The 72089-nt window shown below is 37.4% G+C and overlaps 3 protein-coding genes and 2 long non-coding RNA genes across 8 annotated transcripts; 3 read left to right on the top strand and 2 right to left on the bottom strand.

Annotated features, from left to right (window-relative positions):
* Positions 1-18470: 18470 nt before the first annotated feature.
* LOC130464795 (uncharacterized) lies at positions 18471-20441 on the bottom strand. Its single transcript, XM_056834024.1, has 2 exons — positions 18817-20441; positions 18471-18732 (listed from the first exon to the last, which is right to left on the bottom strand). The coding sequence occupies exons 1-2, from the start codon at positions 20439-20441 to the stop codon at positions 18471-18473; spliced, it is 1887 nt and encodes a 628-aa protein (XP_056690002.1).
* A 4237-nt stretch (positions 20442-24678) lies between these two features.
* On the top strand, positions 24679-27786 carry LOC110793098 (uncharacterized). 4 transcript variants are annotated; one of them, XM_056841261.1, is made up of 4 exons: positions 24688-25096; positions 26481-26646; positions 26727-26799; positions 27254-27786. In XM_056841261.1, the coding sequence occupies exons 2-4, from the start codon at positions 26637-26639 to the stop codon at positions 27546-27548; spliced, it is 378 nt and encodes a 125-aa protein (XP_056697239.1). In that variant the 5' UTR covers positions 24688-25096; positions 26481-26636; the 3' UTR covers positions 27549-27786. The 4 variants fall into 4 exon arrangements, 3 of the variants coding, with proteins under 3 accessions (XP_056697239.1, XP_021853626.1, XP_021853625.1); XR_002534607.2 differs by having other exon boundaries at positions 24679-26646; positions 27244-27781; XM_021997934.2 differs by having other exon boundaries at positions 24693-26646; positions 27314-27786.
* Positions 27787-30241: 2455 nt separating this feature from the next.
* LOC110793095 (uncharacterized) lies at positions 30242-31254 on the top strand. Its single transcript, XR_002534603.2, has 2 exons — positions 30242-30601; positions 30960-31254. It is a non-coding gene; the product is annotated as an uncharacterized lncRNA (long non-coding RNA).
* A 1983-nt stretch (positions 31255-33237) lies between these two features.
* LOC110793096 (uncharacterized) lies at positions 33238-34431 on the top strand. The gene is made up of 3 exons (XR_002534604.2): positions 33238-33423; positions 33521-33616; positions 34211-34431. It is a non-coding gene; the product is annotated as an uncharacterized lncRNA (long non-coding RNA).
* A 15403-nt stretch (positions 34432-49834) lies between these two features.
* Positions 49835-51350, bottom strand: LOC130465894 (uncharacterized). Its single transcript, XM_056834701.1, has 4 exons — positions 51041-51350; positions 50889-50949; positions 50281-50706; positions 49835-50196 (listed from the first exon to the last, which is right to left on the bottom strand). The coding sequence occupies exons 3-4, from the start codon at positions 50682-50684 to the stop codon at positions 50178-50180; spliced, it is 423 nt and encodes a 140-aa protein (XP_056690679.1). The 5' UTR covers positions 50685-50706; positions 50889-50949; positions 51041-51350; the 3' UTR covers positions 49835-50177.
* Positions 51351-72089: the final 20739 nt, after the last annotated feature.

Raw genomic sequence — 72089 nt, 5'->3', positions numbered from 1 at the left:
TTATTTGAATGAAATGGTCATTTACGGGTTGAGTCAATATGCTTGATTAAAACAAACAACTCTTTAACAATAAAGAACTTTACTAGGTTCAAATCAACCCCTTGATTTGAGTTCCACTAATCTTTGGCATTGTTGCTTAGACCATATCAACAAGTTAACATTCATAAGCTCCATTTTGATGGAGTTTTGAAAGTTGATTGATTTCTAGATCATTCAAGACAAGCTAGTCTTACTTGTTGAAAGTAACAAAAGATATGAACTATTGTTAGAGCGCCTAGACAATAGAGTTCAAAGCTAGAGAAATATTTTATGACTTTATTATATCACCTGGATTTGAGTGAATATAGGTTTATTTACTCAATATGATATAAGTTTGAATCTGTTTGGCTAGTTCAAAGATTCAGAAGTATAAAATCCACTTGGCAAGAAATCATAAAGATCTAGGTTAGATCATGTTGATGATTACTTGAGACCAAATATGATCATCAATGATTGTGTGTTGTAATTTCACAATCTAGCTCCATAAGATATGGCATATCTATGTTGGAATGATCGAAGTCAATTAGTACTTGATTCGATCAATGATGAATCATAAAGACTTTTCCTATAATTTCTAAAACAAAATGCTCAACTACCACCAAACTAAACCAAATTCGTCAAAGCTATTGAAAAGTAATTTCAGAATATCTTTTCATAATATATCTAAAGAGTTCCTAAACTCAGTGGGAGCTTAGTGTTTGTTATTCAACAAACTAAGGCCCAAGTATAGATATATGTTTCATTGTGATTTATTCAAATGAGACACGAGGGTATTGTTTCTACCACGAATTTTTGAGAACATAATGTTTGTTTGCTCGAAATAATGTCCTTTTGGAGATTCGTTTCCAAAATGACAAGTGGGAGAAAACAGACCTCGAAAGTCTTCGAGGCGAACAACAAACATAAACGGACAATCTGGAGGCTTTTCGAAGTTCTTTAGAAAATCCGAACACGTATTCTTAAGGACTTTAGAAGTGGCTTTTAAAGAATAGACATCTCTTAGAAGACTTTACAAGTGCTTCAAGGAGAACAGAATATTCAAAGGACTTTCAAGTGGCTATTGATATTCTATTTGTTTGATGTTCTATACCCAAAGTAGGCATAGAGTTCAAGTCACTGGAACTATGATATTCTTCTATTGGATAGTGAAGAAACATGGAGTTCAGATTACTGAAACTATGCAATTCTTCTATTAGATAGTGAAGAAACCTACAACTTGCAGTCAAACTATTATCATGTAGATTAATGAGTTTGTGACTTGTAAGAAAGCTATGACGAAACCCAGATTCCCTAAAATGGTTAGAGGCCATATATAGACTCAAATGTTTTAAATGGTTAGAGGCCATAAAACATAACCAATGTTTTGATGACAAAATTGAAATTTTGTTGATTTGCAAGAATAGTTTCACACCTATTGGTTGCAAAGTTTGTTTTAAGGATAAAAACCATCAAACATGGAATTGTGTTCACACACAAAGCTAGATTAGTTGCTAAAGGTTACAAGCAAATTCATAGCATGGATTGTGTTGAAACCTCATGCATAATCGTAATGCTCAAGTCTATAACTCAAGCAATGATTGCATATTGGTACATATGACAATTGGATGACAAAACGTATTCCTCAATCAAATGTTGGAAGAAAACTATGTACATGGCATGTCATAGGATTTGTGGATCCAAATAAATGCTTGAAAAGGAATGCTAACTTATGAAATCTAAGTACAGATTTAAGCAAGCAATTGGGAATTGGAACTGTATTTTAGTGAAGCTAATAAGAATTTTAGTTTCATAAAATATACATGATTCTTATAGATATATAAGAAGTTTAGTGGGAGTACTTAAAACTTAATTGGTCCTATGTGTATTACACACATATCTCTCTATTGTGAAATAACATTCAAATGCTAATGACTTAGATTTGAAATTATTCATCAATGATGGACCATGGCGAAACTTAGTACATACTGGGTATTAAGATCTATTTACAAAGATCTTATGATATTGTTATGGATTAAGTAATGGCATTTACTAAATCAAACACGAAAGTCTCCATTGGAGATATTTGACCCATGTGAATAAATCTAAGTAAAGAATGTTTGAACTATGTATAAGCATTTACTAAGTTAAACATCCAAGGATCTAAGTAAGATTCTTAACCTATATTATATGTCAAAGAATTTAGCTGGATTTAGTATCTACTGAAACTAGATGAGCTAAAGTTACATGAATAGAATTCAATTGGGAATTATTCTGCAAAAGAATTTATCATGTATGATATAATATGAGGATCGCCAAAAACGTATCGTATGACTTTAGGCATGACGAACATATACCAATCTCTATTGATCTAAGTGAAGATCAACTAGATTGAGATCAAGAATACTTATGGTACTTGAAAAGGTACATAGGAATAGTTCTTGATTCAAGGAAATAAAGATATGCTAAATATTAATGCTACACGCATAAACACTGGCACAGGATCAAGCAAGACCCTTTGGAGTTAACCATTGATAAGGACGAGCTATAGAGCATCGTGTTTTGAAATGGCAACATGGATTGGAGACCATGAGTTGTTGCGTGGGAAATTAAATATTAATTTCTATGTTCTAAGATACAGCTGGAGAGTCTTCCACATATCTGTGAACTGCTTGAATAAGTAGATCCAAACAAAGCATCACTAGAAACCTATACAGTTGAAGTAAAAGTAATTATTGCCTAAGAAGCAATAAAATAGAGTTGTTTATATGAGTTCTTCATTGAACTTGGGAAGATCACATGTCTGTTGACTTAATGGTTCTTCATTGCAAAATGCGTAGAACCACTAATGTAGCAAGAAAGACTAGATCACAAAATAAACATACTCAAAAGATCTTATCATCATATCTCGAAGAACATTCGATGAAAAGGATATTAAGATTGGCAAAGCATGATAACTAAACCTATGCAACAAGTGAGAAGCAACACTTACATTGTAGCGCTGGAAATCAAGCATAGCTTTGAATTCTATGAACTGTTTTAAAGATGGGTTTGAGGCCCATGGTTGTAAAACAATGGGGTTGAACATTTATCATATATGAAATGTATTTTTCATATTCCATTTAATCTTGGTTTAGTATTAAATGATGAGTCCCTTCAATTTGACGATATATTCAAGATAGACTGTCAGGACCAGTCCTGTGACTAAGAAATGTCTATCAAGTGAACTTGAATGTCAAAGGTTGAAAATGGTCCCTGGTCGGAGTTTTCTATAAAATTGGACGCATAGAAAACGTTAGACGATTAGAATGCAAGATGACTAGTAGTTTTGTTTCTTGAACTATGTGGACATGGCAATGTCATAATCATTTGCATAGATACTTACTTTGGGAAGACTAGTATCGGACAAGACCTATGAAACTTTACTGTAAGAGATGAAAATCTGTCATAAGTAAATTTCATTAAAATTATTAGACACTAAATCCTCAATACCTGAGTGATTTGAGATTACCTGTTTGAGAACTGATTGCTTTGACGTTGACCAACCGTCGCACCGTAAAAGGAGGCTATAAAGGCAACGCTCAGGTAATCACCTATCAAACGAAGTCTAATCTCAAGATCGCAAGATTGGGATTGTCCTCCCATAAATCGGGATGAGATGCTTAAAAGTTGTACAAGGCCACTCGGAGAGCTAGAAACTGTGAAATGCATGGCCGTGCTCGGATGAATCATAGGCTATGATTATCTGTTTATTTGATCAGTTGAACTCTGAATACTAGAAATACCTCAGGACATAATAAGGATGACTACACTTACCCTTATGTGCATGAGCAGGCATCAAACGACAAAGGAATTAGGAAATGCACACTTGTCCCTAAGGACAAGTGGGAGACTGAAGGAAATAATGCCCTTGGTCCAAGTATGCATTCAATGTTAAGTCAAATAAATGCGGTTCAGTATTAATTAACAAGTTAATAATTCAGTGAGATCAAGTGAGCTGAATGTCTAGCTAGAGGCCGCTTCAGTTCAAGTGGAATTAATGATATTAATCCACAGCTTACTCTTGACTGAACCCGTAGGGTCACACAAATAGTACGTAAACGGATCAAGTATTTAATGGCATTAAATACTCCATCTATGGATATTCGGAATCGACGGATCTTGGTTTCAGTGGGAGCTGAGATCGTCACAGGCAAGAAATGAATACTCCGGAAACAATGATATTGCCGGAAACGGAAATATGGATCGTATCGGAAATATAAATATTATCCAAGTCGTAGATGTTGCCGGAAACGGAAACATGGTACGTATCGGAAAATATTATCGGAAATGGAAATATTGCCGGAATCGGAAATATTGCCGGAAACGGAAATATTGTCAGAATCGGAAATATTATCGGAATCGGAATATAGTTCCGGAAACGGAAATATTAAATATTTGTTCGAAACGGAAATTAATTCCGGAATCGGAAATATTAAATATTGTTCGTATCGGAAATGAATTCCGGAATCGGGAATTTAATCGGAAGCGTATCGTACGAATTAGCATCGGACGAGGCCCGCTAGACGAAGGCCCAGCACGAAGCCAGGCCATCGCCCAGCGAGCCAACACGCACCATCGCGTGCCAAGCCTCGACCAGGCCCAGCGCAAGGCCAGGCCCAGCCAAGGCCTGGGGCGCGCGCGCGAGAGCACAGCAGCAGTGGGCCGAGCGCTGTGCGCCTAGCGTGGGCCGCAAGGCTTACGCGGGTGTACGGTGCTCGTGCAATGCTTGTGCGGGAATCCTAAAGCAATCGGGATTCGAAATATGATTAAATCCTAAAACTATTAGATAATGATTATTTAATTAGAGTCCTAGTAGGGTTATAATTAAATAAATTAGTATCCTAATAGGATTCCAAAACCTTTTCCATAACTCTATAAATAGGTGCCTAGGGTCACATGTTTACATAGAGAATTCAAGTATTCAAAGTGAGTTTTTGAGAGAAAAATTCAGTCACACATTTGCCTATAAAGTGCCGAAAATAATAGTACCTTAAGGGCGATTCTAGTTGGTCAATCTTAAGGCGGATCCGGACGTGCTGTGGGCTATCTACGGAGGGACGACACTTGGAGTCCTAAAGACTTGTTCTTGTTCGGTTCGGGCGCAGTTAGGGAAGGCACGCAACAAAGAGTATGCATCTAAACTATGCTAAATGATTATGTGTAAATAATATGTATTCCTGGCTTAATGGTTTTTCCGCATGATTTATGAATTGTCATATGTATCATAACCTAACACTTTATACATGTTTCCTTGCTTTGGGGATTGTTTCCGCACATGTTATTATGTTTAACTGTATTCCCCTACAGTTTTATGGTTCAGCACAACAACAAAATGGTCTATATGTGCTAGATACGAGCAAACACATTTATAACATAAATACCAAAAAGGCTAAAACTGGTGATTCCGATCTCACATATCTGTGGCATTGTCGATTAGGCCATATACACACAAAACGCATGGAAAGACTTTAAAGGAAGGGCATTCTAGAATCATTCGACTTAGAGAAGATTGATCAATGCGAATCTTGGTTACTTGTCAAAACGACAAAGCGACCTTTCTCAAAAGTGGGAGAAAGAGAAAGCGAACTACTAGGGCTAATACATACGGACGTATGTGGGCCTATGAGTATGAAAGCTAGAGGTGATTTCAACTATTTCATAACGTTTACGGACGATTTCACTAGATATGGCAATATTTACTTAATGAAACACAAGTCTGAATCGTTTGAGAAATTCCGAGAATTTCAAAATGAAGTAGAGAATCAACATGGCAAGAAAATCAAAGCTCTAAGATCATATCGAGGAGGTGAATATCTTAGCCACGAGTTTGATGACCATCTAAAAGAATGCGGTATTCTTTTTGAATTGACTACTCTGGGGACACCACAATGGAATGGAGTGTCGGAACGGAGAAACATGATTTTACTCGATGTGGTCAGGTCAATGATGGGTCAAGACGAACTTCCTTTACAATTTTTGGGACATGCGTTTCAAACAGCAGTACTCACACTGAATCGTGCTCCATCAAAAGATGTTAAAAAGATTCCATACGAATTATGGACTGGGAAACTTCCAAAGTTGTCTTTTCTAAAGATTTGGGGTTGCGAAGCATATGTCAAGCGATTAATTTCGGATAAGCTCGAACCAAAATCTGACAAATGTTTCTTCGTTGGGTATCCAAGAGAAACAAAGGGGTATTACTTCTACAACAAGTCAGAGAACAAAGTATTCGTTGCCCGTGACGGTGTCATTTTGGAAAGAAATCATATTACCAAATTGGCAAGTGGAAGAATAATAGACCTCAAAGAGATTCGAGACGAACAACGAACCAAGAACTCTTTAGAAAAGTTCAAGGTGAAGAACCTCTAAGGCCTTTAGAAGAGCCAGTGGGAGTAGTTCCTCAAGACGTTGTTGCCCCTCGTAGGTCATGTAGAACTAAGGTTCAGTCGGACAGGCGTCCTCTTGACTGAAAACTTAGATGTTCTCATATTAGATAGTGATGAACCTATGACCTACAAGCAAGCTATGACGAGCCAAAGCTCCACTAAATGGTTAGAGGCCATGAAATCTGAGATAGACTCCATGTATGAAAATCAAGTATGGGATTTGGTAGATTTTCCGGATGGGTTTACACCTATCGGATGCAAATGGGTCTTCAAATTGAAGAAAGACAAGGGTGAAATTGTATACATATACAAGGCTAGATTGGTAGCAAAAGGTTACAGGCAAGTTCACGGCGTTGACTATGATGAAACATTTTCTCCAATCGTTATGCTTAAGTCTATTCGGATAATCCTTGCGATTGCCGCGTTTCATGACTATGAAATATGGAAAATGGATGTCAAAACTGCCTTCTTGAATGGTGTTTTTGAAGAGACTGTGTTTATGACACAGCCGGAGGGTTTTGTCGATCAAAAGAATCAAGGAAAGGTATACAAGCTTAAGAAATCCATTTATGTATTAAAGCAGGCATCAATGAGCTGGAATAAACAATTTGATGAAGCAGTCAATAAGTTTGGCTTCATCAAGAATCGGGACGGATCTTGTGTATATAAGAAAGTTAGTGGGAGTAAAATTGCATTCTTATTCTTGTATGTAGACGACATATGGCTTATTGGAAACAACATTCCTATCCTGGTGTTTGTAAAGACTTGGCTTGGAAAGTGTTTCTCAATGAAAGACTTAGGAGAGGCATAGTACATATTCGGAATCAATATCTATAGGGATAGATCTAAGAGGATGATTGGACTAAGCCAGAGCACTTACATTGACAAAGTGCTAGCTAGGTTCAATATGATGGAAGCCAAGAGAGGCCATCTACCCATGACACATGTAGGGATGGCAATCACATCCGAATCCGAACCGAGTCCGACGCGATCCGAAGGAAAAAATCCGATCTGAATCCGAAAAAAAAAGTCCAAATCCGAATCCGAATGGATATGGATCGGATATGGAGTCTGTAGAGACTCCGACCCGAATCCGACCCGAGTCTGAATCGGACCCAAAATTATTTCAATTTGTATTATTTTTCGTATATAGATTCCTTTTTAAGGGAAGTTTCCAATTTAATCTAATATATTTAATTAAAGCGGGTATATTTGTAATTTATTAACGCATGAGATCAGAGAGTCATTAAAATACGACTAAAAAAAAGAGATTTCCCATTTACTTTACAATTTAAAAAATAAAGGTGCTATGTAAATAAAACTAACAAATTAGAACGAATAGTTAAAATAAATAAATATTATCTTTTTCTATAGTTGATTTAATATGCGCTACGTGGGATCATCCAGTCACAAAATAATTATAAACGAATTCCCGATAAGATATACTCCGTACTATGATATACTATGTATTAATATTATTTGACTAATTCATTTATACTTCTTTTTTCTTTTTTTCAAAAGAATTATCATATACCCCGTTTATGCTCAATCTCTTTTGGTAGATATTGATGAGCGACATTTATGTCGCTCTTAGCTTAGGATTTTATGTTAGTTTTTATACTTTTTTATAGTTTTTAATGGCTTTTGTGTGAATTTTATAAGTTTTGTTCCATCTTGTGCTTTATAGGTGATTATGATGAAAAGTGATGGAAAACAAGTAGAATCAAGCCAAAACAGGGATTGTGCGATCGAGTGATGGTTTGTGCGCCCGAACAGAGGAGTGCAAATGAGTACAAGGAATATCCAATTATGTGCGATCGAACGTGCTCTGTTGTTCGGTCGCACATGATTGATTTTTGGAATTAGAAGGTCGCTAATTTGGGATGCGATCGCAGAGCCTTCAATTCGACAACACAAGTTTTGTGCGACCGAACGTGCTCTGTTGTTCGGTCGCACAGGTTTGGTTTTTGGGATCAGAATGTCCCTAATTTGGGATGCGACCGCACAATGTCATCAACTCGACCGCACAAGAGTTGTGCGACCACACAAGGCTTTTCGTTCGAGCGAATCGTGCTGCAAAGGAATTATGAGCCAAAGAAACCCCATTCGACCGAACATGGTTCTTCGTTCGGTCGCACATGACGAAGGAAATGTTCTTCGCTGCCTTTGCTCGCACAGGACCCAGTATGCGCTCGAATGACTCATTTACGTTCGGTCGCACAAAAGGTCTGTGCGACCGAATGGTTGCGCAGGCTGCTCTTATTCGAATTTTGGCTTCTATTTGGGGAAACTTATAAATAGATTTTTCGATTATTTTGTTAAGGGTAGAATTTTAGTTGATAATTTTAGATTGTAAAAGTTAGTTTTTCAGAATTTTCTAGAGAGAGAAACTCTCCTCCATTAAAGCATCAATTTGTAATTCTCTAAACTCTTCTTCTAATTTTGAGCAATTCAATTCAATTTCTTAATTCTTGCTTTTGTTGTGGTTGTTGATTGTTCTATAATTCCTTCAATTCTTGAATTCTTCTTGATTTTACTTAGTTACTTTGATTCTTAATTCTCTTGTTGATTGTTCAATTGCTTGTTCTAGTTTTTGATTCTCTCTTCCTAATCCTTCAAATTCATGCTTGCTAGTGTAGAATTAATGGATTTCTTGATTCCTAGAATGGCTAGTGAGTAGATTTAGGTTAGGGAAAGGGGAGAATCTAAGGGCCTAATTAGGGGAATTTGATGATTTAATTGATTAATGATTGATGTGATTAAATTGATTTAGTGCAAGGATTTTCCATGATCAATTGAGTAGTAGTTGCAAATGCTAGTTGATTGAGTTAGATTGGAATGTATGATTTAGGTTTGGCAAGACATTGTGAGCCTAGTTCATGCAAGTGAATGATAGCACCTATTATATGCTTGCTAATCTAGCTTAGGACTATGCGAAAGCTTTCCATAGGCTAGGTTGCTTCGCGTGCTCTATCCGAGAGGTGGCGAGTACGTCATTAGTTTTCATTCCCCTAAGTGCTATTTCATTGCATCATTCATGATTACTATACGGTAGTTCATTTCCCCCGATTTCCCTAGATTATCAACAACTCCATAACGTTTAGCTTCCTTGATTCAATCTAGTTTAATTGTTAGTTTAGCATCTTAGTGATAGTTCAAATCAAACCTCTTGTTCGAATTAGCTTGACATTTAAACTCAAGAACCTTCGTTTCTTTGGGACGATCCCTTTACTTGCCACTATAGTTGATATAGTTGGTTAGTCTAGTGGTTTTATAAATTTTGTTTGTTTGAGGCGTTGATCTTTCAACGAAGGAAAAACGCCTTATCAGATATATTAAAAATCTATCCTCTAACTAAAACTAAAGAACGTTTATGTATTATGGTTTTGACTCGAGTAATGTGATTATATAAGGGGTTTTTCATTTTGTTCTTGCATATATATTTCAACATTTATAACTTTTGTTGTTGTTGTTAGTACAATTTATTGTGTTTTTACTAATTATGATTATTTTCCTTTGTTGGTACTTCGGTTATCAAACATTATGTAACTATTAAATATGTCATTGCCATTATGATGAGCAATATTATATTAAATATGTCTATACTCAAAACTCAATGTGCCTAGCTAGTGTAAATATAAAACAATCATTACAATAGCAATCTTCTCATCATTCTTATTTATCATATTTTTTAGCTTATCAACCCGACTCATGAACAAAAATAATTTAATTTTCATAACCAAAAGTAGTTATTTGGTACCATATGATTCATAGTATGAAGTATTGAGTAGGCTCTGTTCTATTCGACTTGTATTGTCTGAACTTGTTCAGTTCGTCTTATTTCCACTTATTTCAGGAAATATAAGTATGGAGATTTCTTTTAGCGTCGGTAGTAGAGTATTAGTCTCCATTGTAGTAGACTTCACCAAGACACCGTTGAAGATTTAATGCATCTTCAAAGTTGGAGGCTTCCTCAATTTAAAGGTAATTGTTCTCAAATTTGATATATCTAAACTATTTATTGTTATATATTGAAACCGAAAAACCGAACAAAACCAAACAAAACTTGCGAGAGACTGAAAACTTGCATTATATTATTAAACCCAAATATATTATACTACAATGTGCAACGTAAGAGACTAAGCTAATCTCCTTAACTAACCCAATAATGGAGATAGTTTACCTTTTCACGCTTGCCAATGTAAATGTTTGGTATTAATATCTCTAATTTTTTCGTAAAAATTATAAAAAGTTGATAATTCGAAAGTACATATTGAGACGAATTAAACAAGACTTCACACGACTATATTTTTCCTTACCCATAAATCACAAATGATACTCAAATTGAAATTTGTGAATAGTGTCAAAATTCAAAGTGTCCCTATTATTTCAAAACAGAGATAGTAATCCGTATCATGAATTACACTACTAGAAAAATCGGATACAGGTGCAAGTCATAATTGCCTCTAAAAATAGGGATTTAGCCTCTAACGGGTTTCTGAAGCAAAAAAGTGGATGCCTCTAATAAGTCCGTCGCTAATTATTGGTTGCCTCTAAAGGCCCCTTTTGAGGCAACACAATGTGTTGCTTCTAAAAGCCCATACATTTAGAGGCAACTATATATCCTTGCCTCAAAATATAATTAGAGGCAACCCCATATTATTGCCTCAAAATATAATTAGAGGCATCCATTTATTTTTGCCTCAAAATATAATTAGAGGCAACCATATATTTTTGCCTCAAAATATAATTAGAAGCAACCACGTATTATTGCCTCGAAATATAATTAGAGGCATTTGTATATTCTTGTCCCAGAATACAATTAGAGGCTAACATATATCGTTGCATCAAAATATATTTAGAGGCAATAGTAAAAGTTGATTCTAAAGACACTATACATTTAGGGGCAGCCATATGGTTTTGCCTCGAAATATAATTAGAGGCAGTATAAACGGTTGTTTCTAAAACGACGTATATTTAGGGGCAACCATTTAATTATGCCTCTATATATAATTAGAGGCAACATCTTGTTTTTAAAATAATGATATTTAGATGCAATTTTATATTGTCATAAAAGGTATTTAGAGGTAGCGAAAATAAAGCTAGTGTATTGATAAAATAACAAAAGTAACCACAAAATTTCATAAGAATCGAATATTTATCAACTTCAATAATATTATTAACAATAAGAACATCAATTGTTGTCCAATCTCAAACAAAAAAACACCTTAGAGCTTGCAACAACGAGCAAGCCCAAAACTAACAAAAATCACAAAAATAACATGTCTTAGAAGATGTCTGATTGCTATATTCGGATATTACTATCACTCCTGACGGTTTAAATTTCCCTAGATTGGTGCATAAAAAAAGTCACTGAAAAGTCTAACCAAAAGTCTAACAAAACGGAAAAACAGCAGCAAGACAGCAGCATATAGCAGCTTACAGCAGCATACAGCAGCATACAGCAGCTTACAGCAGCAGCTTACAGCAACAACAGCAACAGCAACAGCAACAGCAACAGCAACAGCAACAGCAACAGCAACAGCAACAGCAGCTTACAGCAGTTACAGCAACAGCAACAGCAGTTACAGCAACAGCAGCAACAGCAACAGCAACAGCAACAGCAGTTACAGCAACAGCAACAGCAGTAGCAGTTTACAGCGTACAGCAGCAGCAGAGCAGTAGCAGATCAGCGTAACAGCAGCAACAGATCAGCGTAACACCTCACCATGCTCTTCGTCCACATCCTCATCCTCATCCCCATCCTCATCCCCATCCCCATCCCCATCCCCATCCCCTTCCGCATACAACTGCCATTATAGAATTATAATGTAATATATATTTATAATTTTAAAAAAATAAGAAAAAACTAAATATACTACCAGCATATAATGGTTTTAATTAACAAATTACCTCATCCATATCAAAACCCAAACGATCAAATATTTTTCCCATGAACCCTTTCATAAGTTCCATATTTTTTTTCATGACTTTCATCTCTTTAGTAAGTGCTTCATTTTTCTCATTGGCCTCCTTTGCCTCAATCTTTGCCTCATTAGCTTCTTTTCGCAGTTTTTCTCCTTCACTGAATGACCCATATAATGATGTAATAGAGGGGCTTACTCCCTTGCCACGATCACGACCGCGTTTACCAATGGGTTTAACTTTTGCATAGATTTCTTCATCTTTCATCTTTATTTCTCCCGCCTCACGTTGCGCTAAAAGCTCTTTCATTTTTAACTGCGCAAAAAAAATCGTTAAACATTAATAAAAGATTGAGAAACACATAACCACTACATATTGCTTCATAGAAGCCTTTATTTTTCAAGTTCTAACATTGGCTTATGTAACTAACAGAAGTGTTGAAACGATGGGAAAATTAAAATGCATCAACAATTAGCAATTAGTATATATATCAAAGCATTCATTTCTTACCATTGTTTCTTTTGCCACTTTAGTAACCGGTGTCTTATCATTTTTTGAATGAGTTTCCTCGTACAATTTCAGCATGGTCGCATTACTTTGTCACGTTCGAACTAGTATTACAAAGGAAAAATAGATTAGCAAATTGATATTTTACTCTTCTTTTATTAATACAAAAATCATAGCAAGCAGAGAGTATTACCATGTCTTCAACTTTTTGAGCAAAACTCTTTGTACCAGCAGTGTGTCCGGCATCTTGGTAAGATCGATTTTCGATATTTCTTGTACTCTTACCCTATATTATGTAAATTTAATTGGAAAATGAGAAGTAGAAAGATCGGGGAGGGATATACGGAAAAAAAATTAATATTATACGTAATTACCTTAAACTCGTCTGATCCAAAGTACTCAACAAGCCATTCCCAGTCATCTTTGTCAACATTTGGTGGCCTGTTTTCTTCTTTAAGCCTCTCCTCGTCTGTGCTCTCAATATCATAATAATCAGCTTTAAGTCTTGCACGATAATTCCTGTATTTTTTATTCAAAGACCCCATGATGTATGTTTTCCTTTCTTTTTTTATTTTTTCACGTTCCCCTTCATCTTGATCATCCTCAAGTCCAATATCGAATTTTTCCTTGCAAACAAAAGTACAACTCTTAGTAAAACAAATACAACACGAAAAATATATGAAAATTATTCATAACGAAACAAGAAAAACTTATACCAGAACAAGATCCCACATCTTCTCCTTATTCTCTTCTGGAATTTCTGAAAATACTTTCAACTTTTGAAGTGGGGCATTAAGAGGATCTCTAACAAGGGAGCCACAATAACTTTCAAGACAAGCTCTATTCACACCAATAGGTTGGCATTTTATGTTGAAATCCACTTTTTTCTTCTCACCGGGTCTCATTTTTTCCATTTGAAGATTTCTTGTAGGACCTCTAGGAGTGACAGTCTTGTATGTTTTCTTCTTTTTCTTGTTTGCTGTAATACATGTATATATAGTTTAAACCTGACTCAATACCATTGCAAAGAAGAAAAAATATTAAATTAGAGAGTATAAAATAAGCCATACCAGAATTATCCTCTTCCCCCTCCTTGTCAGCAAGTGTCTCCTCATCATGATTTCTCAACGTGTTTGAAATGATATTATTTTCTTGATCTTCTAAACCATAGTTTCTTGTCTCGTCTAGATCGTTACCGCCTTCTTGATCTTCTAAAGCATTATTATCATTGTTCTCAACAAGTTGCCTCTCATCGTGCTCTAAATCAAATGTATCTTATGTTAAGTATCAGAATATGCAGATTTAATACATGTTTTGAAATAAAATATTTACCAGACTGATAGGTGGCGGGTGGGATAGGGGGAATGTGATGCAATTATTAATATAATGCTTATTTACCAAATAAAAAGAATAACTTATACCTCCGTGGAGACTATTGTTTTGCCTATCCTTTAACGTCTTTTGTCGTTGAAGGTCTAGCAAACGTGAATTAAAGATTCGTCAATTTCTAACAAATATGTACTTTAATCATATACGAAATAACATTCAAACTCTAATGAGAAAATAAATTAACCTTCTTGTAAAGTTGAGAGGATTGCTTTAATTGTTTCCACTTCTTTTGTTCCATGTGTTGCTTGTTTTTCCTTGTTCGGTCTTGATCTTAATAACTTGGCAACTGACATTGGTGCAATAAATTTGTTTTTTTTCCCTCCTCCTTTGATCTCATTATTTTTAACCTGAAAAAAAGAAATCACATAAAAAGTAAGTGCTTTCTGACATTTGATAAGCATACAGTTCATATTGGATGGAAAAGTTGACCAAAACATTAAATTATATTTTAACAAAACCATGGATGGAGTTGTGTCCATCTGAAAAATCTGATAATACTAATATTTGTTGCTAATGGCAGAGATGTGAGAAAGAAAGGGAAGTGACGCGGCTGGTTGGTGGTGCAGTGGTTACCGGTGGTGTTCAGTTTGTTGGAAAATTGATCAGTTTGCAACATTTAGATGTCTCAAACAATGGTTTAACAGGAGTTACACACAACTTTTGTTGGTGTACCTTGGAAAAATAAGAACATGCAACTCTTAAGTCAAGAGCAGGTTCAGATCAGTGTTTGTGCAGGCTGTTTATGCTTGTTCTGGTCAGAGTTGTGTTGTGAGACATGAAGTGTGCTTGCACCGTGGGATTCTAGTGTTCAGAGTTCTCAAGGAATTATATTTGCAAGGCAACCAATTTTCGGGTTCGGTACCATTTGATATTAGCCTATGCCCTCACTTGCTTAATGGCTGGAGTTGGATGGATAATTCTTCGGGGTCAACATGTCCGAGGTAAGGAGGGGCGGAAGATTTTTGCTCAATCACCATTACAAGCTGAAGGTAAGGCGATTATCCATGGATTGAAGGTTGCTATTAGTACTGGTGCTACTGCTATAAAAGTTCATACAGACTCAGCCCTTCTTTGTGCTGTTTTGAAGAATTGGTTCAATTGCACGCCCGAGTTAGTTTCAATAATCACGGACATCAAGGCTATAAGTAGTCAGTTTTCTGTTTGTAGCTTTTGTAAGATAAGTAGGAAATCTGTTTTGCTAGCTCACCAGTTGGCTGTAAAGGCCAGGAAAGGTGAGACAATGTAATTTTTTTTCTGTTTGTATCCCTTGTCAAAAAAAAAACAACTTTAACCCCCCAAAAAAACTATCTAGGAAGTAAGAATCAGGTAAGGAATGGCTTTGTTGCAACATCAAAGACCTTAAATTCACAAATTCATCTACATAAGCCTCAATGGAGCTAGTTTGGTGGAGTTTATTGAAGTTTTCAACAACATTATCACCTATGACATCCTTAAATCTTGCACACAAGTCAATTACAAATTCTGTCCAATCCACATTACCCCTGACAGCAGTATAACTAGACATCCAAGTTTCAGCCTTATTAATCATGTTCAAACATGCAAGATCAACCTTCTGGTCATCACTAATGTTACACAAAGTGAAATACTTACTGCACTTTTTAATCTACATTCGAGGGTTTGACCCTTCAAACTTTGGAAACTCAAGTTTAGGAACATACCCGAGGTTTCTGGTGGAATTGAAACCCGAATCTGATCTTCTGTCATAACCATCTCTTCCACCATTTTTTAATAGTTTATGGTTTTTTCTTGCAAGATTTTTTTATATATTTGAAGTGAAATATAAGTGACAAATTACTTTAATCTGGATACATGAAAACAACAAAAAAATTGAACAAAAGCAGCAGTATAAGATCCTCTAAGAGCACAAAAAGGCTAACGAGTTGTGTAAATCTCAGATTCAAGACTGAAACGCAGGGATCATAAGTTCCACACAAGCAACGTCAAAGAACCATGTAATAGCTAATGAGTTTGCCAAAACCAAAACACTCCAATCTCACAGAAAAAGCATAAACGAAGCGAATACATCTAATGCTTACCTAAACTAAACAGAAGAAAATAGCAATGCTGCTAGTACTAAAAGCACCAATTGGAGGCTAATTAGAAAAGGGGTTGGGCTGAGGATGAGAATTTTCACCAAATCTGCTAATTACTAACAATACCACTAGATTTGACGGAGGAGATAAATATCACAACAGCTTGTGCAGGGTTTTGCAAGTCCAACATAAACTTCCTTTTACTCAACTGAACAAGAGGCATCCCATCAGACCAAGACAAACCAACTCAGAACAGGAAAACAACACTAAACTTTCAAGCGCATTTAACAGAAGCAAGCAAGCAAGCAATAGCAAACTAACATTCAGCTTCCCAAAACCAAACTAACAGTCAATTTTCCAAAACCAAACTAACAGTCAGCTTCCCAAAACCAAACTAACAGTCAACTTCCCAGAACAAAACTAACAGTCAACTTCCAGGCGCATAAAACAGAAGCAAGCAATAGCACCCAAGATAATTCTAGGCTAGAAATATAAAATAAACATCAACAACTGAGAAGAAAGAAATATAATAGCATTCAACAGGAGACTACAGGCAAGTAATAACCAAAAGAGTAGATGGAGAGAAAGAAAGCATCAAATAAAGAAAAGAGAAAAAAAGATAAAGACAAAAGAAGGAGAGGAACAGAATGGATGGGCAGTGAACAAGATGAAACACGGAAGTAGAACGTACCTTTTTATTTGTAGTCATAATTTGAGTTTGATCCTCATGCTCATTTTCCTCATCCTCGTCAGGCACATAGTCACCATCTTTCTCAAGTGTAAAATTAGATTTTTTTTGTCTTTTATGAGGTTTTGAGCTATCCACCAAACTTGTCACACAAGCAGCAATGCGCTTTATACCTAAAGTTTGCATTTTCAGTTTGTTAGATTTAATAATCCTGAGTCTTTGTTGTTCATATTCATTTGGAGTCGTATCATCATGATTAGAAGGCGTCTTCCCTCCAAATCTGGACATTTTAGTGCTAAGAGAAAAAAAGATGTTATTAGAAATAAATACAATTATTATAAATCAAATTTAAAATAAAATCATAACATTGTGTCTGCATTAATGAAAATGTAGGCAGAAGAATGCATCTTATTAAACACGTGAAGAATTTTATTATGGTGGCAAGAAAAGTTGGCAAACAAATTCATCAAACAATCTAATCAGTCACTCTTAACGTAAACGGCGTGGTAAAAGGCAAGACAAAAGAGCAATTTACCAACACAAATATATTCAATGTAGAAAGCTTAAATTGAAACACAATTGAAGTTCATAATTAATAACATAACAATGAAAATGGCTAATAGGAAAATAGGTATCGAGCATATAATCAGCTTCGTTCTATTCATTTAGCTCCGGGACATCATAAGAGTTTCTTGGTGTAGTCTTAACTACGACCTTCCAATTGGGCTTCACAACATCATCGACATAAAACACTTGTTGAGCTTGAGAAGCTAAAACGTAAGGATCAGTAGCCAACACTTTTGAAGTATTGGCGCTTACAAACTCAAAAGAATCTGTAATGATTCCTCGGCCCTGGGTATGAACATCCCACCAATCGCATTTGAACAAAATGACCCGATTTCCTCCAATATATTGAACTTCTATGATTTCTTGCAAAAGACCATAATATTCTAGATTTGAAGCTCCACTTTCTCCCTTCACAACAACGCCGCTATTTTGTGTTTCTCTCCCCCTTTCACTGTCCTTAGTGCGATACATCGACCCATTAACCATGTATCCATTGACAGACACCACCGCACGATCTGGACCTTGTGGTAATGATATTAAATTATTGGTCGCACTTGGATGTTTTCTCTTAGACAATGTTGTGACCTATAAATAAACAAAATATAGGTTATAGAGGATTGCTACAATTATAAAACGAAACTATTAAAAAAGGACTTCGTTTTATTAAAATTCTTACTTGATCTCTAAACCATTGAATGAATTTTCTTTTACGTGAAGAAACCATCCCCGTGGCATTTGTCGCATCGCGATTGTACTCACTATGATAAATATTTCAATAAATTTATACAATTTTACCATAAAACGGAGAGTATATAGAATGGAACACAAACTACAAACTTACTTGATGAATGGTTGCACTTCTTCACAATTGTTCAACACATAATACTGAATTTCTTCTCATTCCTTTGTACTAAGTAAACGAGGATTTTCCTTCCCAAATGCTTTACCTCTTATCCCGAATATAGGAAGGCAGTCAGTTGAACTAATATCATCATCACCATCATCATCATAAATTCTATCTTGCTTGTTGAATTTTGTTTCTATATCATCCATATATCTTGAACAAAATGTCAAGCACTCCTCTAAAAGATAACCTTCTTCCATTGATCCCTCCGGGTGACCTGTATTGCGTACATACCCTTTTAGTTTGCTAAGATATCTGTTAAGTATGTAGAAACACTAGTAAGTATTTTACTATTATCAACCAAAAAAAAGAAATACCAAATAACATAACTTCGCATACCTTTCAATGGGGTACATCCATCGATACTGAACTGGCCCGGCAATCAAAGCCTCGCTTGCAAGGTGTACGGGTAACTGCATCATAATCACAAAAAAGGATGGTGGAAAAATTCGTTCCAACTCACAAAGGGTAACACCAATTTGCTCTTCGAGTTTCTCTAACTCGTCAATCTTCAATGCTTTAGAACATAACTCTCTAACAAATTCGCTCAACTTTATAATTGGAGCGGACAATGATACGGGCCAGTCACGTATGGCAAGAGGCAATAGATGCTCCAAGATAACATGATAATCGTGACTTTTCAACCCAGAGAGTTTACGCTCTTTAAGTGAGGAATTTCGTGAAATATTTGAAGCATACCCATCCGGAAATTTCACACTAGTCAAAAAGTTACACAGATTCCTCTTTTGCTCCAAAGATAAGGTAAAAGGAGCTGGTAGGAACTCTTTTGGGATCTCTGTTGGATTATTAGGATCTCTTATAGGATGCAATGACTTTCTAATGTTCATTTCCTCCAAATCTAAACGTGCTTTCATATTATCCTTACTTTTCCCTTCAATATCTAGCAATGTCCCAAGTAAAGTTTCACATACATTTTTTTCAATGTGCATCACATCCAAATTATGGCGTATCAAAAGACTACTCCAATATGGCAATTCAAAGAAAATGCTTTTCTTTCGCCATAATTTTGTTTTCTTTTGCTTCTTCTTTGTGCGTAGCCTCTTTTTTGAAGTATGTTTTGAAGCAGCTTGTTCATCATTAACCTGTTGTAGCAGTTCCTCACCAGATAACTGCTTAGGTTTTGGTCTCAACTCTTGCTTCCCATCAAAAGTACTTCCATCGTATCTCCACATATGATCCATAGGTAAAAATCTACGATGACCCATATAACAATGTTTTCCCCCATTTGACAACCACCTAGAACAAGTATCACTGTTACAAGAAGGACAACCAACAGCTCCTCCAGTACTCCAACCAGATAAATCACCATATGCAGGATAATCACTTATAGTCCACAGCAAAGAAGCAAACATTCTAAAATTCTCTTTCTTTGAGGCATCGTATGTTTCAACACCAACTTCCCAAAGCAACTTCAACTCCTCTATTAGAGGTTGCAAGTAAACATCAATTTTATCTTTGGGCCCCTTAGGACCTGGGATAAGCATAGAGAGAATGAAAGATTGTTGCTTCATGCAAAGCCATGGAGGCAAATTATACGGGATAAGAACTACCGGCCATGTACTGTAGGGAATATGTCCATTTCTAAAGGGGCTAAACCCATCACTTGCTAAACCGAGGCGAACATTTCGAGGCTCGGAGGGAAATGTTGGATATTGTTCATCAAACGATTTCCAGGCTTTGGAGTCCGCTGGATGTCTCATTACTCCATCAGGATCATCAACACGTTCATCGCTATGCCATCTCATACTTGCAGCGGTTTTGGTTGACATGAAAATTCTTTGAAGCCTAGGGATCAACGGAAAATAACGCATTGTCTTGCTAGGAATCTTCTTAGGCTTAGATTGTGAGGTAGAAGATCCGCTACCTGGTTCATTCTTTTTCCATCTAGAAGCATGACACTTTACACATTCCTCTGCATCGGCATGCTCCTTCCAAAATAACATGCAGTTATTAGGACATGCGTCAATCTTAATGGACTCAAGCGACAAGTTCTTTATGATCTTTCAAGCGATAAGATTCTGGCAAAGTGTTATCCTTAGGTAATGCTTCTTTGAATAGGCTAAGAACCATTTCCAAACTTTTGTCGGGTATTCCAGTTAAGCACTTTATGTGAAATAACTTAACTAAGAAGGACAACTTTGAGAATTGCTTACAACCAGGATATAGCTCCAACTCAAGATCACCCATCAATTTGTAAAAAGCTTCTGCTGCATCTTTAGGATCTCCACCTTCACTTACTTTATTTCTCTCTCCCTCAACATCATTTTCTAGCGGTACTCCAAATGCCTCATGTAGCATATCTAACATTTCATCATGCTCATGCTCCTGGACTTCATTTGACTCGTTTATGTTATTGTTATGAGTTGTCTGATCACTGATGCTTTCCCCATGCTACAACCAGCGTGTATAACTCTTAACAATTCCAAATTTAAGCAAATCCAACTCTATTTCATCTCTACATTTTCTCCTTTCGTTGTTGCATTTCACACATGGACAAGGCACCACATCTTTGACATTTTTTTGTGAAAAAACAAACTCTATAAATTGTTTCACACCAACCTTATACCTAGGGTCATTTTTTTTGCACTGCATCCACTCACGACTCTTTGACTCCATAATGTCCTATTTAATTATCATAGAATAAAGAAAAAACAGAAAAAATAAGGTAATTATAGCACATAAGTGGCAATCATATATATATACAACACACAACATGTGATCAACCAAGTAACAATTTAAAATCAACCGAGTATCAAATATCATGAAAAAAAACATCTCAACAAACACCTAAGACATTATCAACCTACTAGATAATTCAACCTTATTATGCATCAAAATCATAAACACCAGAAAATCTTCACTGATACAGTAATGCCCAAAATCATCTGACTGATTATAGTATAGTTCTAAGTAAACTTTAGTTTTCTTAAAAAATCCAATGGGTATGTTTGAGTTCATTCCTGGTCACAGTTTCTAATTCCATTCACAAATTAACACAAAGTCCAGTAAAATTAATTTCACAAATAATCAATTACAAAAATTACAACTCGAATTCAAAGCATAATCAATTGCAATAATTCCAACTCGAATTCACAAATGAACACAAAGAATACGTAAAATTAATGGAAGATTACATCAATTGCATTAGTTCCAACTCGAATTCACGAAAAAAAATGGAAATTACTGCACTGCTATGGAACCAACTCGAATTCACGAACAAATAATGGAAATTACTGCACTGCTATGGAACCAACTCGAATTCGCGAAAAAATAATGGAAATTACTGCAAGTACCTGAATTCGTGCAAGCAAGTTGAATTCGTCACTCAGTTCCGAAGTCCACAAAATCGAGATGGAAGTTTTTAATCGTCAACAATTATTCTCTGCAAGGAACCAATCGATATTTTTGTAGTTTCTATATCCCAGAGAAAAGAAAAAAAAAACCCTAATTGTAGTTTCTATATCCCAAATATTGCGGGATTTTTTTTGGAGGGAATAATTGTTGAAAACTAAAAAATTCCAAGTCGATTTTAAGAATCCAGCAGAATATGGAATTTGCAACCAAAAAAAAAGAAAAATTTACAACAAGAACAACAAGAATCGCGGAAGGAACAAAAGAGGAAAGTTCAGTTACAATCAAGAAGATGGACGAATTAAACGTTTTGCCTAAAAATAAGAATACAGCCGTTAGATTATAAAACGCTTACAAAATAATCACAATACTTACTTTGTCACATTGGTTACCTCAACCCATACGTAGCAGAGCAACCCGGGTTCGATCCCGTTGTATATTTTCTTTTCATTTTTGGTATTTATTGTTGTCAATCTAATTTTATTATTTTTGTTGTCCTAGTCCTTTACTTTTGACCTTTTATGAAAATTCTCATGTACCAATTGCTTTACATATGATGGTTCGATTTTGAATTATTTTTTTACAACTAAGAATTAGGTTGGGTCATAATCGAGTTGTGTCATATTCATTTTTGTTTGTCATATTCAATTTTTTCATGTTCAATATTTTTCACAAGATTCTGTTTTATTCGAATTATTTTGACTTACTTCAGACAAAAAAGAAAAAACTAGATAATTTCTGATAAATTAATTTAAGTTCAAATAATATTAATTAGTTTATAAAAAAATAAGTTTTTTTTAGACATTTTTACACATAAATATGTTTGGTTCGGGCAAAATAAGTTTTTTTGAGACAAAATAAATTCAGATAAATTCAGTTAAGTTCAAATAATTTCGAATTAACTCAGATAATATAAGTTCAGACAAAGGAGTCAAATACAACGGAACCTAAACTTTACATTTTGACTTTTAATGAAAGAGTTCTCATCGTGAAAATTTAAAGCAAGTCGAGTTGCCTCTCCGACTCAGGTTCGAATATATATATATATATATATATATATATATATATATATATATATATATATATATATATATATATATATATATATATATATATATATATATATATATATATATATATATATATATATATATATATATATATATATATATATATATATCATTTTCTTTTGGTTAGTTCTTCTTATCTCATAAATATTTTATAAACTTTAGAGAATATTTGAGTTAAAGTTCATATATATTACAAAAGTTTCGGAAAATACTAAAATTTAATTTTTCGATTTTGATATTTTTGACATTTTATGCGTAATATATAGCTCATACATATGTAGCACGGGCAAGGTTTACCTTTTACTTTTGTGCACAGTATTAGCTCTTGTGTAACATGAGTAACTTGAGCTTTACTTTTCCTTTATTTATTCATTTATTTTCTTTTATTGTTTTTTATTTCTTCATTTTCTCTTAAATATTTTTAAAACTCTAGCCAATATGTGAGTAAAAATACATATTTATTAAAAAAGTTTCAGAAAATAATAAAAAAATCGGTTTGATGGTTCATTTCTTGGTCATTTTTTGCACATAGAATTGGGATGTGTCATAATTAATCGAGTCGTTTCATATTCGAGTTTGTATGAAACGAAATAGTTATTAAACGGGTGCATATTTGCGAGTTAATTAGTTCAATAACAGATAATAATTATGTTGTATGAAATGTTTAGCATCATACTCCTTCCATCCCAAACTACATGTAGAATTCATTCATATGTGTATAAAGTGGTATGAAATGAAGAATGAAACTAAGATGGTATAAGAATTCATTCATATGTGTAAGTTGTATGAAATTAGGATTGAAACTAGGATGGTATAGCTTCTTGGTTATACGGAAACGAGAAATTGAAAACGGAAACGGATAAAAGGATTACGAGGAAATGTTTTTAGACGTTTCGAAACCATTTTATCGTTTCGCATTTTCAAAACGTTTTAGAAACCACATGCTCGTCAAATCTATCACTTTTGTGGAACAACATATAGCTTAACTTAGAATTAATTTGATTCTTAATACCACATGTTTTGTTCAGCATGGCAAACTAAATACCCCCATAACGACTAACTTAGTAAGTATTTAAGAAATTAATTAACATTAACTAGCTTATTCAATTGATTAAGTAAATTTGACTTCTTCGAATGAATAGGATATGTATCGAATTGGGTCTTGAGCTCAATCAGCTAAGATAGTTTTCAATAAGGTCCTATCTTTTTACTCTTGTAATATACAAGACTTATCAAGTACAATCAGTTCATATAATTAAGTTTTAATGATGTAGATCGATCAGGTCCAATCAGATAAATTATATTTAGAAGAAATTCAGGTATAATAATGTGAGCATACCGCACGCACAACTTAGTTATAACGTGCATGTGTCGATTTAGATCAATTGTTTTTAACAAATTAAAACATAGCCAATAAGTTAATCTGACATGGAATTATATCACCTTAACATAAAAACAAAGAGAGTAACTAAATAAATAACTTACTTATTATTTCAGATAAAGTAATTTTTTATGACTCGATTAAATAGTTAAGTACTCCCTATACTATATCTAATAAGATCCATTAGTTTCAAAAAGTTATGTTTGAATTTACAGTTAATTCAAATACAGTACTATATAGTTTAAGCAACTCGAAAGGATGAACACCCAATTGGATTTTTAAACAATTCCGATTCTGAAACTGAATAATCACTTATTTAACTAACTCCTAATTAGGAGCACTTATCTTATAATTTTTTAATTTTTTAAAAAATCTTAAAAATAATTTAACCCTCAATTTAGCGGGAGCCAAAAGCATTAACAAGCGGGATTATATTTTGAGATGCGCGCCTCCCAAAATCTCATCTCCTTCATCCAAAACAAAAAAAACAAAAAAAAATAACTCTCAACCGACTTCTACTCCAGAAAAGATGAGAGAATACCCCCAACTTCATCTCTTCAATGGCTAGATGCTTTACTTCGCAAATCTTTGCCAGATTTGTCGCAAAAATCACTTCCAAGTAAGTCAAATAGATGTGCTAATCAACCGGATGCACAGACAATTAGCAAATCAATTCCAAATAATCAAATCCATGGACAAAGCTCTGTAACGTTGACTTGCGTTCCATTGCCGGGAAATCATTATCTGATCCTTTCGTAAGGCGTCTCAGTTTATTCTACCTCCCAAAGATCTACGGGTAGTTTTCTCTTTCTCCTGCGCCTTAATTATTACCCCCAAATTTCTAGGGTTTATTTAGGATTATCGTCATAAATCGAATAATCTTTGAAATACAGTCTTATTTCAGGCTTGTTAGTTTTTTGAATTTTGTAACCCGATTACTCAATTCGATTGTGTTTGTTGGATTAATTTTGTTTAATTATACAACCTGGTTCGTTTTTCCCCTCTTTGGCTGGGTGAAATTTTGTTTCGGACTTTTTTCAATTGAAGTAACAATTCGTATTTTTGCCTAGTTCATATTTTTAATAACTCAATTTGATTCTTTTTATTTATCTCTATGGCTGTGTGCAATTTCTACTTGTATCCCTCAATGCAATTACTGTAGCATTTGCTTGTTTTTTGAATTTTGTTAAATCATCATCTAGATTACTGGATAATCTTTGCGATAGTTTTTTCCGTTTATGGTTGGAAAAATCAGTTTCTTTTCGTAATTTAGTTTAGTGAGTTACATTAGTGGTTCTTGTAAATTAATTTTTGGTACTTTTTTCAAACAATATTCTGTTCAACTCGAACTTGGATGGTTCAGTTTATAACAGAGCCTTGTAATCCTCAATTGTAACACAACTAGTAGTTTCCTCTAGTTCTAGGTTGATTTGGTAAACAATTTTGATAAACATAATAGGATAAATAGATAGTTTTTGAATGTGAATTGTTTATCTGGTGTTGTGTGTGTGTGTGTTTGATTGAATGTGCAGCAGCTGATTGTGATGTTGGAGGGTCATCTATGTGTCTATTACTGTATATAGTGTTTTGCTTCTCTTGTTTCTTTTAACTACTAATAATAATATTCAGTAGTTATCAAGTGCCTCGAGACTTCCAGGTACGCCTCTTTGCTTCAATGGTTACTTGATGTCTGATGTCTGAGTTGAACTATCCTTTTATTTTACGGTAAACGCTACACTATTTTCTTTCTGGTTGTGATTACGCATGGGTCGGATACTCAGATGTTATAGCCTTATCTGCAACTGCAAACAGTTTGTTGCATGAGAAGCTTGACTTGAATAATTTAACTTTACGCCATCTGTAGTTCGTTAGAATTTTGGTTACTACAAGAGAGATTTTAAGACCAAGTACTTATAATATGTTTCAATATGTTTCAATATGCTTTATATGTGTCTTACTTTGGTGTTCTTTTTCATCTTAGTTACTTCAAGAGAGCTTTTAACTTTTTAAGACAGTTTGGATTCTCATTTTTAAGCAATTGCTAGAAGTGCGTTTATATGGCACTAGCTGAGCAAAGCACTGCAACTTCCACCCTGGTTTTGCTCGACTACTGTGCCGTTGCTCATTAGGTTTGTTGCCTTGAGTTGTAATGTAACAATTTGTTATATGTTCATTCTCAGAACATGTTCGGCTTAATCTGCTTTCTGACAGAAAGAAATAGCATGGACCATAAGTTGTTTCCTACTTATTACTGTGAGACTATCTGAAGGAGGCGTCAGTAGCTAAAATGTCCAACCTTTCACCAGTTTATATATGTCCTTTCTTTGATCGATGAAATGCTCACTGGTAAATGCAGATACATCTAGTCATCTGATTTTGTTTAACTTATTGTTGGCTTATTTTCTGAACTTTTTCCCTTTCTGCAGCAAACCCCAAAAGGGCCCGGCTGTTTCACGATAAATCACTGGCAAGCGAGGATATCTATGAACCATTTGTAAGGTTAGAATACGAAGACTCTTGTTAGATAATTACTTTTCTCAAACGCTTGCCTGCTTGTATAACTACTTGCCTGCTTGCTGTTAATTCTGGTCAACGTTACCAGAGTTGACTTTCTATGTTTGTGTCGTTTTTTTCTTTATCGTTTGTTTGCTATCTTATACGCTTACTTTTGATTTCTTTAAGTCTTGTTGCATCTTTATGTAGGATGCTTGATTGCTTTTAATTTTATTTCTTTCTATTTTACATACTTAAACAGAGTATTACTTTAGTTTTGTGAACTAGAAGCACTATTTATTAAGTGGAGATTTACATTCACATATTTGTATGATTATGTTCTGCCGACACAACCAAGTATACAGGTTTATACAAACTTTTGAAAGTCTCATATCGTCATTTGAGTTCTACTCTTGTTTTACAATCTCGGGTCTGATCTCTAGCTTTCAGCTCATATCAGCAGGTACTCTTCTGGTCAACATGTTATGTGGTACTTAAATCTCCTAGTGTATATATGTAGAGATGATGCAGCGTTGCAGCAGCTGGTCTGGGTGTCCATGCTGAGATGGGCTTGTTATGTTCTGCTGATTTGCTTTCTTTATCTGAGCTATTGCATACTTCTTTGCAAAACATTACCCATTCTTGTCTGCATAACTGTGCTGATGATGGGGTGCCGGCTAAGTCCTTGCACACCTGCTGGTTCAGTTATATATATCTGCTTCCTTCTGCACAATGGTGCTGCTGATGGGCTGTGACGTGGGTCGACTTCACAAATACCTGCCGGCGAGGACTAAAAGTGCTGCAAAGGATGGTTGAAGCATATATAGAAGAAACGTGAAATTTTCAGTTTGTAACTTACTAGTTTAGACCTAAGTTGATTGCTAGTTTTTGGTTTTTTTTTGTTTTGTAATTTTCTTCGTTTAGCTTTGGTACACTAACTTTATTTCATTCCTTTCTTACCCTGCCTTTGGACTCGTATTTTGTTCGTACACAATCAACGGAGGCCTTCTAGTTATCCAAGTGGAGATGATTATAATCAAAACCTTCCAAAAGCTTCGCTTAAGCGACTTCATACCTTATACTCCATATCTAAATTTGAGTGAGGGAAAGACAGGGGTTTGGTTATCGTCAACGAGCCTCCCAGAAAAAGCTTAGAGATAAGTGCAAGTGTATTTCGCTTGCTGAAAGGTACGCACATTGCGCTACCCTTCAGAGTAAGAGAGACCCTCTCTTACCCATCCCAGCTAATAGAAGTTGCTTACTCTCCTAGTAGCGAAGGAAAAGGGCAGGGCTCTTTTTTCGTTCCAAGCCTTCAGTCTGTCAGGTACTTATCAAGACCCACGATTAGCAGGATAAGCGCTAGCGCTTCGCGTTCTTTCTATCCCATTGGAGATTTCTGGGCGGATTTGAAGAGACTGAGCAGCCTTCCCTAATGAAGTAGTCCACCGCCCTAGTAGGCGCTTCTTCGATTCTTATTCTTTTCCCTGGCGCAGCTGGGCCATCCTGGACTTGAACCAGAGACCTCGCCCGGATAAAGGTCTAGGTTAAGTCCGGAGAGAGGGCTTCTATGGAACACCCTAATGGGCAGGCTTCCTTTGTCTTTAGGTTACCGGGCTTTCTCCAGGAGGTTGGCCGCCTATCCTAGATCTTCCCATTTCCAATAGGATCCCGGGCTCGATCTGGGTCCGGGTTCCTCCCTATGCTCCCTCGGCGCGGGCCTACCACGCTTCGCGCCTGCGGCGGGCCGGTGGTGGGAATTGGGGAAAGTCGGGCCAATGCTCATGGGTATGGGTCAGGAACAGTATGAAATTTCTTTTCACTCTTATGAGATGGGAGGAATAGCGTAGTTTGTTTCGTACCCGAGTTAAAGACTTGCCTTTCTTTCCAAAAGCTTCTAATAAGCGAGTAAACAAAAGCTTCGCTTAAGCGACTACATACCTCTTTATAAAAAATTCTCAGTCTAGTTCGCCACAAGGGATGAAAGCAAGGAAGGCAGTTCCAAGAATGAAAGGTCTATTAGTCCTTGTTCTCTTTTCGTTATCTGCACGAAGCCGTCTCACAGGGTCTCGATAGCAAGGTTCTTCAAGAACAAAAGGATGGCCAATCGATGTTTAGGATGGAGCAATCACTAACTCAAACACTCAAATATCTCCCAAGCTTAAGACTTCAGTTTGTTGTGTGACTAAGTTTGGTTGAGCTTGTATAAACTTTACTTTGTTTTTTGGTTAATAAAATTTCTTATATACCAAAAAAGGAAAAAAAAAACAAGCTATAAATCGCATATTTTATTCAAAGGAAAAATTGGTGCTAAATTGTGATTAGGCTTTGTGTTTGAGTTTAGCAGAGATAAAATATTTGAATAAATTTACAACCGATTCAGGTTGGGTTAAATGAGTTGAGATTGTAAATGGATCAATTTAAATTGGTCACGTGTTAATGGTTGTAAATGGTTCGAGAATAACGGGTCACATGAGGTCACAACTTGATATGTATTTATACTTACCCTCTTATATAATTTAACAATATTTAATAGGATGTTGAGCTTGATATAGTTTTGTTAGTTGTTTTAAAGCTAAAATGTGAGGAACCCAACAATATCATGTCTTGAATTTTCTATATAGACTTTTGCAACATATATTTAGAAGATAGTTAGTATGGTAATTTATATTTTACTAGTGTTACAAACAACTTTTAGGGCAATCTAAATTTCAATAATTGTTGAAAAGACTTTTAGAGGCTACCTAAACTTCACTAATGCAAAAAATTAACATTTTGAGGCAAACATTATTTTAATAATGTTAAAAGTACTTTTTAGGGGCAACTACAATTTAACTGATGCTAAAAAATGTTATAGAGACAACCATTATTTTCTGACGCTAAAAAAAATGTTTTAAAAGCAACCATTATTTCATTAATGCTAAAAAGTACTTTTTAGGGGCAACTAAAGTTTAACTGATGCTAATTTTTTTTATAGGGGCAACCATTATTTTCTGATGCTAAAAACATGTTTTAGGGGCAACCATTATTTCATTAATGCTAAAAAGTACTTTTTAGGGGCAACTAAAGTTTAACTGATGCTAATTCTTTTTTTTTTTTATAGAGGCAACCATTATTTTCTGATGCTAAAAATATGTTTTAGGGGCAACCATTATTTCATTAATGCTAAAAAGTACATTTTAGGGGCAACGTATATTTAATTGACGCTAAAAAATAGTTTTAGAGGCAACTGTTATTTCATTAATGCTAAAAGGTACTTTTTAGGGGCAACTTAATTTTTTTTGATGCTAAATAACCTTTTTATGCTAAAAAGTACTTTTAGGGGCAGGCTAAATTTCACCGACCCTCAAAGTAACTTTTAGAGGCTAGCATAATTAACTAATGCTAAAAGACACTTTTAGAGGCCATAAAAATTGAATTGCCTCAAAGTGTTGCCTCCGTATCTAAATTTTCTGGTAGTGTTAGGAATAATAGTATGACTTAAATTCTAACATACTCCGTTTTTAAGACTAACCCGAACAAATTAAAAACTCCAACAATCACGAATAAAACCGAACACAAACTCCGTTTTTAAGGCCAAAATATTGGCCCAACAGACCAACATATAAAATACTAAAACCCTAATATCACCAAATTAGCCAGCCCCAAACCTCTCATTCCTTCCAACCCTAATTCTCTCTCCTCAAGGCTCCCACTCTCTCCCTGGCGGCTGCCTGCCTGCCTCACCTCGCCGGCGGTCGTCCCCTCAATCAGTCATCTTTCATTCTCGGTCTCCCCTACTCTCCTTCCCTGCTTCATAAAAAATTCAAAGGTAATAATCTCTTACTCTCTTAATTTCTGTATAGTTTTCCCTTTGATTCATCATTTTTTTGTTTAACTTTAATCGACTGGTTTGAATTTGCTTTGATTTATGGTTTGAATTTGCATTGATTTATGGTTAGAAATATGGTGATTTATGGATCGATATTTTGGTGATTTAATGCTCGGATTTTCTTTGATTATTTGCTCGTATGTGAAGTGATTATTTGTTCGAATTTTCTACGCTTTTGTAATTCGAATTTTTGAATTTTAATTGATTTGTTATTTTTAACTTTTTATTTGTTTTAGTTCTTCATTTCAGTTTCTTTCTTTCTCCATTTACATATCTGAATTGTTTTTTTTTATTACAGGGCTTTAATAAAATGTCAATGATCTTGAAACCATTGAGATCGAGGAGTAATTTAATGATCAAATTATCGAGGTGGTGCTAATCCGAGTCGCTGCTGACTTGCTGTTGCTTTGGAGCTGCTGGCTGCTGCTATTGTTGTTTTATTTTATTTTAGAACTAATTCATAATTTTTGACTTTGATTCTAACTTTGTTCTCTTAAATTTTAATGGTGTTGGTGATCCGATTAAGGACTTTGTAATAATTAATTTATTGTTAAAGATTGGTATTAATTGCAAATTGTTAGTTTAATGGTTGATTTAGGTTTGGTACTAGTGGTTCATCGGATGATTCGGACCCTTTCGGAGGTTCGTCGGATCGGATCGGATTTGGACCTCTGGTGGGTAAATGGATCGGAGTCGTATTTCGGAGTTTCGGACTCAGAGTCGGATTCGGATGCAATTCTGGGCTCCAAATTATAAATGGATCGGATTTGGAGTTTACTGATTTATTATCTAGGCTGGGTCAAATATGTGAAATGCTTATTTGAGAAAATATGGCTATATTGACTCAAGGTGAATATGTGAAACGCTTCAATGCTCCGTAAGAATAAATGATACTCTCAAGCGAATATCACACTAAATAAAGTTGTTAAAGCTAAGGATAAGATGTCATAAGGATTGAATTTCTCTTTTCAGTACTTATATATCTAGGGTTGCCAAACCCAGTGGGAGTTAGTGTTTACATCAAACAAACTCAAGAATAGATATACAAGCGACTCATAGAAACAAAGGGTATTGATTCTACCACAAATCTGAGAACATATGGTTGTTGCTCTAGATAATGTCTTTTAGAAAGTGGGAGAAAAATGACCTTGAAGTGAACTTTGAGTCAAGCAACAAACAAATGTAGGATAATTAGGAGTCTTTGGAAAAGCTCCGTACTTAGAAGTCTTTGTAAGAGCTTCACGAAGACTTTAGAAGTGCTTCAAGAGAATCCTAATACTCAAAGCACATGAGTATTGTCTTTATAGACACTAACGTTTGATGGTCAATACCTAGGTAAATCATATAAGGAATAGAATTCAACCAAGATAGATACATAGATATCTTGAGAAATGAAAACTATGAAGACTTTGGAAAGTGCTTCAAAAAACATACGACCTACAGGTTAGCTACGACGAATTAAAAATTCCCAAGTATGGTTTGAGGCCATTAAAAACATAAGTATGGTTCGAGGCCATACAAAATGGTTTGAGGCCATTTCATCCAAAGTACCTTCATCTTAAAGAATCAAATCCATGATTTAGTTGATTTGCATAAATGGTTCACTCCCATTAGTTGGAAACATGTTTTCTAAACATACAAGGTTGATTTGCATAAAGGGTTCACTCCCATTGGCTGCAAACATGTTTTCAAAACATGCAAAGATGATATTGTATACACATACAGAAGAAAAGCTAGATTGGTGGTTAAAGATTATAAACAACTTCACAGCGTTGATAATGTTGAAATCTTTTTCACCAAGTCGGAATGCTTGAACTATTTTGGATAAATATAACAATCATTGCATATGGCAATATGGCAATTGGAAAACGAAACACCTTCCTCAATTGGGCTTGTAGAAAGGAATGTGTACATCACACAATGTAAAATTTTTGGATGCTAGATAAAAGAGCAAGCTTAAAGAAATCTATTCGTAGATTAAAGCACACAAGTGGGAATTGGACCATGCTTTTCAACAAGGCTATTGAGCAATCATAACTATGAAAATATGGATCATCTTGTAGATGAGGAGTTTAGTGGTAGCTAAATTAAATTTATTGGTTATATATATATGAGATACACATCTCTCTATTGAAAATGACATTCAAATTCTAAATATGGTTAGATTTGAAAGTATTTGTCAATATTAGAGCCATGGCGAAAGTTAGAACATAATGGGTCAAATATCTATTGGATAGGATCTAAAGCGTTAACTAGTACATAATTGAGCTTATGTAACGCGTGTTGGTAACACTTTTTGAAATGCAAAATTACTAGATTATTAAGTACCGCTTTGGTAACATTTTTTTAAAAAATGTAACACTTAAGGTAACACTTTTAATATAGGTAACATTTTATGTTAACAATTTTAAAATAGGTAACATATTATGGTAACACTTTTTAAATAGATAACAATTTATGGTAACACTTTTAAAATAGGTAACATTTTAGGGTAACATTAAAAAGTGTTACCTTATTTTTTAAAAAGAAAATTAAATATTTGCAATGAAAATAAGGGCAATCCCAAAAATTTACTATTGCCTCCAAAAGCAAAAAAAGAAACGTGGGTTTAGTTTTCAGAAAACTCTACCTTAGGTTTAGTTTTCTGAAAATCCATCTCTAAACTTTGCTCTTCCTGACCCCGCAGCCAATTCATCTCTAAATTTATCAGACAATTTGATCTCAGCCGCGGTATTCAAGTTCAAGTTTAAGTCTCAGCTGCGGTATTGATTTAGAAAATTCGCACTTTTTAATTTCAAGGTTTGTTGAATTTGCGCCTGGTCTTAATTCTAAATTCCGAATTTGCACTTTCAATTTCAGGTGTCATTGAATTCGTGCTTCCAATCTCGTGGTCTTAATCGTTGTGTCGATCGTGCTCTTGGTCGGACTCTATCGAATTCCCCCTTTTAATTTCAGGTATGTTCTTATTTGTGTGCTATGAACTGATATTGTATTCATGATTGTTTTCGTATGATTTTTGCTTGATTTACCTGAAAATTAGTACCCCATTTTTTATTCAATGTCTAGTAAGGAGTATGAGATTTTGGGATTTTGATTTTGTTCAATGATATCTATTTAATTGTTAATTTGTTTGAATTTCTTCTTGTTTTTGACGAGTTTAATATGAGGTCTTTTCTATGACTTTTTTTGACACAATTGCAGCCATCATTATTATAATGTAGTTTTTAAGATTCCTGCTTAGTAATCTTTTAATTGATTTTAGGTTAAATTTTGGTTCCCCCCCTTTTTGGTAGAGTTATGCGAATTAGCAATTCATGTTAATGGAGAATACAAAGAAATCTACCCATACTAGGAAAAAGATTATTCTAAATAATTGATAGTTTTAAATTAATTGGAGTTCGTTAATCTAGAGCCTAGCATTCTCCCAGTAATCCGGATTAGAGCCGGGACATTGACCCTTTGTTTGATTTGGGTGTAGTGTACTGTGTACAATATTTGGTGTGTTTTGGACTGATGGACTCCTTTGTTTGCTTGGTAATTGGTATGCAGAAGCAATCTGGTTTGAAATTGTGGGTTGGGTGTGGGCTCTGCCAAGGTGACCTGGTGACTATTTAATTTTCACCTCACCTATCGAGTGTATGCTGTTGTTAGTTAGTGAAATACAGTTAAATCATGATGTCTCATTCATGGCTTACTGATGAAAAAATCTGATATGTATGTATACTACATCTATTAACCATGTTGTTCTACTCTCCCACCCTTTTTTTTCCCGCTGCTTTTGTCTCGCAACCATTTATTGGCCACTGTCTTTTTTTCTTCTGGTATGCTGGTTCTGGTTCTGGTATGCTGATCGATTATTTCCTTCTGCTAATGCATCAATAGTAACAAATGTCCATCTGTTGCTCATATATATGTTCCAGATTGGTACCTATCATACTGTGAGCATCTTTATTGACATCATGCATTTCTCAATAGGAACGGCTATCACTTGTTGATTTGGTTACTTGGTTGATGTTTATTCCTGGAACGTACCCACACTGTCGATACCTTGATGGACTTAGTTGAAAAATTATATCCAATAATTCTTCGCATATGAATGACTATGAAAGTTGTTTTTATTTTTATTACATGTTAGTTGTTTCTTCAGAGGAACTGACCTTAGTTCGTTCTCTGGCTTAGTCAGGATCAATTTTCTGAAAAGATATATAGGAGATAGTGTTAGGTTATGATACATATGACAAAACATAAATCATGCGGAAAACCTTAATGCCAGGAAACATATTATTTACACATAATCATTTAGCATAATTCAGATGCATACACTTTGTAGCGTGCCCTCCCTAGCTGCGCCTGAACCAAACAAGAACAAGTCTTTAGGACTCCAAGTGTCGTCCCTCCGTAGATAGTCCACAGCACGTCCGGACCCGCCTTAAGCTTGACCAAGTAGAATCGCCCTTAAGGTTCTAAGAATTTTCGGCTAATAGGCTACAAGTGTTTGGCTGATTTTGTTCCAAAATCATACCTTTGAATACTTCAATCCTCGATTTAAATTTGTAACCCTAGGCACCTATTTATAGAGTTTATGGAAATGAATTATAATCCTATTAGGATACTAATTAGTTTAATTAGAATTTCATTAAAACTCTTTTAAACTAATTCTATCTTTATTACGATTAGGATTTAATCAATGAACGAATTCCATCAGCTTTAGGATTCGTATCGAACACAAACATTGCACGACCACGAGCGTACCGCACAGCCCGCGCAGGCCTTGCGGCCCACACGAGCAGGCGCTGCTCGCAGCCCACGAGCGTCAGCCCGCGCGCGCGCGCCTTGGCCTTTGCTGGGTCTGGCCTTGCGCTGGGCCTGGCGTGGCCTTGGCTGCGTTTTGTTGGGCGCTTGGCTTGCTGGACGCGGGCCTGGCTTCGTGCTGGGCCTTCGTCTAGCAAGTCTCGTCCGATGCTAATTCGTACGATACGCTTCCGATTAAATTCTCGATTCCGGAATTTATTTCCGATACGAACAATATTTAATATTTCCAATTCCGGAATTAATTTCCGTTTTGAACAAATATTTAATATTTCCGTTTCCGGAATTATTTTCCGATTTCGATAATATTTCCGATTCTGACAATATTTCCGTTTCCGGCAATATTTCCGATTCCGGCAATATTTCCATTTCCAATAATATTTTCCGATACGTACCATGTTTCCGTTTCCGGCAACATCTACGACTTGGATAATATTTATATTTCCGATACGATCCATATTTCCGTTTCCGGCAATATCATCGTTTCCGGAGTATTCACTTGCTTGCCTTTGACGATCTCAGCTCCCACTGAAACCAAGATCCGTCGATTCCTAATATCCATAGATGGAGTATTTAATGCCATTAAATACTTGATCCGTTTACGTACTATTTGTGTGACCCTACGGGTTCAGTCAAGAGTAAGCTGTGGATTAATATCATTAATTCCACTTGAACTGAAGCGGCCTCTAGCTAGACATTCAGCTCACTCGATCTCACTGAATTATTAACTTGTTAATTAATACTGAACCGCATTTATTAGACTTAACATTAAATGCATACTTGGACCAAGGGCATTATTTCCTTCAGTCTCCCACTTGTCCTTAGGGACAAGTGTGCATTTCCTAATTCCTTTGTCGCTCGATGCTTGCTCTTGAACATAAGGTAAGAGTTATCATCCTTATTACGTCTAGAGGTGTTTCTCGGTTTCAGAGTTCAACTGATCAAATAAACAGATAATCATAACCTATGATTCATCTGAGCACGGCCATGCATTTTACAGTTTCTAGCTCTTCGAGTGGCCTTGTACAACTTCTAAGCATCTCATCCCGATTTATGGGAGGACAATCCCAATCTTGCGATCTTGAGATTAGACTTCGTTTGATAGGTGATTACCTGAGCGTTGCCTTTATAGCCTCCTTTTACGGTGCGACGGTTGGTCAACGTCAAAGTAAGTAGTTCTCAAACAAGTAATCTCAAATCACTCAGGTATTGAGGATTTCGTGTCTAATAATTTTAATGAAATTTACTTATGACAGATTTTCATCTCTTACAGTAAAGTTTCATAGGTCTGTCCGATACTAGTCTTCCCAAAGTAAGTATCTATGCAAATGATTACGACATTGCCATATCCACATAGTTCAAGAAACAGAACTACTAGTCATCTTGCATTCTAGTCGTCCAACGTTTTCTATGCGTCCATCTCTATAGAAAACTCCGACCAGGGACCATTTTCAACTTTTGACATTCAAGTTCACTTGATAGACATTTCTTAGTCACAGGACTGGTCCTGACAGTCTATCTTGAATATTTCGTCAAATTGAAGGGACACATCATTTAATACTAAACCAAGATTAAATGGAATATGAAAATACATGTCATATATGATAAATGTTCAACCCAAATGTTTTACAACCATGGGCCTCAAACCCATCTTTAAACAGTTCATGGAATTTAAAGCTATGCTTGATTTCCAGTGCTACAATGTGAGTGTTGCTTCTCACTTGTTGCATAGGTCTAGTTATCATGCTTTGCCAATCTTAATATCCTTTTCATCGAATGTTCTTCGAGATAGATGATAAGATCTTTTGAGTATGTTTATTTTGTGATCTAGTCTTTCTTGCTACAATAGTGGTTCTACGCATTCTGTAATGAAGAACCATCAAGCCAGCAGACATGTGATCCACCCAAGTTCAGTGAAGAACTTTTTAACATAAACAACCCTGTTTTATTGCTTCTTCAACTGTTTAGGTTGCTAGTGATGCTTTGGTTGGATTTACTTATCCAAGCAGTTCACGGATATGTGGAAGACTTTCCAGCTGTATCTTAGAACATAGAAATTATTATTTTAATTTCCCACGCAACAACTCATGGTCTCCAATCCATGTTGCCATTTCGAAACACGATGCTCTTTAGCTCGTCCTTGCCAATGGAAAACTCCAAAGGAATCTTGCTTGATCCTTTGCCAGTGTTTATGCGTGTAGCATCAATATTTAGCATATCTTTATTTCCTTGAGTCAAGAACTGTTCCTATGTACATTTTCAAGTACCATAAGTTTTTCTTGATCTCAATCTAGTTGATCTTCACTTAGATTAATAGAGATTGGTATATGTTCGTCATGCCTAAAGTCATACGACACGTTTTTGGCGATCCTCATATTATATCATACATGATAAATTCTTTTGCAGAATAATTCCCAATTGAATTCTATTCATGTAACTTTAGCTCATTCTAGTTTCAGTAGATACTAAATCCAGCTAAATTCTTTGACATATAATATAGGTTAAGAATCTCACTTAGATCCTTTGATGTTTAACTTAGTAAATGCTTATACATAGTTCAAACATCCTTTACTTAGATTTATTCATAGGGATCGAATATCTCCAATGGAGTCTTTCGTGTTTGATTTAGTAAATGCCATTACTTAATCCAAATCAATATTATAAGATCTTTGTGAATGGATCTTAGTACCCAATATGCACTAAGTTTCGCCTTGGTCCGTCATTGATGAATAATTTTCAAATCTAAGTCATTAGCATTTGAATGTTATTTCACAATAGAGATATATGTGTGTGATACACATAGGACCAATTAAGTTTTACGTATTCCCACTAAAGTTCTTATATATCTATAAGAATCATTTACATTTTATGAAACTAAAATACTTATTAGCTTCACTAAAATACAATTCCAATTCCCAATTGCTTGCTTAAATCTGTACTTAGATTTCATAAGCTAGCTTTCCTTTTTCAAGCGTTTATTTGGATCCACAAATCCTATGACATGCCATGTACATAGTTTCTTCCAACATTTGATTGAGGAATACGTTTTGTCATCCAATTGCCATATGTACCAATATGCAATCATTGCTTGAATTATAGACTTGAGCATTACGATTATTCATGAGGTTTCAACACAATCCACGCCATGAATTTGCTTGTAACCTTTAGCAACTAATCTAGCTTTGTGTGTGAACGCAATTCCATGTTTGATGGTTTTTATCCTTTAAAACAAACTTGCAACCAATAGGTGTGAAACTATTCTTGCAAATCAACAAAATTTCAATTTTGTCATCAAAACATTGAGTATGTTTTATGGCCTCTAACCATTTAAAACATTTGAGTCTATATATGGCCTCTAACCATTTTAGGGAATCTGGGTTTCGTCATAGCTTTCTTACAGGTCACAAACTTATTAATCTACATGATAATAGTTTGACTGCAAGTTGTAGGTTTCTTCACTATCTAATAGAAGAATCGCATAGCTTAAGTGACCTGAACTCCATGTTTCTTCACTATCTAATAGAAGAATCTCATAGTTTCTGTGACTTGAACTCTATGCCTACTTGGGTATAGAACATCAAACAATAGAATATCAATAGCCACTTGAAAGTCCTTTGAATATTCTGTTCTCCTTGAAGCACTTGTAAAGTCTTCTAAGAGATGTCTATTCTTTAAAAGCCACTTCTAAAGTCCTTAAAGAATACGTGTTCGGATTTTCTAAAGAACTTTTTTTTTGACGGATTTTCTAAAGAACTTCGAAAAGCCTCCGGAATGTCCGTTTATGTTTGTTGTTCGCCTCGAGGACTTTCGAGGTCTATTTTCTCCCACTTGTCATTTTGGAAACAAATCTCCAAAAGGACATCATTTCGAGCAAACAAACATTATGTTCTCAAAAGTTCGTGGTAGAAAAATACCCTTGTGTCTCATTTGAATAAATCACAATGAAACATATATCTATACTTGGGCCTTAGTTTGTTGAATAACAAACACTAAGCTCTGTAGACACCTACTTTTGTCCCCATTCCCGAAAGGGAAGGTTCGATGATGAGAACGTAAATCTCCACTTGGGAACGCATCTCCTATAAAATAACGAATCTCAATCACCCTTTCATTTCAGCCAAAACTGCTATTTATAGAAACCTGCTAAGAATAGTAACTTCCGTAAGAAGTAGTTGTTAAAAGTGGCAAAGTCATAAAAGATAGAAATCTGTCAGAATTAGGTGTTGCACTCCAACATAAGTCCTAAAAGAGATAGAATTGGCAAAAGGAACTCTATTCCTGTTATAATTCAAAAATAAGAGTTACGTATTAATTAAATTCCTAACGAACTTAGAGTTCGTAACGGGCCCAGACGCATTCCGTCATAAGTTAATACGCACTAAGAAACTCGGATAAGTCTCAAAAGCTCCGTGTTTAAGAGTCTAGATCTGACAAAAAGCTCGGCCCAGATCCTATTTTCAACGCCTGGGTCTGGGCGCTGAAAATACCTGGGGCCGTGTCGTCTCCGAATTCTTTTTGGATTCATATTCTAAAGATCTATCTTTCCATAAACTCTTTCCCTATAAATACAGCCTCAAAACCGACGTGAACAGAACCATAACCTGAGTATTGACTCTAGCCTTAAGCGTAGCCTCACGCTGCAAAATTGATCCGGCATTCTGTCGCAATCGACCCAAAAGTCGAACAGAACGCATCCTGTCCCTTATAGCTGATGAATTAAGCCCGAATACTGGAACACTGCTTAGAAACCCGAGATTCGTTAAACAAAAGGAGAAATAGCAAAGCCAAGTGGTTAGTTTTCTGAGAACCGTGACGCACCTCTCAAGGGTGCGTTGTAATGTGTCCCTCATATGATTTAATCGCTTTCATCGCCCTTTTATAAAATTGTCAAACTATTAACTTGATTGATCTATCACGCCTAATAAGATAATACCCAGGTCAATTGAATTATCATGCTAGGTACCTTAAATCAATCTAAATAAGATAATCACGATCGATTTAGTATTATGTGTTGCATATTGCTAAAATCAATTCAGAATAGTTTAATAGTTTAACGCATGTCCCTTCAATTATTTATGCTGAGCTAGTAAGGATAACCTGCCTCTGGAGTTATCGATGAGCACTCCTCTCGGTAGTTACAGTCCCCCGAACACTCAATCTCTTCCCTGCGGGTGTACGTTGAGCGATCCCCACACCAGGGATCACAAGGGAACCTATGGCCGTCGTGGTCGAACATAATTGCACTCCCTTTATGTCACGATAACCGGGTTTTGTCAGTTTTTCTCATTGTCGTTAAAAACTAAATGGCGACTCCTATATTACTAGTCGATTGGGTGTAAACTCACAGGAAATCTAATTACACTTGATCTGACAACGTCACGCCCACGAGGGACGAGGTCATGCATTAGCCTCGTGCTTTTTCGACCCCCTCACAGTGGCGACTCCGCTGGGGAACGTTAATGAAATACTCGTGCTCGTAGGTAATCAAAATAGCCGAAGGGTGAAACGATCTTGCTCCGCGTTTATTTCCTTATCAAGTTAGGACAACCTGAAAATCAGCATATTAATGTGAACGGACAGAACCGCATAACGAATCTCGGCTCCCTTGGCATGTTTCATCTCGGGAGTTGGGACTAAGGATACCCATCGCCAACCGGAGGGTGCATACGCTTCGAATGTTGTCCACTCGGCACTTTTCCCTAGTAGTACACCCGTCCCAAACCCAATCGCTCGCCCACTAAGGTCCCTCTCATTGGTGCATGCCCCCTTGGCTTACATCGTGATTGGCCTCTTGGGACGAAATTCGTATGTTGAATGCACTACCTCGACCGGGGCATGTGTTGGATCTACGATAGAAGCGGTACCAAGCCAGGCGCAAATATTACCCATAGAAGCCTATCATAAACTACGTGACATATTATTTTTGCTTCATGTTGTAATGTTAGTTATGTGTAGCGAATTACGTGATTATGTTGTGATTGTGTGTGACAAATAACGCTAGAAAACCAACGACCCTAAAAGTTGCCCAAACATTCATAAACACCAATTGGCCAAAGAGTTATACCTAATTACGTGTTCCGCAGTCCCGGGCGATCGCCACAAAAATAAGCGACGCCCAGGACGGCCTGTAACGGATCCCACGACGCTGCATAACGCGCAAAGGACGTTATTGGGCAAGCACGCAAAATTAAGTCGTATGTACGAAAAAATAGACGAACAGAATACTTTCAGCGCCCCTGGCTGGGTGCCAATTATTTCATCGCCCCAGCTGGGCGCTGAAGTTGCTGCTTGGCCTTTTGGCCAGGCACCGCAGCCTCGGTGCCCGCGCACAAAATAAACGTAGCAATAAAAATTCGTAACAAATTTGCTACGAGGGCGTATGGAAAAGGCACTTAATTCTAAAACGACTTATGAAATAAATAACTCCTTGCGTCGTCATTAGGCCTCCTATGACGACAATGTTCGGCACCAAAACCAAGCATGCCAATTAATGTAACTTTGAATGTCACGCGGGCAAGTGTTTCGAAAATCTAAAGAATGACCAAAAGAAAAGCCAAAATATACCAACAAGAGTGAGAATAGAAAACCGATAGGAAGAGTCAAAAGTCTAGACTAAGTAATGCTTAACTTTGGGCCTAAACTGTAGCTTGTCTTATGCATAGGGCTTGTTCTGCCACGTGCCGTCGATCTGAAAATCAAAGGTTAGTATGTCTCGAAGATACATCACCAACACAAGGTTTAGCAACTCCTCCATCCGTCACTCCCCCTTTTAAGGATCTCCGATTCCCCAACCTCGATTCGCACCCTCAAACATGTCCATAGAAGAGCTGCGGGACCAAATGGCCCAAATGACCCTACTTATGAATCAACTGAAAATGGAAAACGAATCCTTAGCAGCTGCGCAAGCCAAACATGACCTCGATAACGAGAAGAAGATCGAAAAAATGGTTCTGCAGCAAACTATGGGGAGCAAGTATTTCTCCCTCGATCCTGAACCTTTTCCCGGTAAACTACCGGAAAAGTTTAGTTCATCCAACTTACCGAAGTTCAAAGCCACGAACAATCCCCGTGATCATCTCTTGAGCTTTGTGAATGCCATGAACTTGAAAGGTGTGGACAAGTCCATGTATCTGCCTGCCTTTCCTTTGTCCTTGGAACCTATGCCACTCAAATGGTACTACCACCAGGACCCTAAGCTCTTCCCCACTTGGGAGGACTTTGTCAATGTCTTCATCAAGCAATACTCGTCGAACATGGATTTTCAAGTCACCATGCGCGAGCTGGAAGTCCTCTTCCAAAAGAAAAATGAAGGTTTCACGACCTACTTTGCTAGATGGAGGGACCAAGCGGCCCAACTAATCAATAGGCCTCCTGAAACTGAATTGGTCCGAAAATTCATTGACAACCTAGACCCAGCTTATAAACAACATCTTAGATACTTGGGCCTTGATACCTCCAAGAGGGTTTACGATGTGGGAATAAAGATTGAGGATGACCTCACAAAAACAGTACAAAGCAAGCCTGCATACAAAAGTAATGCCTACAACAGGGGCGACACGCCTCAAGCCCAAGAGGTCCACGCCGTAGAAGAAACCCCAACCCGAAGGAGCCCAGGAAGGTGGACCCGAGACCGAAAGTTTGCCCCACTCGGGTGGACTCTAGTACAAGCCATCCAAAGACTAACCAAACAAGGAAAACTAAGGCCCATAGGCCCCACACCCGACCCTCCATTCAAAAATAAATACTGGGTCGAGGGCGCCCGCTGCGCGTTCCATCAAGGAAATGGGCATGATACTGAAAACTGCTGGAATCTAAAAAACACGATCCAGGATATGATAGAGGATGAAATAATACCTCTCCCTAACGTTGGCAAACCCAACAACAACAAGAGCCCACTCGGCTCTTGTCACATCTCTCTCGATCAACTAGAAAATATGAACTTTGACCCTACGGTGTATATTACGCCCCAAGGTGCACCGCTCGCCATGGTCCCTATGGATCAAATCGAGAGATAAGTGTGCGGTGTGTGGGATGATGATGCTGAAGATATCTACCTATCCCAAGTATCGGGCCAAGACATTTTTACTAAAACTTGGCCCAGGTATGCTCCCATTGACACTATCCCTCAAGAGCCCGAAGTTGACAATCTCACTCCGTCCGGAAGGGTATACCAACAGGATTTTCGCCCACCCCCTATGGACGATATCCCAGTCAGACAGACTCCTGAAAACGTGCGGCACACCACCGTCGCAGAATGAAGGAAATAATGCCCTTGGTCCAAGTATGCATTCTATGTTAAGTCTAATAAATGCGGTTCAGTATTAATTAACAAGTTAATAATTCAGTGAGATCAAGTGAGCTGAATGCCTAGCTAGAGGCCGCTTCAGTTCAAGTGGAATTAATGATATTAATCCACAGCTTACTCTTGACTGAACCCGTAGGGTCACACAAATAGTACGTAAACGGATCAAGTATTTAATGACATTAAATACTCCATCTATGGATATTCGGAATCGACGGATCTTGGTTTCAGTGGGAGCTGAGATCGTCACAGGCAAGAAATGAATACTCCGGAAACGATGATATTGCCGGAAACGGAAATATGGATCGTATCGGAAATATAAATATTATCCAAGTCGTAGATGTTGCCGGAAACGGAAACATGGTACGTATCGGAAAATATTATCGGAAATGGAAATATTGCCGGAATCGGAAATATTGCTGGAAACGGAAATATTGTCAGAATCGGAAATATTATCGGAATCGGAAAATAATTCCGGAAACGGAAATATTAAATATTTGTTCGAAACGGAAATTGATTCCGGAATCAGAAATGTTAAATATTGTTCGTATCGGAAATGAATTCCGGAACGGGGAATTCAATCGGAAGCGTATCGTACGAATAAGCATCGGTCGAGGCCTGCCGAACGAGGGCCCAGCACGAAGCCAGGCCATCGCCCAGCAAGCCACACGCATCCAACAACACGCCAATGCCTCGACCAGGCCCAGCACAAGGCCAGTCCCAGCCAAGGCTGGCGCGCGCGCACAAATGGGCTGCGGGCAGTGGGCCTGTGCGCCGTGCGCACAGCGTGGGCCGCAAGGCTTGCGCTTGGGCGTGCGATGCTCATGCGGTGCGTGTGTACGTGATATACGAATCCTAAAGCTATCGGAATTCGTGCATAGATTAAATCCTAATCCTAAAAGATTAAATTAATTATTTAGAGTTCTAATAGGATTCTAATTAATTAATTAGTATTCTAACAGGATTCGAAATCCTTTCCAAGGTTCTATAAATATATTCCTAGGGTCATAAATTTATATACAAGTTTTCAAGTATTCAAAACTAGGATTTTTAAGCAGAAAAATCAGCCATAACTCTTGCCTATTTAGCCGAAAATTAGTAGTACCTTAAGGGCGATTCTAGTTGGTCAATCTTAAGGAGGATCCGGACGTGCTGTGGACTATCTACGGAGGGACGACACTTGGAGTCCTAAAGACTTGTTCTTGTTCGGTTCGGGCGCAGCTAGGGAAGGCACGCAACAAAGAGTATGCATCTAAACTATGCTAAATGATTATGTGTAAATAATATGTTTTCCTGGCTTTATGGTTTTTCCGCATGATTTATGAATTGTCATATGTATCATAACCTAACATTGGTATCAGAGCCTCTTATTATTTTCATAATCTAAATTGCATGAACATGGTTAAATATTACAAATTTGCAAGAATTAAAAGGGGTGATTAATTTTCGTAATTGTTAATTAATTGCAAATTGCGTTTATTTAATTATACGTACGCAGTTTTTCGGCAGTTTCTTCGTTACTCATCCAAATCGAGTGAATTTTGTGTCAATTCCGCATGTAAAAGGCATTCTAAAATTTTGACAAAAGTAGAATTTTTCGGCCGAACCCAGAATTCTCAAATTCGAAGCCTAACTATGACTTTTCGGAGGTTTTAGTTTTTCGAATGCAAAATTTCGTAAATTTAAGATGTTAAATTAAATATTTGCGATTCTTGTTGATAAATCTTGAATTTTTGATTGACCTACTGTATATGTTTAACAAGTTTGAATGCCTAGCCTTGTTAATTATGCAATCTAATTTGTAATTATGATTAATTTGTTGAAAATTGGAATAATTTAGAATTAATTTGATTTTCATAATTAGTTATAATTTAATTAGATACCTATGATTAAAAACCACCATAAAAATTGTAAATTTATGTTAAATTTTAAATTTTTATGACCTAGACTTGAATCCATGTTAATCGGAAATCAATTGAATAATAAATTTTTGATTTTTCGCCCTAAAATTATGAAATTAATATTATTTATTAATTTGTCATTAATTTGTAATATAAATTTTAAATTTTTATGCGATTCGCTCATATAACTTGCACGCACAAAGCAATGGACGCTACGTGTTACCCTTAAGGGGTGTTGTATAGTGCGGGCATGTGACGACGAGCAAGGGAGCTCGTCGCCCATGCGGTACGAATGCAATGAGCAAGGCCATGGTGCACGAGCACAAGGTAGCAGCCCTTCCTTGTGTCGTGGGCTGTGTGCAATAGGCGAATGGGCGAGGGCGAGAGCAAGGCACGAGCAGTCGCGTGTGGGAAGCAAGCGAGCTGCGCCACAGCGTGCACTGCCTCGCGCAAGCGTGCGGAGCCTCGCGCGCAGCGAGCGTAAGCTCGCGTGCCACGAGTGCTGCGCCAAGCATCGATCGCTCGCGCGCAGCGAGCGCTGTTGTGCGTGCGACGAGCGCTGCGCCCAGCGATGGCGTGCGAGTGCTTGTTGCGCGTGCGACGAGCGCTGCGCCCAGCGATGGCAAGCAGCTTGCTTGTTGCGACGTGCGACGAGCGCTGCGCCCAGCGATGGGCTGCGGCAGCATGCTTGTTGCGTCGATCGCTGGCGCGCGCAGCGAGCACCAGCTCGCGTGATGCCTTGCGATGGTGAGCAGCAGCGATGCGACGCAGCGCATGGGCTGCGCGCACATGGCCAGCGATGGCTGTGTGCGTGTGGCCCATGGGCGTGCGTTGCGTAGGATTGTTGCGTTGCGATTAAATCGTTTTGAAATTTTAATTTGAAATTTTCAGTTTACGTAATTTTAATTAAATTTAAAATTAATAATTTAAATTAATTTCTTGGATTTTAATTTTGAAAATTGTAATTATAATAAATTTTATTTATTCTAATTATTTTACTAAAATTAAAATCATGAATTAATTTAAATACGACTGAAATTAAATTAAACTTTTGGATTCAATTATAAATTTATATGAGCTTTAAATTTTAATTAAATTTGTATGTTTCCGGTTAGACTAGAAATACATTTTTATGTTTAAAATTAGTAAAGCATATGAATTTATTGGTTTAAATGGGAGCCCTTTTTAGTCATAAACTCTTGATTAGGTCTACAAATCCTTAAGGTTAAAACAACTTGATTAGAATTAATAAGGACTGAATAATTTGTAGATTATTGGTGCCCTTGATTAATTGCTGCAAATGTTTATGTGATGCATAATGTGTTTTACTAACCAGCTATGTGGGCCATTCATGATAATGAATTGGTGAATGGTATATATTGTATATGTACTGTTTTGCAGGTTATGAAGTGACTAGTATGGCCCAAATAGGATAGAAAATATGGTCTGCGTACCATTAATTTGAATGTAATTGGTCTAAAGTACCAAAGTTGTTTTTCAATTCAAATATGGTCTGCGTACCATCAAATAGTTGTAATTAGTTTTAATTATAGCTTATCCTATTTAAAGAAAATGGTTCCTCCCACGGAGATTTTCAAGACGGACTTTGAAGTTAAAGCTTCAAGATGAAGTCGGGCCATACTAGATCACATTTATCTTATGCATGTTTTAAGTTATTTATTGCTTTTAAATATGTCTTAAAATGCATGAGATCAAAAGCTTGATTATGTTGCATGATTAAGGATTTTAGTTCACTTAAAATCTAACCAACATAGTAAGATCCTTAAGTTCCAAACTTAAAAATTGAGTTAAAAGGTGCCATGCCAAAATATACACTTGCTTGGATATCCTTTACATCAATCTAGTAATAGTTTTCGCTCAGCGAGGTGTTACTTATTGGTCCTAAAGGGGCAAGGTACACAAATAATTGTGAGTACATGTTAGTTTTGGTGAAACTCAACGATATAAGTAAGGAGTCCTTTTATGTCGTGGCAAAATCGATAGGTTTACCTAATAAGTTCTTAGACGTACCTATCAACCAAGAATAGTTTATAGACTATTAGCAAAAGGCTTTTGCTTACCTAAGATGTTTTAGGATTAAGTCGACAAACTGTGCTTAATTCTTCAATGATTTTAGGATCTTGGAATCATTTTATTCACACCTGGCGGAACAATAAATTCGAATAAAATGCTAATAACTTGTTGAAATTGCATGATTGCTTTAATTTTCAAGTTATTACTCATGATAAATGTTTAGACTTTGCATGCTTCAATGTATGTTTTAATTATTGTTTATAATTAAATATCTTGCACTGCGGTAAATCCTTTTAGAAAGGTAACAGTAAATTTCCTCGATTGGTAATGAATCCAAGAACGATTCACGGAAATGAGAGAAAATGAGCAATTTAAAATGTACGTTTCTTTTAGCGACTTTTATGGTTGTTTTCGAGTATCAAAGTCGAATGGCGAACCGATTGGTGCTTGTGAATTCAAAATACAATGTAGTTTTGAGATCATAAATCATTGAGCTTAAACGCTCAGCTTTGCCAATGGTTAACAACCTAATATCTTTGTCCATTTATTTCTCGAATGAGTCTAGTCCCTAGACATTCGAATATATTGATGCTTAGAGAACTTTAGAAGCTTCTGGTAAGATCATCTAGTTGAAACAAAATATTCAACATAAAATGGTAAGAACTCTGTTGGAATGACATCGGACATGTCTAACAAAGTATAAAAGTCAACACTAGAGAATTCAATTCTTAAAACTATAAGAAAGGGTACAAGAAATAGGAAAACAAGGAACAAATGAAAGGAATTTACAATTCCGTTTCTACCTAAAAGTAAATGCTTAAAGAACAGTGACCTAGCAATCAAACTTCCTTGGTATCATATACCGCTTGAGGTTCTTACTTCGGTAAATAACTCAAACAATGGAAGCTAGGCTACACTAATGGCCTACAAGTGGAAAATGAAGCATGGCAATGCTACATTAGTTGTAGGGTCATCTAGTTTGTTTTTAGTCCTCTCAAAGGCTGGAACTTAATGGCTATTTTGTTCCACAATCAGCATACCTAAATTTCTGTTTTCAAACACAGAAAGACTCACATTCAAGAAAAACAAAAACAATGTTTGTTTGTTTATTTGAATGAAATGGTCAATTACAGGTTGAGTCAATATGCTTGATTAAAACAAACAACTCTTTAAAGAACTTTACTAGGTTCAAATCAACCCCTTGATTTGAGTTCCACTAATCTTTGGCATTGTTGCTTAGACCATATCAACAAGTTAACATTCATAAGCTCCATTTTGATGGACTTTTGAAAGTTGATTGATTTCTAGATCATTCAAGACAAGCTAGTCTTACTTGTTGAAAGTAACAAAAGATATGAACTATTGTTAGAGCGCCTAGACAATAGAGTTCAAAGCTAGAGAAATATTTTATGACTTTATTATATCACCTGGATTTGAGTGAATATAGGTTTATTTACTCAATATGATATAAGTTTGAATCTGTTTGGCTAGTTCAAAGATTCAGAAGTATAAAATCCACTTGGCAAGAAATCATAAAGATCTAGGTTAGATCATGTTGATGATTACTTGAGACCAAATATGATCATCAATGATTGTGTGTTGTAATTTCACAATCTAGGTCCATAAGATATGGCATATCTTAGTTGGAATAATCGAAGTCAATTAGTACTTGATTCGATCAATGATGGATCATAAAGACTTTTCCTATAATTTCCAAAACAAAATGCTCAACTACCACCAAACTAAACCAAATCCGTCACTAGTGGAAAAAGGGTCATTTGCATCGCACTTTTAAGCACATTTGCGTCGCACATCGTGCGTGGCAAAAGCTCTCGACGCAAATGACTAAAAGTCATTTGCGTCGCACATTTGTGCGACGCAAATGAACCTTATTTGCGTCGCACAATTAGCTAATGTGCGACGCAAATAACTTTTCAGGCATGGTGCTGAAAAGTCATTTGCAACGCACATTAGCTAAATGTGCGACGCAAATGACTTTTCAATATGTTAAAAAAAATGTCATTTGCAACGCACATTAGCTAAATGTGCGACGCAAATGACTTTTCAATATGTTAAAAAAATGTCATTTGCAACGCACATTAGCTAAATGTGCGACGCAAATGACTTTTCAATATGTTAAAAAAAATGTCATTTGCGTCGCAGATTAGCTAAAGTGCGACGCAAATGACTTTTGGATATTCTAAAAAAAATGAGCTGCTGATTTTATTTAATCCATAGATTAAATAAAATAAGCAGCTTTCAGTACTAGTATATTCAGAGCATAAAAATAAAAGTAAACTAGGTGAAAATTTTGACAATATTTCCTTTGTAATTTGACCCTCCCCAATACCGGGAATGTTATAATACATTAATATATACCTGTCAAAACAGTTTACAACCCAATAAAAGGCAAATTCACCATAGATCAACCAACATGTTGATAACCTAACTACACTTTAAACATAAAAGTTTAAGTAAATATCTCTATCCTGGATATAAAAATGGAAGATGTTAGAAATCAAATCTATGACAAATCAAGATATGACTTTCAATACAAAGATGGGATGCATTACCAACGGTGATAGTCACAGTTAAGGCAGAGAACTTCAAGAAAGTCCAGCAACTGGTGAAAATAAACACTCTTTAGGCTGGCTTGGTTTTGTTCTTGTTTCAACTGGCTGCTGCCAGAATTGCTGCTTTCTACTTCTGCCAGAACTGCTGCTGCTGCTTCTAGCTTGTAATCGATAACTGTTGTTGCCAGAACACCTGCTGCTGCTGCTGCTGCTGAAGCTATGTTCACCAGTGCTCGGACGCTCAAGGGATGAAAGATGTCACCCAATGGATGACCGAACCAGGCAGAGTCGGCCAGCAGATAATTGACGGCCTTAGAAGGATTACATGAGCTGTACTTTGGTTGCAAACCATCTCCATGGTGTCGCACCCCGATGCTGCTCCATGCCACCCTATTCCACAACATGCTCCTCTTGTTTCCTTGATGCCTACCACCCAAAAATTCACATACCATCACTACCAACATCACAACAGAATCAGCTTAGAGACATAATTATGCATATATAACTGCATAAGTAACACTAAGTATTGTACAACATTATAACCAGCATTGTTACAAGATCATAGGTTAAAAACAGTTCCACCAATGTAATGTAATGAAAGTGCTTACCATAGTGTTTAGGGTTGGACAAGATACGCATGAAGCCTTGGTAAACATCACAGAACACAAACTGGGCATCAGAGAGCTCCAAAGGTCAGTTATGTGATCCAACAAAAGCTGATTATGTTGCGAAATATACTGATTGATCTCATTGACACAACCTCTTGTACTTTTAATATTTCTGCCGGAATGAAAGTACCAGTCAACCACCGTCCTAGTAGCTCATTCCATCTGCAAGACACGTGGATGCTTCTTAGCGAGTTTACTGGCTTCAATCTTAACCATTTCCTTGTATTCTTAGCGAGTTTACTGGCTTCAAACCCTAGCTTCTTCTTGCTCCGGCCATCTTTCTCTTCTTTTCCTCAAGTAGAGACAAAAGGTAGTCAAGATCCTTCAGAGACACGTCAGTGCCCTGTCTACATATTATAGATTATTCAAAGAGTGAACTCCAATTTAAAAAGCGATAAATCACTATTAAAACATCCAACTCCACAGAGTTTCCACAGAGTTTCTGACAACGATTGTAACTAAATTTTATGCTAAAATTTATCATTTGCGTCACATGTTTAGATTGGCGATGCAAATGCAGCGATGCAATTAAACGTTTTTGCACTAGTGTCAACAATACGATCCCCATGGTCAAAAAACTTTCCGAATGAAACAAATTCTAATTCTAACTGAGTCTCCGAACTTAATTGAGGTGAAGCTAATTTAACTTGATCATAAGTTAGAGCTAACAGAAGCAACACACATATTTGGTACAATTATGCTTTGGAAAATGGAGTGGGTAAGAGCATTGAGTTCTAGCAGGAAAATGGGCCAATGTCTATATCAGAAACCACTATTCTAAACATCTTTTTGGTGGAAGCAAAAATAAATAGATACACTAAAACCTAATAGAGAATCAAATGTTTAGATAATGATCATTTGATCTAGTCTGCCAGACTAATGTGACCGATGGCATGTATGAGCATAACAGCAATTTTATTTATGAACATCAAGCAGAGACTACAAAACAGAGGACAAGTTGTCCCATAATAGAAAGACAAAAGCATTGTTATTAGGCTATTTCTATCCTAGGAGGCTAGGACAATGGCCTTAAACACCATCACAGTAAGACAAAAGCATTGTTATCAGGCTATACACTGTATATATTTAACCTACCAGTTTATCATAAACTTATCATGAACCTAGACCAAAAGATTTGGGTATAACGAACCTTGTTCTCTTTGCCACAGAAACAAAAAATCTTAAGACTACAAGTGGGATCCGTACAGGGGATTTAAAGTTATAATCCTTATAGGAACACTCATATAACCAAGAGACCAATATAAAGTGAAGCATCAAATCAAAACCCAAAAACACCGAACTATCAACCTAATGTCTCTAAAATGAGATAAGTAAACATAATCTCACCATTTGAGAAAAGGGTTCCCAAAACAGAAGTTGTCACCAGTAAACAAAGCTTGTACAACTCCATCGTAACACCTCTGTAAATGGATGGCAGACGATTATTAAAGAAATAACATAAATTGGATGTCTGGTATCTCATATCTCATAAGGTTGGACCTCAGCTCAAAATAACCCCTAGAAAAATCAATTTTTCCACAGAAACAGGAACACCAATCAAACTTCCACCATGTTTACATAAATCAAGCTATTTAGTCTTAAGAACGAAAAAGGAGACACAATCGTCAACCATTCATCATTAATCCAGTTCAATTTCCATTCAAAGTCAAGTTCAATCACAATAAAACAGAATCAAGAACATTAATTTCAAAGCTGAAGAGAAAATGAGCAAACTCAATAGAATTCAAACGAAAATCCAAAATTACATAAACTGAAGTTCAAAACCCTAACTAAATGAAGAATGAAGGAGACAGATGGAAGCATTACAAAATTCTCACCTCCGACTAACCGTCCCGCCTCCTTCCTCCACCTCGCCGCCGTCAATCTAGTTTCTCCAGAAACCTCCGCCGTCAAGCTTCCCTTTCCAAGGATTTCGAAATAGATGCTTCGATTGCGACAGTAGCAAGGGTGCGACGCCGGCGGTTTCAATGACGCTTCCACCTCCGACACCCTCCTCCACCTCTTCTACGGCCCCGATTCTCCCTCTTCCGTTGTCGAAACCTATGATTTATCTCAAAAAATTGAAGAATCAAAAACTTAAACAAAAGTGAAAGTTCTAAAACCTAAAAGAATTGAAGAAAGGAGGAAAGAGATGGAAGACTTACCTCATTTACAAACCGAATTTTTGTGCAAGAACCTTGCCGGAGGAAAATTTGAGCGGCGAGGTTGAGGAGAGAGAGGCAGAAACTGGATCGAGTTTGAGGAGAGAGGAAGAAGCAGGGAGTTTAGGAGAGAGAGAGAGTGTTTGAGGAGAGAGGTAGAATTAGGAGAGAGTGTGTTTGAGGAGAGAGGTAGAAACCCATTGACACGTCCGAATTTTTTTTACCTCATTTGCGTCGCAGAATTACTAATCTGCGACGCAGATGACTCTTAGAGTCATCTGCGTCGCAGATTAGTAATTATGCGACGCAAATGAGGTAATATTTTGCGTCGCATTATTACTAATCTGCGACGCAAATGACTCTGAGATCATCGTAGAGTCATCTGCGTCGCAGATTAGTAATTCTGCGACGCAAATGACTAATTTTAATGCTTAAAACTGTGAATTGCGTCACATGTTTAAATGTGCGAGGCAAATGCGGTGATGCAAATGATTGTTTTTCCACTAGTGCGTCAAAGCTATTGAAAAGTAATTTCAGAATAACTTTTCATAAAATATATCTAGAGAGTTGCAAAACTCAGTGGGAGCTTAGTGTTTGTCATTCGACAAACTAAGGCCCAAATATAGATATATGTTTATTCAAATGAGACACAAGGGTATTGTTTCTACCACGAATTTTTGAGAACATAATGTTTGTTTGCTCGAAATAATGTCCTTTTGGAGATCCGTTTCCAAAATGACAAGTGGGAGAAAATAGACCTCGAAAGTCTTCGAGGCGAACAACAAACATAAACGGACATTCCGGAGGCTTTTCGAAGTGCTTTAGAAAATCCGAACACGTATTCTTTAAGGACTTTAGAAGTGGCTTTTAAAGAATAGACATCTCTTAGAAGACTTTACAAGTGCTTCAAGGAGAACATAATATTCAAAGGACTCTCAAAGTGCCTGTTGATATTCTATTGTTTGATACCCAAGTAGGCATAGAGTTCAGGTCAATGAAACTATGAGATTCTTCTATTAATAGTGAAGAAACCTACAACTTGCAGTCAAACTATTAATGAGTTTGTGACCTGTAAGAAAGCTATGACGAAACCCAGATTCCTAAAATGGTTAGAGGCCATATATAGACTCAAATGTTTTAAATGGTTAGAGGCCATAAAACATACTCAATGTTTTGATGACAAAATTGAAATTTTGTTGATTTGCAAGAATAGTTTCACACCTATTGGTTGCAAGTTTGTTTTAAGGATTAAAACCATCAAACATTGAATTGTGTTCACACACAAAGCTAGATTAGTTGCTAAAAGTTACAAGCAAATTCACGGTGTGGATTTTGTTGAAACCTCATGCATAATCGTAATGCTCAAGTCTATATTCAAGCAATGATTGCATATTGGTACATATAGCAATTGGATGACAAAACGTATTCCTTAATCAAATGTTGGAATATAATATGTACATGGTATGTCATAGAATTTGTGGATCCAAATAAATGCTTGAAAAGGAAAGCTAGCTTATAAAATCTAAGTACAGATTTAAGCAAGCAATTGGGAATTGGAACTGTATTTTAAGTGAAGCTAATAATTAAGAATTTTAGTTTCATAAAATATACATGATTCTTATAGATGTATAAGAAGTTTAGTGGGAGTACATAAAAACTTATTTGGTCCTATGTGTATTACACACATATCTCTCTATTGTGAAATAACATTCAAATGCTAATGACTTAGATTTGAAATTATTCATCAATAATGGACCATGGCGAAACTTAGTACATATTGGGTATTAAGATCTATTTACAAAGATCTTATAATATTGTTTTAGATTAAGTAATGGCATTTACTAAATCAAACACGAAAGTCTCCATTGGAGATATTCGACCCATGTGAATAAATCTAAGTAAAGGATGTTTGAACTATGTATAAGCATTTACTAAGTTAAACATCAAAGAGTCTAAATGAGATTCTTAACCTATATTATATGTCAAAGAATTTAGCTGAATTTAGTATCTACTGAAACTAGATAAGCTAAAGTTACATGAATAGAATTCAATTGGGAATTATTCTGCAAAAGAATTTATCATGTATGATATAATATGAGGATCGCCAAAAACGTATCGTATGACTTTAGGCATGACGAACATATACCAATCTCTATTGATCTAAGTGAAGATCAACTAGATTGAGATCAAGAATACTTATGGTACTTGAAAAGGTACATAAGAATAGTTCTTGATTCAAGGAAATAAAGATATGCTAAATATTGATGCTACACGCATAAACACTGGCAAAGGATCAAGCAAGACCCTTTGGAGTTAACCATTGATAAGGACGAGCTATAGAGCATCGTGTTTTGAAATGGCAACATGGATTGGAGACCATGAGTTGTTGCATGGGAAATTAAATATTAATTTCTATGTTCTAAGATACAACTGGAAAGTCTTCCACATATCTGTGAACTGCTTGGATAAGTAAACCCAAACAAAGCATCACTAGCAACCTAAACAGTTGAAGTAAAAGTACTTATTGCCTAAGAAGCAATAAAACAGGGTTGTTTGTTTATGTTAAAGAGTTCTTCACTGAACTTGGGTAGATCATATGTCTTCTGACTTGATGGTTCTTCATTGCAAGATGCGTAGAACTACTCTTGTAGCTAGAAGGAATAGATCAAAAAATAAACACACTCAAAAGATCTTATCATCATATCTCGAAGAACATTCGATGAACTTGAATGTCAAAGGTTGAAAATGGTCCCTAGTCGGAGTTTTCTATAAAATTGGACGCATAGAAAACGTTAGACGATTAGAATGCAAGATGACTAGTAGTTCTGTTTCTTGAACTATGTGGACATGGCAATGTCATAATCATTTGCATAGATACTTACTTTGGGAAGACTAGTATCGGACAAGACCTATGAAACTTTACTGTAAGAGATGAAAATCTGTCATAAGTAAATTTCATTAAAATTATTAGACACTAAATCCTCAATACCTGAGTGATTTGAGATTACTTGTTTGAGAACTAGTTGCTTTGACGTTGACCAACCGTCGCACTGTAAAAGGAGGCTATAAAGGCAACGCTCAGGTAATCACCTATCAAACGAAGTCTAATCTCAAGATCGCAAGATTGGGATTGTCCTCCCATAAATCGGGATGAGATGCTTAAAAGTTGTACAAGGCCACTCGGAGAGCTAGAAACTGTGAAATGCATGGCCGTGCTCGGATGAATCATAGGCTATGATTATCTGTTTATTTGATCAGTTGAACTCTGAAACCGAGGAACACCACTGGACATAATAAGGATGACAACTCTTACCTTATGTTCAAGAGCAAGCATCGAGCGACAAAGGAATTAGGAAATGCACACTTGTCCCTAAGGACAAGTGGGAGACTGAAGGAAATAATGCCCTTGGTCCAAGTATGCATTCTATGTTAAGTCTAATAAATGCGGTTCAGTATTAATTAACAAGTTAATAATTCAGTGAGATCAAGTGAGCTGAATGCCTAGCTAGAGGCCGCTTCAGTTCAAGTGGAATTAATGATATTAATCCACAGCTTACTCTTGACTGAACCCGTAGGGTCACACAAATAGTACGTAAACGGATCAAGTATTTAATGACATTAAATACTCCATCTATGGATATTCGGAATCGACGGATCTTGGTTTCAGTGGGAGCTGAGATCGTCACAGGCAAGAAATGAATACTCCGGAAACAATGATATTGCCGGAAACGGAAATATGGATCGTATCGGAAATATAAATATTATCCAAGTCGTAGATGTTGCCGGAAACGGAAACATGGTACGTATCGGAAAATATTATCGGAAATGGAAATATTGCCGGAATCGGAAATATTGCTGGAAACGGAAATATTGTCAGAATCGGAAATATTATCGGAATCGGAAAATAATTCCGGAAACGGAAATATTAAATATTTGTTCGAAACGGAAATTGATTCCGGAATCGGAAATGTTAAATATTGTTCGTATCGGAAATGAATTCCGGAACCGGGAATTTAATCGGAAGCGTATCGTACGAATAAGCATCGGACGAGGCCTGCCGGACGAGGGCCCAGCACGAAGCCAGGCCATCGCCCAGCAAGCCACACGCATCCAACAACACGCCAATGCCTCGACCAGGCCCAGCGCAAGGCCAGTCCCAGCCAAGGCTGGCGCGCGCGCACAAATGGGCTGCGGGCAGTGGGCCTGTGAGCCGTGCGCACAGCGTGGGCCGCAAGGCTTGCGCATGGGCGTGCGATGCTCATGCGGTGCGTGTGTACGTGCTATACGAATCCTAAAGCTATCGGAATTCGTGCATAGATTAAATCCTAATCCTAAAAGATTAAATTAATTATTTAGAGTTCTAATTAATTAATTAGTATTCTAACAGGATTCGAAATCGTTTCCAAGGTTCTATAAATATATGCCTAGGGTCATATATTTATATACAAGTTTTCAAGTATTCAAAACTAGGATTTTTAAGCAGAAAAATCAGCCATAACTCTTGCCTATTTAGCCGAAAATTAGTAGTACCTTAAGGGAGATTCTAGTTGGTCAATCTTAAGGCGGATCCAGACGTGCTGTGGACTATCTACGGAGGGACGACACTTGGAGTCCTAAAGACTTGTTCTTGTTCGGTTCGGGCGCAGCTAGGGAAGGCACGCAACAAAGAGTATGCATCTAAACTATGCTAAATGATTATGTGTAAATAATATGTTTTCCTGGCTTTATGGTTTTTCCGCATGATTTATGAATTGTCATATGTATCATAACCTAACACGGAAGTCATCGAAAATCCCCTCTTGAAGCAACTAAAAAGAACTAAAGCCGAGATTACTATCTGGGTCTCATGTGCACTTCAAAGGAACATCGTGAAAAACTTATTCTCTCACTTGACCTCATCTCAGTCCCTACGGACATCACACCTGACTCGTTGGTTAACCACGTCACGAGAGATGTTGAGGAAAAAGCAATAGTTTTTACTGACAAAGACTTACCTAAAGAAGGAGGCGCCCACAATAAGGCTCTCTATCTAGTGGTTGGATGCAAAGGACAAAACATCCCCCTAGCACTCGTAGATAACGGTTCAGCGGTAAATGTTTGCCCATTGCGAACCGCCCATTGCTTGGGGCTAGGAAATGATGACTTCCGAACCTCCACGCAAGGGGTGCGAGCCTATGATAACTCTCGAAGGCCTGTGTTGGGAAAAATCAACCTCACAATACAAACCGGGCCTGTGGCACGCACCACGGAGTTTCAGATAATTGACATCAAGCTCACTTTCAACCTCCTCTTAGGGCGCCCTTGGCTCCATGACTTAGGAGGTGTGGCTTCTACCTTGCACCAGATGGTTAAACTTAACCATAACGGGGTAATTCTGGAAATACGCGCCCCTCCTCTCGACGTCAGTTGTACTATGGTCGGAACGACTGATGCTGCGGAAGACCTTTACGGTTTTCAAGTGGATGAAGTCATCCAAGTCATTGAGGACTACAATGTAGCATTTCTAGATCCGCGAGCGTCCCGGGTCATCCCTAAAATATTGCTAGCTCAAGGATATTTCCCGGGAACTCCATTGGGCATAAGGAAGAAGAACAACATGTTCCATCCCCCACCCAACAAAACTACTCCCTTTGGTCTAGGCTATACACCAACGGAGGAAGATATTGCTGACCACTTGTCTAGGCTACGCCTTAAGCCAGCCAAGACAAAACAAACCACCCTTCTTCCCCCATACCAAAGAACCCTTAACGGTATGTTTGCCCGAGAAGGAGAAGAACACCCATGCTGCGACTTCCCTGAACCCTTTGTTCAGAATGGCCTGCTAAAACCCGGATTTGAGATTTTCCATGACTGTCATACTATGGATGAGGCACCCAACCTCACCAAGATTGAAACAGCTAAAATATTAGACAACCAAGCTCTATGGACATTGTTTAACGAATCGAGGCCTATGGAGGACGAGACTGTAATAACCACCCTAGCCCTGCAAGATGAAGGTTTCAATCCAGCCCGGTTAATCACTACTATATCAACACCAAAAGAGACCGAGAACGGATGGGTGAAGACATATCAGTGGGTCAATGCAAAGGGAATAGAGTTCAAGATGAGTACAGGCGAAGGACCAAAGTTCTACGAGACTAAACCCAAGGCTTGAGCCATAGAGAGCACTTTAGCAAAACGCCTAGTAGTTCTTTAAATGATAGAAATAATAAAACTCTAGAGATGGTCCTAAGACCCCTTAGAATATAGGCTAATTTATTTCAGTGTGTTTTCCTTACTTTCCAAATTAATAAAGGCGTAAAATTTCTCTTAAAAAACTCTTATTCTAACACTAAACAAGCACTAATCATATCTGCGAATATAAAATCAAAAATAGGGAAGCATCCCACTTTAGGCCCAATAGCAAGGCCCACTCGGTCTTGAATCGTGACATCAAAACCAATTCTCGAAATCCACAAAATAAACCTTACCTCCAAGACATAAAGGTCAATTCGTGCGATCATAAAAGTCAACCCATGCAACCCAAAGAAACCAAAAGAAATCAAATCCAAACGATGCAAATGTTGTTAAAAAAAAAAAAAAAAAACATAACCCCCATTATCCACATCATTAGCAACACGCACCTCAACCCACCCAAAATCCCTACACAAAGATCTTCACATCTTTCGCACCCTAACTCCATTTTCAAATCCGTTTTGAGTCACGAATAGATAAAATTAATCCGGACGAAAATGCATCTCACGCTAACAGTCCAAAAAGCTTTCGAAATAGCGTCAAAATTGATTTCTGACGAATAAAAAGTAAAACAAAAAACAAAGAAAAAATAAATAAAAGCAAGAAACATGTGAAAGAAAAGAAGCAACACGCCAAAAATCACCCCAGAAATCATTTTCAGCGCCCAGAGCTGGGCGCCGAAATCATTAACGCCCCAGTGTGGGCGTTGAAACTCTCTGCTTGCCGAAGTTTACCCAGAAGTGCTCGTCATTTTATCCGCACATACACGGAAAAATAACAAACACTTGGGGGGTACATCACGTGTTCACGTATTCAGATATACATACCACAAAAAAAAAACGATGCGCAAAATACATGTACTCAAAAAAAAAATCATAAAGCAAATTTCGACTCACGGCAAAGCAGCATATTAAAATAAACTTCGCCTCGCCTACTCTAACGTTTCAAATAAAATGTTTCCATCTCAGAACATACTTATCAAATTCGGCATCCTAGAATTCATTCTAGCCAGAACTACGCGCGACCTGATTCTAAGTTAAAGTTATTTAACAAGGATACGTAGACAATCCTATTTATTGATTCGGTCCAATCAAAAAAATATATAATGTGCGTAAGTGTTGGAAATGAGCGACTAAAAAAGAGAAGCAAAGTGAGAACCAGAAAGCAAAAAACCAGAAAAATAAAATCACGCCTTTATTAATATTTAGAAATAAATAAGAAGGAAAATAAAAGTGCTAAGGAATGAAAAAAAAACACAACTGAAATAAATAAAGGGCACCTACACCCTAACAAGAACTACACTACTCGAGTTCTTCCGGATCATCAAACAAAGTTTTGTAGAGGGCAATGTTTGCAGGGTCCACCTCCACAGGCTTCTGCGCTGCCCCTATATCAATCTCCATAAGAACAGGCTCCTTGACACTAACTTCCAAGGATGCCAAGGTCTCAGAAACATTTTCAGTTTGAACAGCTATAGCCCGCTCAGCCTCAAGGGCACAAACAATAGTAGGGGAAGAATTATCGACATCAATTCGATCAGCCACTAGTTCTACTGGGGGCTGAACTTTCCTAACCCATACATTATTCCGGCGACGATCTCCGCGAGCGCTTGCATTTCTTTTGGGAACAGCAGGCCCCTTCATGTTAGGTACCTTTTTAGGCTTAGAACTGGAACGGGGAGGAATTTCCTTTCGCTTTCGATCAGGACGAGCTTTCACTGTCTTAATGCCATTTTCGCGAGGGTTAGCAGGATTACGATTTTCATACTTAGCCCTACCTCGAGGTATCAAAAGTTCAGCCGGCTCTTCATTTCGAGCCTTAGTTCTTACAGCCTTATCATCGGAACTCATCCACAACTTATAATTCTCGGAAAGACCCACAAAACCATCTGTAGTCACGGTCCAACGCGGGAGGCCACCATAATACTTAGCCCACGCTTGAACCCGTGCTCGTGAAAAAACCGCTACTTTAGGTGGTACCGTATCAGCAAATGGGATAGTCTTCCTTAAGCCGTATTGTCGCATGACTCCGTAAGGAAAGATGTAAACAGGCCGAGATAATCCCAACAAAGAAACATGAACTAACGTCTTGGAACCCCCCGTCATATTAGTCAAACCCCACCACGGTACCACCCACTTAATAGAGCATATGCCATGAGTAAAATAGGAGGCCCATTCAGCCTCGTCATGGCCTTGGTGCAAATACTTTCGGTTGCCTAAAGCTATAGGGCGATAATGTTTAGGATCGGAAGGAGCTTCTAGAAGCCTAAGTCGTTCCATGAGCCAAGTCTGCGAAAAAAAACAGGTACGATCAGAAAAATAATAAGGCATGGGACGCATTTTCAACGCCCAGGACCAGGCGCTAGAAATACCGACGCCCAGCCTTGGGCGCTGAAAATCAGCTCCGGGCAGAGGCAAACAAAGAAAAATAATAATTATATGCGCGCAAATAAACGATCAATTACCTGCAGCAATAGGGGGCTCCCCTGAAAATTTTCAGACTTGGCATCCTTCTTTAACTCATCCGCACCCAACAAGGTCTCGACAACAATCAACGGCATAATAGAATAACAACTCTCCATCTGACTGATCAGGGGAATCAACCTTATGTCACCAAACTCACCATTGTTATTCGACAGTAAATAGTGGTTCAACAAGCAGAATACAAGTGCCCGGATATTTAATTTCTGTTGAATCATATTTTTACTAGGCCTAAAGTGATGTTTTGCAAGCTTCGCCAAATTAACCTTATCACCCACAATGATCTCAGCAAGCGTGTCATCATCTAGTCTTAGGAAAGCCCCTATAGTTGTTTTACCCTCTTCAACAGTGCCAGGGGTAGCAGGAGTAGCATTGGTAGGATAACCCAGGATTGCGGCAAATTCATCTGGTAAAGGGCATACCTCATTGCCCCGAAAAACAAAAACATGGTGATCAGAATCCCAAAAGTTTAGGGCGGCATACAGAAAGTTATATTCAATGTTAATTTGTTGTAAGCCTAAAAGTGCATCTAAGTGGTATCCTTTAAACAAAACCTTTTTTGTGGAATTAAGGGCTCTAAGCCTGCGCCTAACAACTCGTTGGAGGGAGAAAGGAGGAATCGACATGGCAAGAGTAGAAAAAAATAAAGCTAGATAATTGTAGGAGAAGAAAAACGTACTTAACCCCCTATATATACACGAAATCATCCTGATCCCATTCGGAAACGCGTTGAGAAATCTCGAAAAATAAAAAAGGCTGCTAAGGTAGCATTTTCAGCGCCCGAGGCTGGGCGCCGAAATATCTAACGCCTGGCCCGGGGCGATGAAAATGCAGCGCAAGGCCCAAATCCCCCAAAACCCGAATGCCTAAAACCGTGCTAGTAGACACGGGGCCCTGTTGTAATCAAGATCAAGCCCAAAGCACTTTTAGAGCCCAAATAGTGAAAGCAAATGTCGAAACTTACACTCGTCTCAAAAAATATGTGTACATTTTTCAAAGCAATAAAAAAAAATTAATCAAGGTCATTCTTCGGAACAAAAAAATCATTACGTCGTTGGTTTCTCAAATTAAAAGCGTTTATTTGTCAAAAAGATCAATCCGGGCCGAAGTAAGCTCGATGTATTAATCATTGAAAAATGAAGCGAACTTTGTCGCCCGGAAAATGAAGTCGCACTCCACGATTTCATCAAAGTAGCATACCACTACAAAGGTCGCTTGCACTTACGAGCACGATCCCAAACACGATCAAGGACGTTATAAAATACGCACTTTTCTTGGCAAAGAGCAACCATCAAGTACGAATGCTTGGGGGCTCGAGAGAAAGAAAACACACGATGCAATTAGAAACAACGCTTCCAGGCTGCGTCCCGTGCTTAGACAAATTCAAAAACGGACTCGACCTCAAAGCAAAGGTCTCCGTTAACATTCGCATATGGTCCCACCAGTCATTTCGCAAGGACCCAAGTAATGGCACAACTAGGCCAGTTCTAAATGAAGGAAATAATGCCCTTGGTCCAAGTATGCATTCTATGTTAAGTCTAATAAATGCGGTTCAGTATTAATTAACAAGTTAATAATTCAGTGAGATCAAGTGAGCTGAATGCCTAGCTAGAGGCCGCTTTAGTTCAAGTGGAATTAATGATATTAATCCACAGCTTACTCTTGACTGAACCCGTAGGGTCACACAAATAGTACGTAAACGGATCAAGTATTTAATAGCATTAAATACTCCATCTATGAATATTCGGAACCGACGGATCTTGGTTTCAGTGGGAGCTAAGATCGTCACAGGCAGGGAATGAATACTCCGGAAACGATGATATTGCCGGAAACGGAAATATGGATCGTATCGGAAATATAAATATTATCCAAGTCGTAGATGTTGCCGGAAACGGAAACATGGTACGTGTCGGAAAATATTATCGGAAATGGAAATATTGCCAGAATCGGAAATATTGCCGGAAACGGAAATATTGTCAGAATCGGAAATATTACCGGAATCGGAAAATAATTCCGGAAACGGAAATATTAAATATTGTTCGTATCGGAAATGAATTCCGGAATCGGAAAATTTAATCGGAAGCGCATCGTACGAATAAGCATCGGACGAGGCCTGCCGGACGAGGCCCAGCACGAAGCCAGGCCATCGCCCAGCAAGCCAAGCGCGCCGCACAAACAGCCACGCCAGGCCCAGCGCAAGGCCAGGCCCAGCAGGCTGCGCGCAGCGCGCAGCGCGCACAGCGCGCACAGCACGCGCAGCGCGCAGCGCGCACAGCGCGCACAGCACGCGCAGCGCGCAGCGCGCGCGGGCGCTGAGTGGGCTGCTGCTCGCGCGCACGCATGGGGCCCATCGTGGCTGCCGTGCGTGTGTGTGCAAGTGTTTGTGTTCGTGCACGTTTCCTAAAACATGCAGAGTTCGGTTAATGATTAAATTCCTAATTCTATTTGATAACTTAATTAAATTAGAGTTCTTGTAGGATTCTAGGTTTAATTAATTTGTATCTGAATAGGATTTCGATTCCCTTTCCATACCGCTATAAATATGAGGCTAGGGCTCACAATTTATAACACAAGTTTTAAAGTATTCAAAGTGAGTTTTTGAGAGAAAAATTCAGTCACACATTTGCCTATAAAGTGCCGAAAATAATAGTACCTTAAGGGCGATTCTAGTTGGTCAATCTTAAGGCGGATCCGGACGTGCTGTGGACTATCTACGGAGGGACGACACTTGGAGTCCTAAAGACTTGTTCTTGTTCGGTTCGGGCGCAGCTAGGGAAGGCACGCAACAAAGAGTATGCATCTAATCTATGCTAAATGATTATGTGTAAATAATATGTTTTCCTGGGTTTATGGTTTTTCCGCATGATTTATGAATTGTCATATGTATCATAACCTAACAGTGGTATCACGAGCCCCTTATTATTTTCATAATCTAAATTGCATGAACATGGTTAAATATTACAAATTTGCAAGAATTAAAAGGGGTGATTAATTTTCGTAATTGTTAATTAATTGCAAATTGCGTTTATTTAATTATACGTACGCAGTTTTTCGGCAGTTTCTTCGTTACTCATCCGAATTGAGTGATTTTTGTGTCAATTCCGCATGTAAAAGGCATTCTAAAATTTTGACAAAAAAAGGTATTTTTCTGCCGAACCAAGAATTCTCAAATTCGAAGCCTAACTATGACTTTTCGAAGGTTTTAGTTTTTCGAATGCAAAATTTCGTAAATTTAAGATGTTAAATTAGATATTTGCGATTCTTGTTGATAAATCTTGAATTTTTGATTGACCTACTGCATATGTTTAACAAGTTTGAATGCCTAGTCTTGTTAATTATGCAATCTAATTATTAATTATGATTAATTTGTTGAAAATTAGAATAATTTAGAATTAATTTGATTTTCATAATTAATTGTAATTTAATTAGAAACCTATGATTAAAAACCACCATAAAAATTGTAAATTTACGATAAATTTTAAATTTTTATGACCTAGACTTGAATCCATAACAATCGGAAATCAATTGGATAATAAATTTTCGATTTTTCGCCCTAAAATTATGAAATTAATATTATTTATTAATTTGTCATTAATTTTAAATATAAATTTTAAATTTTTATGCGATTCGTTCATATAACTTGCACGCACGAAGCAATGGACGCTTCGTGTTACCCTTAAGGGGTGTTGTATAATGCGGGCATGCGACGACGAGCAAGGGAGCTCGTCGCCCGTGCGGCACGAATACAATGAGCAAGGGCGTAGTGCACGAGCACAAGGCAGCAGCCCTGCCTTGTGTCGTGTGCCACAACCAATGGACGAATGGGCATGGGCGTAGGGCGAGCCAAGGCAGTCGCGTGTGGGCAGCAAGCGAGCTGCGCCACAACGCGCGCTGCCTCGCACAAGAGCGCGCAGCCTCGCGCGCAGCGAGCGCAAGCTCGCGTGCCACGAGCGCTGCGCCTAGCATTGCTCGCGCGCACAGCGAGCGATGTCGCCCGCCCAGCGAGCGATGTCGCGCGCCCAGCGAGCGATGTCGCGCGCCCAGCGAGCGATGGCTCGCGCGCCCAGCGAGCGATGTCGCGCGCCCAGCGAGCGATGGCTCGCGCGCCCAGCGAGCGATGTCGCGCGCCCAGCAAGCGATGTCGCGCGCCCAGCGAGCGATGTCGCGCGCGCACTGCGAGCGATAGCCCGCGTGCGATGAGCGCTGGCGCGCGCAGCGAGCACCAATGCGTGCGGAGGCTTGCGATAGGGATGCATCAGCTATGCGACGAGCGCATGGGCTGCGCGCGCATGGCCAGCGATGGCTGTGTGCGTGCGGCCCATGGGCGTGCTACGCGTAGGGTGTTTGCGTTACGATTAGATCGTTTTGAATGTTTAATTTGAAAATTTCAGTTCACGTAATTTTAATTAATTTTAAAATTAATAATTTAAATTATTTTCTTGGATTTTAATTTTGAATATTATAATTATAATAAATGTTATTTATTCTAATTATTTTACTAAAATTAAAATCATGAATTAATTTAAATGCGACTGAAATTAAATTAAACTTTTTGGATTCAATTATAAATTTATATGAGCTTTAAATTTTAATTAAATTTGTATGTTTCCGGTTAGACTAGAAATACATTTTTATGTTTAAAATTGGTAAAGCATATGAATTTATTGGTTTAAGTGGGAGCGCTTTTTAGTCATAAACTCTTGATTAGGTCTACAAATCCTTAAGGTTAAAACAACTTGATTAGAATTAATAAGGACTGAATAATTGGTAGATTATTGGTGCCCTTGATTAATTGCTGCAAATGTTTACGTGATGCATAATGTGTTTTACTAACCAGCTATGTGGGCCATTCATGATAATGAATGGGTGAATGGTATATATTGTATATGTACTGTTTTGCAGGTTATGAAGTGACTAGTATGGCCAAATAGGATAGAAAATATGGTCTGCGTACCATTAATTTGAATGTAATTGGTCTAAAGTACCAAAGTTATTTTTCAATTCAAATATGGTCTGCGAACCATCAAATAGTTGTAATTAGTTATAGCTTATCCTATTTGAAGAAAATGGTGCCTCCCACGGAGATTTTCAAGACGGACTTTGAAGTCAAAGCTTCAAGATGAAGTCGGGCCATACTAGATCACAAATATCTTATGCATGTTTTAAGTTATTTATTGTTTTAAATATGTCTTAAAATGCATGAGATCAAAAGCTTGATTATGTTGCATGATTAAGGATTTTAGTTCACTTAAAATCTAACCAACATAGTAAGAGCCTTAAGTTCCAAACTTAAAAATTGAGTTAAAAGGTGCCATGCCAAAATATACACTTGCTTGGATATCCTTTACATCAATCTAGTAATAGTTTTCGCTCAGCGAGGTGTTACTTATTGGTCCTAAAGGGGCAAAGTACACAAATAATTGTGAGTACATGTTAGTTTTGGTGAAACTCAACGATATAAGTAAGGAGTCCTTTTATGTCGTGGCAAATTCGATAGGTTTACCTAATAAGTTCTTAGACGTACCTATCAACCAAGAATAGTTTCTAGACTATTGGCAAAAGGCTTTTGCTTACCTAAGATGTTCTAGGATTAAGTCGACAAACTGTGCTTAGTTCTTCAATGATTTTAGGATCTTGGAATCATTTTATTCACACCTGCCGGAACACATAATTTGAATAAAATGCTTAATAAACATTGAATTATGCATGTATGCTAGAATTTAAGTTTATTAAGAGAAACTGTGAATGGTTATTTATTTGTTTATTCTTTTCAATTGTAGTTTGAATATGGCAAACAACAATTCATTCAACATTCGATCAATTCTCGAAAAGGAGAAGTTGAACGGGAAAAACTTCCTTGACTGGCAAAGGAACTTGCAAATAGTTCTTATGCAGGAAGAAAAGGAGTATGTCCTAGATGAGGCGATGCCCAAAGCTGCAGGCGACGGGGTCACTCAGGCAGCCCTCAATCGTTGGATTGATGCCAACAAGGATGTGAAATGTCTAATGCTCGCCACCATGAGTGCGGATCTGCAGAAAACGTTCATCAACTCAGATGCTTTCACAATCATTAGTGAGTTGAAGAACATGTTCCAAGATCTGGCTCGAGTCGAAAGATTCGAGACTCATAGGCAAATTCTTGAGACCAAGCTTAAGAAAGGCGAGCCCGTAAGTCCACATGTTCTCAAAATGATTGGACTCATTGAGAATATGAGTCGGCTGGATCAGCAATTTTCTCAGGAAATGGCTATAGACACCATCCTCCATTCTCTTCATAGCGGGTATGATCAGTTCAAACTGAACTACAGTATGAATAGTCTGGACAAAACGCTCACTGAGCTTCACGGTATGCTGAAGACCGCTGAAAAGACGCTCAAAAGTGATAAGCAGGATGTGCTTATGGTGCGTGGGGGCAAGTTCAAGAAATCTGGAAAGAAGAGGAATGCTAAGAAAGGTGGCAACAAAGCCAGCCCAACTAAGCAAACTGGCGCCAAATCTGCAAAGAGAAAGGTCAGTCAACCCACTTCTGAATCCGAATGCTTCTACTGCAAGAAGAAGGGGCATTGGAAGAGAGATTGCTTGAAGCTAAAGGAAGATCAGAAGAACGGAACAGTCGTTCCATCTTCAGGTATTTTCGTTATAGACTGTATACTTGCTAATTCAACTTCTTGGGTATTAGATACAGGTTGTGGCTCACACTTATGTTCCAATCCACAGGGACTAAGAAGAAGTAGAAAGTTAAGCAAGGGTGAAGTCGACCTACGAGTGGGAAATGGAGCACGGATTGCTGCATTAGCTGTAGGAACTTACTATTTGTCGTTGCCCTCCGGGCTAGTTTTGGAACTGGAAGAATGTTTCCATGTTCCAAGTCTTACTAAAAACATCATTTCAGTTTCTTGCTTAGATGCTAAGGGATTTTCCTTTATAATAAAAGACAATAGTTGTTCGTTTTATTTTAAAGAGATGTTTTATGGATCTGCTAGATTAGTCAATGGACTTTATTTATTAGATCACGACAAACAAGTATATAACATAAATACCAAAAAGGCCAAAAAGGATGATTCAGATCTCACCTATCTGTGGCATTGTCGATTAGGCCATATAAACTTGAAACGCTTAGAAAGACTTCAAAGGGAAGGAATTCTAGAACCATTTGACTTAGAGGATTATGGTAAATGCGAATCATGTTTACTTGGCAAAATGACAAAGCAACCTTTCTCTAAAGTTGGAGAAAGAGCAAATGAACTATTGGGTTTAATCCATACAGATGTATGTGGACCAATGAGTACAAATGCTAGAGGTGGTTTCAGCTACTTTATCACTTTCACTGATGACTTCAGTAGGTATGGTTATGTCTACCTAATGAAGCATAAGTCTGAATCCTTTGACAAATTCAAGGAATTTCAGAGTGAAGTAGAGAATCAATTAGGCAAGAAGATTAAGGCACTGCGGTCTGATAGAGGCGGTGAATATCTGAGCTATGAATTTGATGACCATCTGAAAGAATGTGGAATTCTATCAGAATTGACTCCTCCTGGAACACCACAATGGAACGGTGTGTCAGAACGGAGGAACAGAACCTTGCTAGACATGGTCAGGTCAATGATGGGTCAGGCCGAACTTCCATTAGAATTTTGGGGACATGCACTAAATACAGCTGTACTCACTATAAATAGAGCTCCGTCTAAAGCTGTCGAAAAGACTCCATACGAATTATGGTTTGGAAAGCCTCCAAATGTGTCTTTTCTTAAGATTTGGGGATGTGAAGTATACGTCAAACGATTAATTTCAGACAAACTTCATCCAAAATCTGACAAATGTATCCTTGTGGGCTATCCAAAGGAAACAAAGGGGTATTACTTCTACAATACATCTGAGAACAAAGTGTTTGTTGCTCGAGATGGTGTCTTTTTGGAGAAGGATCACATTTCCAAAATGACAAGTGGGAGAAAAGTAGACCTCGAAGAAATTCGAGTCGAACAACAAACTCTAGAGAATGCTCAAGATGACATTCAGGATGAAACTCAGAGATCTTTAGAAGAATCTGGTGAGAATCATGGTCAATCTAGAAATGTTACCCCGCGTAGATCGCAAAGATATAGATCTCAACCGGAAAGGTACTTAGGTATTTTGACGAACGAGAGCTATGACGTTCTATTACTTGAAAGTGATGAACCTGCGACTTACAAGCAAGCTATGACGAGCCCTAGCTCCAAGCAATGGCAAGAAGCCATGCAATCTGAATTAGACTCCATGTCTGAAAACCAAGTATGGGAATTGGTCGATTTGCCAGATGGCTACCAAGCCATTGGAAGCAAATGGGTTTTCAAACTGAAAAAGGACAAGGATGGGAAACTTGAAGTTTTCAAAGCTAGATTGGTTGCAAAAGGTTACAGGCAAGTCCACGGTGTGGATTACGATGAAACCTTTTCACCAGTTGCAATGCTAAAGTCTATTCGAATAATGTTAGCAATCGCTGCATATTACGATTACGAAATATGGCAGATGGATGTCAAAACTGCTTTCTTAAACGGCGTTTTAACAGAAACTGTGTTTATGACACAGCCTGAAGGTTTTGAGGATCCAAAGAATGCTAAAAAGGTATGCAAGCTAAAGAAGTCAATCTACGGATTGAAGCAGGCATCCAGGAGCTGGAATATACGTTTTGATGAAGCAGTCAGTGACTTTGGTTTCATCAAGAACGCGGACGAATCTTGTGTATACAAGAAGGTCAGTGGGAGCAAAATTGCTTTCCTAGTATTATATGTCGACGACATATTGCTTATCGGAAATGACATTCCTATGTTGAACTCTGTCAAGATTTGGCTTGGGAAATGTTTTTCGATGAAGGATCTAGGAGAAGCACAGTACATATTGGGCATCAAGATTTACAGAGATAGATCTAAAAAGATGATTGGACTTAGTCAAAGCACTTATATCAATAAGGTGCTTGATAGGTTCAAGATGGCGGACTCCAAGCGAGGCTACCTACCCATGTCTCATGGAATGACTCTAAGCAAGACTCAGTGCCCAAAAACACTTGATGAGCGTAGACGAATGAATGGGATTCCATATGCATCATTGATTGGTTCAATAATGTATGCTATGATATGTACGCGCCCGGATGTTGCGTACGCACTCAGTGCTACGAGCAGATACCAGTCAGACCCAGGAGAGGCGCATTGGACTGCTGCCAAGAATATTCTGAAGTACCTGAAAAGGCGCAAAGATGACTTCCTGGTCTATGGTGGAGATGATGAATTAATTGTTAAAGGCTATACGGACGCAAGTTTCCAAACCGACAAAGATGATTTCAGATCACAGTCTGGGTTTGTCTTCTGCCTCAACGGAGGAGCAGTAAGCTGGAAAAGTGCTAAGCAAAGCACCATTGCGGATTCTACAACTGAAGCGGAGTACATTGCTGCACATGAAGCAGCAAAGGAAGCTATATGGCTAAGGAAGTTCATAGGAGAACTTGGTGTAGTCCCCTCCATTAAAGGACCAATAGCCCTGTATTGTGATAATAACGGAGCTATTGCACAGGCAAAAGAGCCTAGACACCACCAGAGAGTCAAGCATGTACTTCGTAGATTTCACCTTCTACGAGAGTTCGTTGAAAGAAAAGAAGTCGAGATAAGCAAAATTGGAACTGATGACAACATATCAGATCCATTAACTAAACCTCTGCCGCAGGCGAAGCACAACTCGCACACTGCAGCTATGGGAATCAAGCATATTGGAGAATGGCTTTGATGTCTCTGTTTAATGTTTTAAAGTTTTAGAGTTTAAATCTTTGTAAAACATTATCGGTTAATCATTCACAATAAATGAAAAGAATTCATTTTTCCATTTAATTTGTGGTTTATTAAATGATGAGTCCCTTCAATTTGACGATATATTCAAGATAGACTGTCAGGACCAGTCCTGTGACTAAGAAACGTCTATCAAGTGAACTTGAATGTCAAAGGTTGAAAATGGTCCCTAATCGGAGTTTTCTATAAAATTGGACGCATAGAAAACGTTAGACGATTAGAATGCAAGATGACTAGTAGTTCTGTTTCTTGAACTATGTGGACATGGCAATGTCATAATCATTTGCATAGATACTTACTTTGGGAAGACTAGTATCGGACGAGACCTATGAAACTTTACTGTAAGAGATGAAAGTCTGTCATAAGTAAATTTCATTAAATTATTAGACACTAAATCCTCAATACCTGAGTGATTTGAAGATTACTTGTTTGAGAACTGGTTGCTTTGACGTT

This window comes from Spinacia oleracea, chromosome 1 (assembly GCF_020520425.1).
Source record: "Spinacia oleracea cultivar Varoflay chromosome 1, BTI_SOV_V1, whole genome shotgun sequence".
In the NCBI taxonomy this organism is placed as follows: domain Eukaryota; kingdom Viridiplantae; phylum Streptophyta; class Magnoliopsida; order Caryophyllales; family Amaranthaceae; genus Spinacia; species Spinacia oleracea.
Note: the sequence above shows the minus strand (reverse complement) of the source record. Positions and strands in the feature narration are given on the sequence as shown.

What these genes read in the sequence shown, in the direction of transcription:
- LOC130464795 (XM_056834024.1), bottom strand. Translation starts at nt 20,441, where the DNA reads ATGTTATTTTGGAAGGAGCATGCCGATGCAGAGGAATGTGTAAAGTGT. An exon ending in TGGATGTACCCCATTGAAAG is followed by an intron (nt 18,733 to 18,816) that starts GTATGCGAAGTT and finishes CATACTTAACAG; the next exon opens with ATATCTTAGCAAACTAAAAG.
- LOC130465894 (XM_056834701.1), bottom strand. Translation starts at nt 50,684, where the DNA reads ATGTTGTGGAATAGGGTGGCATGGAGCAGCATCGGGGTGCGACACCAT.
- LOC110793098 (XM_056841261.1), top strand. An exon ending in ATCTATGAACCATTTGTAAG is followed by an intron (nt 26,800 to 27,253) that starts GTTAGAATACGA and finishes AGCTCATATCAG; the next exon opens with CAGGTACTCTTCTGGTCAAC.